Source organism: Gossypium arboreum, chromosome 7 (assembly GCF_025698485.1).
Source record: "Gossypium arboreum isolate Shixiya-1 chromosome 7, ASM2569848v2, whole genome shotgun sequence".
NCBI lineage: Eukaryota > Viridiplantae > Streptophyta > Magnoliopsida > Malvales > Malvaceae > Gossypium > Gossypium arboreum.
In genome coordinates this window covers 92,459,799-92,531,887 of record NC_069076.1, presented here as the reverse complement: position 1 = coordinate 92,531,887, position 72,089 = coordinate 92,459,799, and the positions used below count along the sequence as shown (strand labels likewise).

The window sequence follows — 72,089 nt, the reverse complement described above, 5'->3', positions numbered from 1 at the left end:
AATTTAAGCAACAAAGTCAATAATATTAAAATTTTAACTCTTGTTATTCATTGGTAATTACATTACATAACATGATAGCATCTTTTGATTATCACGATGGAATTCCACTGTTCCACATGGTTTTATGATTTTCTTTTAAATGTTTTTAGTTTTAGTTTTTATTTTTAGTTCTTCAAAGTTATAAAAGAAAATGAAATTTGATTACTAATATTTGTAAAATATTAATATTTTGTCTTTTGACGTAATGAAAATTTTAATATTCCTGATATGATTTCTTCATTTGATGATGTAGCCTAGTGACCACTTAAATCTATATTAAATAAAATTTATTAATTGGTTAAATTTATTTAAATTTAAAAGGTATAATTATAATAAAATATAATTTTAACTTCATAAAAATATTGAAAATTAATTTATTCATTTTATAAAATTTAAATGTTTATTTAAGTATCATCTTAACATATTTTAATATAGAAAAATAATTTTATTTATGTAATTTATTCGTAACATATGACAATTTTCATAATTAAAAGAAGTTTGATAAATAGTAATAAATAATAATATAAAAATAGTTAACAACTTTGTAATAAATATTATGTTGATTTAAGTAATGTGCAGTGTTCAAGCTTCGGTGCAGTGGCGGAGCGGATGTTAACATTGGGAGGGCTAAGGTGGGAACGGAATCTCCACAACTTGCAAGTGGGGATGGCTACAAGGAGAAAAGATGGAGAAAGTAATTTGAGTGCCAAGAGTGGAGATCAGTGGTGAATCTAGAGCGGCTGGCATAGGCCCGGCCCTATAAAATATAAAATTATTATTTAAGTTTTAAATTTTTAAAAATTTTAAATTAGTAAAGGTAAAATTATACTTTGGTCCCCTAAAATTATAAAAATTCAATTTAATCATTTAAAAATTATAAAGATATAAACTATAAAAAATTTGAAATTTCATTTTCCCCTAAAAAATTGTTCTAACTTCGTCCTTGGTGGAGATGTGTCTTTTCATATTCCAATTTTCACTCTCCAAATTTGACTTCTCCAATAAGATTTTCTATTTGTTTTTATCAAAAATAATTTTTTAATATTATTTTAATACTATAAAAATATTTGAGGAGCTTACATCTATATTTGAGAGGACCATAATATGTATATAAATAGAGAAATTGAAAAATCTTAGACCTTGAGTGGCCATGGCCTCCTGAGTCTCTTAGTAGCTCTGCCACTACTTCGATAAATGTTTCGATTGAGGTACAACTAACTCAATTACCAAGTAACCAGAAATAACAACTTGTGTTCAAAGATATTGATAGATAATAAAATAGATGGGGTGATCTAAAGGCAAAACTTGAGCTATTTGTTTGGAGAAAAAGGAATTGATAGTGATGAATATGGAAAGTTTAGTTAAACGGTGAAAGTCTGATAGCAATTATTACATTTAAAAGAGGAGATTGATTTTACTTTCTACTAATTCAATACATTATGATTGCACGATGAATGAAACAAAATTGCAATGCATGGATTGGACTGAATTGGTAAGGTTAATAGGGTAAAATAGGATTTTAAAATCAAATTATTTATAATGGAAGGCTGTAATGAAATCAAATTACTCCTTTTCTGATCACGTGGCAACCAATTGTTCTTCCACATGGCAGCTTTTGAACTTTGTTAACAAACTAATATTTGCTTATTTATTAAAAACTTAGCTATAGAATATATATACATTAGATATGTTTATCTTAAAGAAAAATAAATAAGAATTATTACTTTCTCTTTTAAGTGATATCTACAATTAGGTATAACTCTTCAATTCTTAAATAGGAAGATAAATGTATTTTAGCGCGATTGTATTTATGTCGTCCTACACCTACACTAGTAACAATGTCGATGCTAACCAATCTAAAACTCGGTCTGCAGTAAATAAGAACTATTAAAATCTTGATTCGTTTATTAACTTATAATATTACTAAAAATACACCATCAATAAACACAAAAACTTCTAGTAAAAGAGTCTCTTCCATCTGAAATCGGTTGTCTTTAGAGTAGGTAAACCGGTACCATGTTGAGGAGGGAAAGCCAAAATATTACCTGATTTTAGATCAGAGTGAATGAATCCTTTCTCATGAACGTCCAAAAGCACTTCCAATATCATCTGGGTATAACAGTTAACATTCTTTTCTGGGATTTTACCACCATACTTGTTCATTGATTCTAACAAATTACCTCCTGGGGCATTTTCAATGAACATATTATAAACCTCTCCTTGTACTTACTCAACACTCATAAAACCACCATAGCATTGAATAATATTAGGACAATCGACAAACTTTAGAAGGATTTCTTTTTCCTTACCTAGAAAAGAAGAGTATTCTTCGTTGGCAAAAAATCTAATCATAAACAAGAGCTACAATTTTTACTAAATTCACTACTCTATAAGAATTGTTTCTAAGAACCTTGATTTTCATTACTTTAGCCTCCATTATTTTTTTTTTAGAGCAAATGAAGGATTAAAATCTTAAGAGTTATGCAACTTGATTTATATATATAAAAGGATTAATGTAGATAGTTTTCCCAATTTCATTTGTAAGAAGATTACTAGTGGATAAAGTAATAGTTTTATTATATTATTTGTTTAGCGTAAAGATAAATTATTGTTTGTAATTTTCTTTTTGAAACAATTATTTGTAATTTTCTTAGAACGAAAGAATTGGGTAGATAAGATAAGATGTAAGAGGCATAGGATATTATTAAATTGTAATAGAGCTTCACTTCATTAGAATCAATCTATACCGCCATCCTATTTCCCACAACTTTTTTCTCTCCATTCACCACGATGATTCTAAAACATGGGACTACAAAATATGTTATAAGAAGGTAAATACGGAGCATGGGAGTTATTGTTGTCCTCGACCAAATTTCGATTTCGTTATCCATGTCAAGTGTGCCACTTCTTTTGCGGGCAAGTTTTGGTACAATGTCTGAGGTTGAGAATCTAAATGAGACTTTATGAATATGAGAATTTAATCATCCGTGTTGTTCGAGAAATCAAAGTTGGGGATGTCGAAACTATTTTTTTTTATTTTGGAAAAAACGGGAGTTAACCTAAAAACAAGAATGGAGTCGCCACCATCTTTTTCAAAGTGTAATCGGATCACCTTGAGACTGATCATTTTAATAAAAAAATTTTGATTTATTAAAATAATGATTTGGTCTTCAAAACTAAAAAACGGGTTCGGGAGCTGGTTATATACGAGGAAGTGTTAGCACCCTCGTAATGCCCAAAATTGGTACCTAATTGATTAATTAATATCCTAACATCGAAAATTTGAAAAGATTTTAAAATACGATCCTATTATTTAAAAGAACACTTGAATAAATCAAATTGGATGCTAAGACCCTCTTATCTCAAAGAAATAAAATGTTACACCTAGTGAGTTAGGATACGACATTTCAAATTCTCGAAATTAAGCTTGTCTTTTGATTTTTAAAACTCATGCACTTAAGTTTAAAAAAAAAAGATATTCAATTATTTGGGTCAAATGAAAAATCGGAACCTAGTAAGTTAGGTTACAATTGCTCAAAATTCCAAACGTAGAATATTGCCTTTATTTCTAAAAATCCTTATCTCGAGATAATGAAACGTCATATCCAGTGAGTTAGGACACAACACTTCAAATTCTCGAGAATAAGCTTTTATTTGAAGCTTATACGTTTGGATTGGAGAAGGGTATTCGGTTATTTAGATTCAACGAGGAAAATTAGGGCACAATCTTCTCGAAGATTCCAAATACCGAGTATTGCCTTATTATTTTTTAAAATTTTTTCGGATTTGGGGGAAAATTGATACAATAATAAAACAATGCATAAAAAAACATTGATGAAAAACGACAATATGAAAATATAGATAAATAGCTTATAGAACACAAAATGGCAATAAACACATCATATACATTATGTAAGAAGCTAACCTCAACAATCAAAGACAAATAAATTAAAAGACATATATAACAATTTAAAAAACAAAACAAGTCAAAATAGAATGTAAAAATAATTTAAAAATGATAATAAATGAATTTATAATATATAATGTGAGAAAAGAATTTAAAATCAACAAAATACAAAATGAATCAAAATAGATGATATATCACAAAATTTAAAATAATATATATAAGTTTAAAATAAACAATGTATAAAAAACTCAAAATAAACAATATATGAAATAATTTGTAATGATATAAAATAAAACATTATATAAAACGATATAAAATGAATAATATATAAGATAATTTAAAGTAACAATATATAAAACTCAATCAAGATAAAACTATTTAAAATATGTAATATCAAAATAATAAAATAAAATTGCTTGAAATCAATACTACAAAAAAATTTGAAATAAGTAAATAAAATAAAACTTGCAAAAGGGATGAAAATAAAATAAATCTCTATATGAATGATAAATAAATAATCAAGCGAATAAATACTAAATATTAAGCAAATTAATTTAATAAAGATGGTGATGATAATAATAATAATAATAATAATAATAATAATAATAATAATAATAATAATAATAATAATAAATACAATAATAATGATATAAAAAATGTCCAATTAATCAATTAAATAATAAAGTAGCAAAATAACTAAAAGGGTCGAATTGAACTTAAAATGAAAGTTTGGGGCGAAATCAGAGATAAATAAAAGGGAAAGGATCGGATTGCAACGCGTGAACAAAATAGAGGGACTGGGAAAGTAAATATCCCCTCCCCCCAAAACGCATCACCTTGCACGGGGCCACATTAAAACAGAAGGAAAATTATAGGGCCAAATTAGAAATAAATAGAATTTAATAGCAAAGCTATAAAAATGCGGAAGGGCTAAATACGCAATTAGCCCTTCCGATCAAAAAACGTGCGGATCTGGCTCTAGGTCGGGTCAAGGCGCGGGTCGGCCAAAACGATGTCGTTTTGGTGCCTAAAAGGCTTTCCCAAAACGGCGTCGTTTTGAAGGCCTATTTAAGGCCAAAATCTTTTTAAAAAAAAACACGTTCAGCCCCTTTTCAAAAAAAACAAAAAACAAAAAACTCCCCTCCCCCCTTTATTCTCTCTATAGGCTTAAGGGTCCGGCCGAACTCCGGCCGATCGCCACCGTGGTCCGCCGCCGTTGACCACCGTTGACCACTAGTAGAATGATTTATACAACCACCTTCAATTTTTGATGTGGTACTCGAATTACGAGCTTGAAGGGTGATTGTTTCGTCTCCCACACGAAGTGTGAGTTCACTGTACCAACATCAATAATGGTTCTAGCGAAAAGCTAAAAGGGTCGTCCTAAAATTAAAGGTACGTTACTATCCTCTTCCATGTCTAGAACAACAAAGTCTACTGGGTATATAAATTTATCGATCATAACAAGAACATCTTCAATGATACCCCTAGGAAATCTAATGGTTTTATCAGCCCATTAAATGCTCATCTTAGTTTGTTTAGGTTTCCCAAGACCTAGCTGTTTAAAAATTTTATCAGGCGTAACATTAATGATTGCCCCTAAGTCAGCCAATGCATTATGGACATCTAAACTACCAATTAAACAAGGAATCGTAAAACTCCCTGGATCTTTCACTTTGTTGGGTAGCTTATTCTGTAATATGGCTGAGCAAACTGCATTCAACTCCACATGCAACGCCTCATCCACCTTTCATTTATTTGTTAAAAGCTCCTTTAAAAACTTGATTGCGTTTGGCATCTACGAAAGGGCTTTAATAAACGGTAAGTTAATATGTAGTTTTTTTAAAAGTTTAAGGAATTTACTAAATTGTTCATCTGATCGGTCTTTCCTTGTCACGTTGGGGTATGGCACACGAGGTTTATATTATGTACTCACCGGCTTTGGGCCATTTTGGCCTACCTGATTCTTACCTTTGCTTACCACCGTTTCTGGCCTTGGTTTTGCAACTAACTTTTCCTCATATTGAATGGCAATCGCGTTGAGTTGCTCCCTTGGGTTAGATTCAGTGTTGCTTGGCAGGCTACCTTGTGGTTGTTCGGATATCAATTTTGCGAGCTGACCTATTTGAGTTTTGATCCCGTGGATTGATGCTTGTTGATTTTTGGGTGCCGTCTCGGTATTCTAAAAATGATTTTCTGACACCTAGATGAATTTGGTTAGCATCTCCTCAAGGTTTGGCTTTTTCTCCTGCTAGTACGGTGGTTGCTGAAAGCCTGGAGGGGGTGGTGGTTTCTGATTTCCTTGGCCTCCCCATGAAAAAATTGGGTGGTTCCTCCAACCTGCATTGTAAGTATTGCTATAAGGATTGTTTTGAGATCAAGGATTGTTACCCATGTAATTTAACTGCTCGTTCTCCATATTGTGGCCATAAGTTGGGTATTCTGAACTACTTGATCCACCTCTACTTGTTTCGCACTGCATTACTGGGTGAACCTGTGAAGAACTAAGAAAACCATCAATTTTCTTATTCAAGAGTTCTACCTGATTAGAGAGCATGGTGACCGAATCGACGTTATAAACGCCAGCTGTTTTCGTTAGCTTTGTCCTCATGACTTGCCACTGATAGTTATTCAGTGACATCTCCTCTATAAATTTATAGGCATCTTTAGGTGTCTTATTATTGATAGTTCTGCCAGCAGCCGCGTCAACCATTTGTCAAGTCGAAAGATTCAGGCCATTATGAAAGGTTTGAACCTGTAGCCAGAGTGGTAACCCATGGTGAGGGCATCTTCGCAAAAGGTCCTTGTATCTCTCCCATGCATCGTAGAGTGTTTCTAAATCGATCTGCACAAAAGAAGAGATATCATTACGTAATTTAGTCGTTTTAGCCAGCGAAAAATATTTTAATAAAAACTTTTCGGTCATTTGTTCCCAAGTAGTGATTGACCCCCTGGTAACGAATTCAACCACTGTTTAGCTTTGTTTCTCAATGAAAAAGGGAATAACAAAAGGCGAATGATGTCATCAGAAACACCATTAATTTTAAATGTATCACATAGTTCCAAAAAGTTTGCCAAGTGAGCGTTGGGATCTTCGTCCTACAAACCATCAAACTGAACAAACTGTTGTATCATTTGAATTATGTTAGGTTTCAATTCAAAAGTATTTGCAGCTACAGCAAGTCTAACTATGCTCGATTCAGTTCCTGTTAAAGAAGGTCTAACTATGCTCGATTCAGTCAAATATTTATCATACAATTCAGATAATAATAACAAGATCCATCTTAGGTTTCATTCCCCTTAGGTATTTAGGGGGTTTAGTTCATACTTATGAAAGAAAACATCTAAAAAGCATAAAGATAACAAAACATAAGAAAACCCAAAACTCCTGAAGGAACTTGAAGGGGAATCTTCAGTCTTGATGATGAATCCGACTTCTGAGATGGATCAATCGGTTTTCCTCGAGTAATTCCTTGCTTCCTACTCTGCGTCCCCCTTCTAAGTGCCTCTTCAGGTGTTTAAATAGGCTTTAGAATGCCTAAGAGCCCCCAAAATTGGCCTTTTCTGAATAGGGTTATACTTGGTCTGGGCAGGGATACGTCCGTGTACGATTACTCTAGCCCATGGTCAAGGCTACTGAACAGGCACGGACGTGTAGTATACCCGTGTAAGTCATGCTTCAATTCTGCCAAAGGGACACGACCGTGTGACACGCCCGTATGAGGAATTCTAGGCCGTGTTAATTTTTCACATGGCTCTATTTTCTCCATTTTCAACCTGTTTCTCGTTCTTTATACTCTCCTATGCTCACCTAAGTATAAAACATGAAATTAAAGGATTAGGAGCATCGAATTACCAATTCTAAAGAGAAACCATCCATAAATTGCCTAAGCATAGGATAAAAATATGTATAAATTACGGTTTATCAATATGCCTTATCTTCGATCGAAATTTGAATTGTCCTTTTTCGGGTTTTCAATTCAAAACCCCTTTGGTCTCAAGGCACCCTTTTCGGGTTTTCACCTTAGCCTCTTCTATTAAGTGAAGTACCTTTTAACTGAATCTGAATTTATTGGGTTAGGCAGGCTCTTACCATCCATCTCAGTTAATATCAACACTCCTCTAGAAAAAGCCTTCTTTACCACATAAAATCCTTCCCAGTTTGGCATCCATTTCCCTCTGATATCTTTTTGCATAGAGGGGATCTTTTTCAATACCAAGTCCCCCTCATGGAATACTCTAGGGCGATCCTTTTGTTGTAAGCTCGCATAATTCGCTTCTGGTACATTTGACCATGACAGATAGCTTTTAGTCTCTTTTCTTTAATGAAGTTTAGTTGATCATATCGGGATTGGATCCGTTCTGCTTCGTCCAACTTCAACTCTGATAAAACCCGGAGAGAAGGAATTTCGAGTTCAATGGGTAAAACTTCCTCCATCTCATAAACCAATGAGTAAGGTGTTGCCCCGATAGAAGTTTTGACAGATGTTCAATAGGCATAGAGAGCAAATGGTAACTTTTCATGCCAATCCTTGTAGGTTTTAGTCATTTTCTCCACGATCTTCTTGATATTTTTATTAGCCGCCTTAATTGTATCATTCATTTTCAGGCTATACGGTAATGAGTTGTGGTGCTTAATTTTGAGCTGACTACAGACCTCTACTATCACGCTGTTATTTAAATTTAAAGCGTTATCAGATATGATCCTTTCTGGCATACCATATCGACATATGATCTCCTTCTTCAAGAACTTGCTGACCGCCGACTTTGAGAATTGGCGTATGAAGCAGTCTCTACCCACTTGGTAATCGATGACCACAAAGATGAATCGATGTCTGTTAGAAACCTTCGGTGAAATCGACGCAATGACGTCTATGCCCCACATTGGGAAAAGCCATGGAGAAGTAATAACACGAAAAGGTGAATGAGGCACATGGATCTTGTCTCCATAAATTTGGCACTTATGGCATTTCTTAGCGTTACTGATACAATCTCCTTCCATCATGGACCAGTAATACTTGAATCTCATGATTTGCCTGGCCATTGTGAACCCATTGGCATGCATCCTGCTGGTATCTTCATGAACTCCTTCCAGGATCTTCTTTACTCATCTTAGCAGCACCTGATCCTTCCTCTTTTTATACAGGATCTCTCCGTCTAAGACATATTCACTGGCCAGCCTCCTCAACGTTTTCTTATCATTTTCAGTTGCCTGATCAAGGTACACAGTTCTTCATATATAGTAGAATATCATGATACCAAGGATAATCATCTCTTTCCTCTTCTTCATCGATATTGCAGCAATAAGCTGGAGCTTCACAAATACTCATCTGGATCTGCTTCATATCCTCTCGTTTATTTACTCTGATCATAGAAGCTAATGTAGCCAAGGCATCAGCCATTTGGTTTTCATCTCGCAGGAGGTAACAGAAAGTGATATCATCAAACACATCAATTAATTCTGGAACTAACTTTTGATAGTTGATCAACTTTGAGTCTCTTGTTTCCCATTCACCTTTGAGCTGATAGATCACCAATACAGAATCCCCATACACCTCTAGCACATTGATTTTGCGCTCTATGACTGTACGGATTCCCATGATACATGCTTCGTATTCTACCATATTGTTTCTGCAGTTAAAATCCAATTTTCAAGTGAATGGATAATGATCTCTATTTGGAGATATCAGGATTGCCCCAATTCCTTTGCCAACAGCGTTTGATGCTCCGTCAAAGTTCAATTTCCAAGGATGATCCTCTGGAACGCCCTCTTCAATAGTTGCCACATACATTATATCTTCAGTAGGGAAATCAAAGTTCAAAGACTCATAATCTTCTAGAGCTCTACTGGTTAGAAAATTTGCTATTGCACTCCCTTTCGCAGCCTTCTGGTTCACATAAACTATGTCAAATTCGAAAAGAAAAGTTTTCCATCGGGTCATCCTTTCACTTAAAGCAGTTGACTCCATCATATACTTTAGAGGGTCTAGTTTCGAGATTAACCAAGTCGTATGGTACAACATGTACTGCCTCAATCTCCAAGTTGTCCAAACCAAGGCGCAACATAATTTCTCAATTAGCGAGTATCTCATTTCACACTCAGTGAATTTCTTACTGAGGTAATATATCGCATTTTCTTTCTTTCCTGTCTCATCGTGTTAGCCAAGCACACATCCCATTGAATTGTCAAATACTGTCAAATACAGTATCAGTAGCCTACCAGGACTAGGTGGCGTTAGTACTAGGGGATTGGACAAATACTTTTAACCTTGTCAAAGGTTTTCTGACACTCATCATCCCACACACCTGGGTTGTGTTTCTTGAGAAAGCGAAATATAAGGTCACATTTCTCATTTAGCTATGAAATGAACCGGTGATGTACTTTAGTCTTCCTAGGAAACCTTAAACTTCCTTCTGAGTGCACGGCGGAGGTAATTCTTGTATAGCCTTGACTTTGTCTGGGAACCTCAATTCCCCTTTCGCTGACTATGAACCCCAATAATTTTCCTGACCTAGCTCCGAAAGTACATTTTGTCAGATTGAGCTTTAGTTGGAATTTCCTCAACCTCAGGAACAATTTCCTCAAAATTCGCACGTGGTTCTCTTTAATTCGAGATTTTACAATCATATCGTCGACGTAAACCTCAATTTTTTTGTGCATCATGTCATGAAATAAGGTTACCATGGCTCTTTGATACGTTGCTCCTGCATTTTTTAACCCAAATAGCATCACCTTATAGCAAAATGTTCCCCACAAGGTTATGAATGTGGTTTTTTCCATGTCTTCAGGATGCATCTTTATTTGATTGTATCCAGAGAAACCATCCATGAAGGAGAACAATGAGTAACCTGCCGTGTTATCCACCAAAGTGTCGATGTAAGGTAGTGGGAAGTTGTCCTTTAGGCTGGCCTTGTTTAAGTCTCTGTAATCTACACACATCTGCACTTTTTCGTTTTTCTTAGGGATGGGGACAACGTTGGCTACCCATTCTGAATAATTAACCACTTGTAGGAACCCTACATCAAACTGCTTCTTGACCTCTTCCCTTATTTTTACTGTAACATCGGGTCTCATCCTTCAGAGCTTCAGTTGAACTGGCTTGCACTCCTCTTTTATAGGGATACAACACACTGCAATATCGATACTCAACCCAAGCATATCATGATACGACCACGAGAAGACTTCTTTGAACTCTTGCAATAATTCAATAAAGTCCCATCTTGTTTCTTCAGTTATGCAAGCTCTAATGTCCACCTCTTTCTCTTCTTCCAAGATCACATTCTCAATTGTCTTTTTATGGGGTAGAATCTGTTTCTCTTCCCGTTCTACCATCCTTAACAAATCCGGAGATAATTGTAACACCCCTCGCCCGAATCCCTTGCCAGAACAGGGTTCGAGGTGTTACCCGACTTAAACTCAGTCAATCCCACAAAAACCGTGCCGAAAAATTTCAATCAATTTAAAACTTTTCTTTTCACATGCAATCTGTCCCATATATGGGCTTACGAGGCCCAAAACATCACTAGCCAACATAGGCCAATTCACATGGCCAAAACACTTTATCAATACAAGCCAACACCTTTGGCTAAATTATAATATCACATACTCAACATTAAAACCCTATACATGCCATAGACTCGAAATACTAGGATTTACTTACAACAATAGCGTGATCTCGACAGTGTGATAATATCTCCGGCGAACTCCAACCCGAGCAGGTAACTGGAGTCAACAATCTATAAAACAGAGGAATGTAACAACGGAGTAAGCTTTCATAAGCTTAGTAAGTTTTAAGCAATGCAAACAAATAAACGCAATTATACTTCGATTATTCAATTTCTCAAGCGACCATATTCTAGGTATGTTGCCATCTGGCCGAATATACACATGCACATAATGCACATTCAGCATTCTTATAACACTTAATCTGAATTCATATAACATAAATAAATTAAATACCTTCACACATACTTTCACACATTGACCAAATGTATCATGATCATAGATATAGTTATAACATTTGTTCACATATGTATCACATTACACACTTATGATTCACTTCAAATCAAACTCACATATGAGTACATAATGCTACCTAGCCCACTTAACGTATTGAATATATTCATTTGTCAATCTAACACGAGGTACCTTAGTCTTAGACTTTTCTCAAATCCCTGACATTTCGCCTGCTAGGCTCGAGGCCCGATATCATTTCACCAGCATTATAGCCTGTTAGGCTCGAAAGCCCAAATAGTATCTCACCGGCATTATAGCCTGCTAGGCTCAAAGGCTCGAATAATATCTCACCGGCATTATAGCTTGCTAGGCTCAAAGGCCCGAATAACATGTCACCGGTATTATAGCCTGCTAGGCTCAAAGGCCCGAATAACATTTCACCGGTATTATAGCCTGCTAGGCTCAAAGGCCCGAATAACATTTCACCGGCATTATAGCCTACTAGGCTCAAAAGCCCGAATAACATTTCACCGGCATTATAGCCTGCTAGGCTCAAAGGCCCGAATAACATTTCACCAGTTCTTTCCCACTTTCATAACTTATACTTCAATCATGTATAACTGAAACACATATCTATGAACAAAGATTTTCATCCTTTCAACCATATAGGGTTTAATTTCCACATTGGAACACATATCTTAGTACATCAGTTAATAGTATCAAATTCGACTAGATATGCTAGTCACATACGGCTCATAACTTTAATTTAATATTCATTCAACACAAAGAACATATGTATATTTTCATTGAAGCATCATCTCAATACAATACATCTTGCTCACTGATTCGCACACAACCTTTCAAATTAGCAATTATAAGATGGTTCCGCATATAGCCCATCCTTATCGATAATTTACGATGGTTTTACCCTTACTCACATAGATGACATAGGCATTTTTACCTATGCTTCTCAATTCACATTCATGATTCAATTCCAATTGATTTAACATGCATAAGTACATATCGCATACCTGACCAACTTAATGTATTGAACGAAATCGATTGTTGATTTAACACAAGGTCTCATAGTTGAACATAAACATGAAACCATTTCTTATATGTTCGATTCACATCAATCATCAAATTCATTTAATTTACATGTACTTAATTAGGTTGTTCGTACCTGAATAATTACTTTACGGAACGAATCCACATATCGTACTAGCCCATAGTCTTATAGCACCACACTTTTAATAGTTTACCTCATCGAAGTTTACATTTAATCACTCTAGTACCAAGCCACATTCGGCTACCACAAAGGACTAATAATAATAATTTTATACACATCATGGTTTCCTTTAGATATTTAATAATCACAAATAGTGATATCTCTACCAGCACATATACGGCATAGTTTATTCATTGTAACACTCATTTAGTGCATCAAATTTCCAAATCAAATTCAGCTTAAGCATAATAGCCATAATCGGCTTATAGCTTTAAATCATTACATATTCGGTACATTAACTAAATAAAATTTACATTCTCTTTGCCATATTAATTTAACTCTTAGGCATATAAAAAGAAATCAAGCTTAAACACTTAAAAACTTACGTCGAATGTTACCGAACGATTACAATGGCTATTCGATTATTTTCTCTTTTCCCTTAACCGAATTTGCCCCTCTATGCTCTTGAGCTTGCATCTTCTTCCCCCAAGTGACCGAATTTTTCAAGAGCTTCCTCCTCTCTTGCTCTCCTATTTTCGGCTATGATGAACAAAGATGGACAAACTTTTTCCTTTCCATCCTTTTGTTATTCTTATTATTTAACCTTTTATGATACATATCTGACATATATTAATTGTGCCATACTTATGCCATAACTTCAATAAAAAAAATTGCACCTGTTGTCTACCATTAACAAAATGGCCGGCCACTACACATAAAAGTGGGAGGTTTGACATGCAAATCCTCCTATTTTGTTCTACAAATTATTTGGCCACTACAAATTAGCCTATAGCATTTTTAAAAATTTTCACATAAGTCCTATTTCATAATTTCATTCACAAATGGCAAAATCAAAGCATGAAATTTTCACACATGCACTTTCACATGAAATAAACACTAAATATAACATTTAATTATTTTCGAGACTCGATTTTGTGGTCCCAAAACCACTTTCCGACTAGGGCCATATTAGGGCTGTCACAATAATCCACGGTCTTTGTCATTTTCAAAATCCTGAGATCTCTCTAAACACATATCTCGCTCAAAAGGAGATTCTGGTCTGTAGTAGCGTCGCTCATATCGTTGATATCTAGAGACCTATTGTAGACACGAAAGACATATCCAAAAAATGAATCTAAGAGTGGCTTATTTGTATGGCATGATAATGGATGAAATGAAAGAATAAAAGAACATTTGCCCAGAATGAGACACAAAAGTGCATTTTTATTGAAAATAAAGATGTTTGAACATAAGCCTATTTCAAAAAAGATTCTTATTGTTTCTAGGCTTAAAATAACAAGTGTCCTTTTAACAGTACTCTGTATTAGATCTAAAACCTACAGGAATTTCTTCCACAGTCCAGTTGTTCAGAACACTTCCAGGTTCATAAGGGCGAATGCCTGATAAGTTTTCTTCCATCACTCCCTCTTCAAATATGGCGTTGATACTCAGATTTTCCATCATATCTTCAGCCGTTCTTTCTTTTGTCATCTTCGGTTTAGGATAGATAATTCCTCTTGACACGAATGTATTGGATATATAGGGAAAAGTCATTGATTCCCACTTGACCTCTGCCCCACTCAATCGTGCTCTTCGTCTCTTCTACTTCCTCTCCAGCTCCTTCTTCCTTTGCTTCGTATCTGGCCTATACCCCAAGCCAAAACGATCCCATTTGTCAGCCAAGATTGGCACTTTGACCCATCTATGGAGATATTTCCTGAGTCTTCTTCTAGGTAATGTTTCTTTTCCAATTGTCAGTTGCAAGCTCATCCTCGTCACTTCAGATATTTTGGCCATTGGGACCTTGCTTCTTTTCCTGGTGAAGGTTGCATTCATAAATTCCAAAGATCAAAAAGAATATTTTTTTGCTTCACTATCATTCACTATGTATGACGCAGCACTGTTGACGGATGCAATAATATCCTTCTTTGCATTTATTGTTATCAGTTGGCTCTCCATCACCAACTTTAGCTTTTAATGCAGTGACGATGGCACTACCCCTGCCGAGTGAATCCAAGGCATCCCCAATAAATAATTATAAGAAGGCCTGATGTCCATCACTAAGAAGTCTACCTCGTACGTGTTTGGTTCAATTAGAAGAGGTACCTCAATCCTTCCTATTACTTTCCTTTCGGTGCCGTCGAATACCCTCACTATGTTCTGACATGTTTACATATGAGAGCTTTCCATAGGCAACCTGTTTAATATAGATAGGGGTAAGACGTTCAGTGCCGATCTATTGTCAATTAGTACCCCCGGTAATGTATACCTTTTGCAGCGAGTGGTGATATGCAGAGCCTTGGTAGATCCCATGCCCCCTGGAGGTATCTCATCATCACTGAAGGAGATGAAGTTATCGGCGCTTATGATGCTGACAAGGTGGTCTAGCTTGTTTACCAAGATGTCATTAGTGACATAGGTTTCGTTGAACACCTTCATTAGTGCGTTACGGTGTACCTTCGAGTTTAAGAGCAAAGCTAGTACCGATATGCATACCGACTACTTGTGTAGTTGTTCCACAACACTATACTCGCTATGTTTTAGGAATTTCAAAAACTCTTTGGCTTCATTTTCCATTACCGATTCATTAACCAGTGGTTCTGACCTTTTTCCCCCTTGTTCAATCATTAAGGATTTCCTTTTTACAGGTTCAGCTTTTAGGTTTGGCGTGATGTTTGGACTTTCCTCTTTCGGGACTGTCACATTGTAGTTATAATTCCAGGGCACCCTTTTGCTATCCTTATAAGGAAAAGCCACGAGTTTCTGAATTACAACTCTTGGTGCCATTTTTGCTCTGACTTCATTGATTCTTGGTCGTGAGATAATCACCACCGGGTGATTGACCTCAAAGACCTTTTCTATCGCCCCCTTTGAGGTACATACATCTTCTCCTTCGGTAAATTTAAAGAACCCCAGCTCTTTGTTGTCCATTAGACCCTGTACTAGGACTCTGAATTTATTACATTTTCCAATCTCGTGATCCCCTTCATTGTGGAACTCACAATAGTTCCTTGCATCTCAGAATTTGCTCTCCAAATCCTGCGTGATTAACCCTTTTTCCACCATTTTCTTCCAAACCTCTCTCAACGGGGTTTTCACTTTCGCAATGTTCAGCTTGATTCTTTTCCCCACATTTTTTACTATTGTATTTACCCTATTATCAATATGGTTAAGTAACGAATTTCCTACATTAGGTGTATCATCAAATTTCACAACACCCATTTTGATGAGCCTTTCGACTAACCTTTTGAAAGAGGTGCAGTTCTCTATCGAGTGTCCCGTGATTCCCGCATGGTATTTATATTAAGCACTTTTGTCATGCCACTTGGGGTATGGGGGTTGTATTGGTTTTAAGTAGAAAGGGAATACAACGTGTGCATCAAATAAACTTTTGTATAGCTCTCGATACGTTATTAGAATGGGAGTAAACTGGGGCTTCTCCGTGTTTTGCTTTGTATTTGGCTCCTGTCTTAGTGGGGCTTGTTGGTCATGGCTACCGTTCTTGGTTGGTTTACCATGATTGGTTTTGCATAACCCGTGCTCACATTGCTGACATCATTTTCTCTTTTCTTCGGGGCCAACCTCTTGGTGCTTTCCCTAGCCTCTATCTTTCCACATCTTATTGCATTCTCTATCATTTCACCGGACATCACTATGTCTGTGAAACTCTTAGTTGCGCTTCTTAGCATGTGATTAATAAAAGGTGCTTTCAATGTATTAATGAAGAGCATGGTTGTTTCTTTTTCTAGCAATGGCGGTTGTACTTGTGTAGCGACTTTCCTCCACCTCTGAGCATATTGCCTAAAACTTTCACTCAGCTTTTTCTCCATGTTTTGTAACGTAATCCTGTCAGGTGCTATGTCCGTCACATGCCCATATTACTTTATGAAGGCCTGTGCTAAGTCCTTCCATGATTTAATTTGGGTACGATTCAGCTGATTGAACAATTTGGACAGCCCTAGTCAAACTATCCTAGAAATAGTGAATTAACAACTGATCGTTGTTGACATACCCCTTCATCCTCCGACAGAACATTGTAATGTGGGCCTCAAGGCAGCTAGTCCCATTATATTTTTCAAACTCTGGTATTTTAAACTTTAGAGGGAGTACCAAATATGGGACCAGGCTCAACTCCTTAACATCCACTCCACGATGATAATTAGTGTTTTCCAACACCTTAAATTTCTCCTCCAGCTATTTGTATCAGTCTTCCAATTACTTTAGGAGTTCTGCTCTTGCCCTTCCCGCTTTCGCTACATCATCGAGGTCGGGGACCACAGGATTTGTCTGATTGTCTTTAGGGTTGGAACTCAAGCCTATTGGGAAAGTTATCGGTGCTGAAGTACCAGTCTGATATTGGGGCCTGATATTGACAGACACCCTTTGTGGTGGTACTTGGGTATTCATTGAGGTGAAATCTAGAGGGTAAGTAAGGTCCTCACTGTCGTCCCTGATATTGATCATGGGGCTCTTCCTTTTTTCTGGCCCTCCAATCAATAACTAGGCCAACTGGTTCATCATGTTCTTTTGTGATTCAAACATCTGATCCTTCATATCCTGCTGAATCTTGGCCAGTTACTCTTGCATCTATATTTGCAGTCGATCTTGTATTTCTTTTTGCGTTTATTTCGATTTTTCCAACATTTTATTCATAGCTTTGGTTTTTCTTCGTGTATAGTAGTGATGTTCCAGGGTAACCCCTAATACAATTTCTAATTAATTAGAGTTCTTTTGTGAAATTTAATGCACATAATGCGATGTAATACAAATGCATGAGATGAATGCAAAACTAAAAGGGCGTCGATTCTGATCCAATTCCATTTGGAATAACTTTATTAGAAAACAAAATCCTTTACATAAAACAAATTATATATACGGCTTTGCCCTAATGCTCAAAGTTTTAACTCTCTTAAGAAGCCAAGCCAGCTGTCGACCCCAGTCTGACTCTAACTCGTATTTCACACTTAGCACGTCAGCCTGAACTGCTAAGGTCTGTAAATGATCGGCAACCACTCGCATCAAAGACATAGCTTCACCCATAACGTAATCCCTATCCCTAATCTAGTATTGCGATTGACGAAGCTGTTTCTTCCACTACTCATTATTTGACTCAAAGAATTCAATTCGAAGTTCACAGTTCTGTAGTGCAGTCTTGAGTTCTTCTACCTTTCCTTTCAAATCTTCTATTCTGCTCAGGCTAGCCCTTAATTCAATGTCGGAGTTACGATCACGATGCTGATAAAGTGCCTTTTCCAACTCCGCTGCCCAAGCTCCTAACATCTTCTTTTCATTTTGGCTCTCAATCAAGCTCTTTTTTAAAGCATTTTTACATACTCGATTATCGTGAAACCTCTTCTCCCATTGATCGGCTCTAGCTTTTTCTTCTCAGATTTCTTGTCGCCACTGCTCTGACGTCTTTCCCAATCTAACAGTGCTCATCGACATATGCAGCTTCTTGTAATCAATTTTTAAGTTGTCCAAATCCTCCTTGGCATTCCTCTTTCCCTTTCTTAATTTCTCAACCTTGAGTCGTTGAATATCAGCCTCTAACTTCAAATGCATCTTTTCCTAATCTAATTGTTCTATCTTCTTTCCTAACTCTAAATTTATCTTTTCGAAGTCCTATTTTATGATTTCTAGCTCAGAGGGGACTATTTGCAGGTATTCTTCCATCGGTCGAGCGCCTTCTTGTCTTGGTCTGGGGATATTATCATTGATTCTTCTACTCCACTACGCATCATATTTGGGGGTCGTCATCGTATCTACAGTAACACTTTTCATCCAATGAGTCTGATTGCAAGCATTAGAAATCCCTTTTAATCCTTTTCTTGTAATTATCTCCTCCATACAAAAAATTCACATTGAGCTAGCCCATGCGTTGCCAATATAAACTGTCTTGATCTGTATTGCCTCAGCACAAGCAAATGAGCATACCCAATGACTCCCCAAATTCCAAGCAAAGGGACCCAGTCAAAACTCTCACATCGATAAAGAATTTCGTCAAGAACCAACCATGGAGCTCTCCACTCAACGTCCTCTTCCTGGAGATTTTGAAGAAGCGCGAGCCAATTTTCTTCTGATAGATCATCTCTCCTTGGAGTGGCCACCATCTCCTTTAACGGGGAGTAATTCTAAGAGAAAACCTGATAAGAAACTTTATCCACCTTCCAGAAATGGCTGTGGAACCAAGCTAACAACAACTACGCACACCCTATAAATCTGCCCTCACCGGCTCTCCTACATGCATTCAAAGATATAAATGTCTCGGCCAAGATCGCAGGAATAGGTGTGACCCCTTTGTCAAGTCAGTAGAAGAGATCTGAGACCGCCTCATCTATATACCCTAATGCCCTAGGGAAAATCATTAATCTATAGATGCTCAAAGCAAAAACATCGACTCTCTTCTTTGCATCAGGATGCACTGGAATCAAATCCCTCAAATTTCTCCAAATGATGCACTTACACTCACCTTTTTGCTTGACCCTTGCTGCAATCCACTGTTCACTCATCCCTGTAATATTCATCAATTTCTTCTAAAAAGTGGGGATAAAAGTGGCTCTCGAATAGGCCTTGTCGACTTGGATCTTCGGACAATGAAGTAAAGCTGTATATTCTTCTATAGTGGGCACCAAATCTACCCTTCCACAGGTAAACAACTATAAGTAGGATTTCAATACTAAGAGAGGGCCCGGAATAAATACTTGTCTATCTTAATGTCAAGTAGGTAAGGCAAATCCCCATAATTACAATAAAACAACTGCTTAGTCTCTTGATCCCACTGGTCTCATATCTCTTTTAATTCCTAAAGATTATTTTGTGTTACACTAATGCGGGTGTAATCCCATAATTCTGATGTATACCCCTCAACTAGACTATCCCCTTTCTCTAATTGCGTTTTCTCTAACCATATAGAAACAGCTGCATTATCTTCCACTTTATCAAGAAATTCGTTCTCCATGACAAGCTCTCTAAATTAGTAATCGAACGTGAATCGACACCTCTTTAATATGAAATGACATGCAATCATAGCCTAAATAAAACACAACAAATCAGTATCATATACCAAAAATAAAATCCAAAGTAAATGAAAAATAATCAAGCACCTATCTGGGTGACTGCTAGGGTTTGGCATAGTTCTACCTAGGGTGGGTTCTTAGGGTTTTCTACATGTGGTTTGGTTCCAAGGTAGAGATACCTGAACCGGCATATTCCTTGATCCTCACCCATTATAGGCTCATACGGACCGAGTTCAGTTTAAGGGAATACATTTTCCTATGGCTGCACCGGAGATGAAGATCTCACGAAGACATAGGTACGGATGTATCCCGAAAATGATCTACTATCCTGCACAGAGGTGAAAACCTCATGAAGGAGTAGCTTCTCAGTCCCACTGAAAAGGGGTAAAACCATATGGTATTTATGCAATATGATGCAAAAGTACCCTAGAAACTCAAACCACAACAATCATGCAAAATAACACAAACCAATGCAATAAAAGGATCGTAATTTTCAAATCTGATTTTCAATTTTTGAAAAAAGGACAGAAATTAAACAATTTACGGCTTAACTCTCTTAAGGTCCCCAGTGGAGTCCCCAAGCTGTCGAAACCATTTTTTTTATTTTGGAAAAAACGGAAGTCAACCTAAAAACGAGAATGGAGTCGCCACCGATCATTTTCGAAGTGTGATCGGATCACCTTGAGATTGATTATTTTAATAAAAAATTTTTGATTTATTAAAATAATGATTTGGTATTCAAAACTAAAAAACGGGTCTGGGAGCCAATTACGTACGAGGAAGGGTTAGCATCCTCTTAACGCCCAAAATTGGTACCTAATTGATTAATTAATGTCCTAACGTCGAAAATTTGAAAAGATTTTAAAATATGATCCTCTTATTTAAAAGAACACTTGAATAAATCAAATTGGATGCTAAGACCCTCTTATCTTGAAGAAATAAAATGTCACACCCAGTGAGTTAGGATATGACATTTCAAATCCTCGAAATTAAGCTTGTCTTTTGATTTTTAGAACTAGTGCACTTATGTTTAAAAAAAAAAAGATATTCAATTATTTGGGTCAAATGAAAAATTGGAACCCAGTAAGTTAGGGTTCAATTGTTCAAAATTCCAAATATAGAATATTGCCTTTATTTCTAAAAATCCTTATCTCAAGATAACGAAACATCATATCCAGTGAGTTAGGACACAACACTTTAAATTCCCGAGAATAAGCTTTTATTTGAAGCTTATACGTTTGGATTGGAGAAGGGTATTCGGTTATTTAGATTCAACGAGGAAAATTGGAACCCAGTAAGTTAGGGCACAATCTTCTCGAAGATTCCAAATAACGAGTATTGCCTTATTATTTTTTAAAAGTTTTCGGATTTGGGGGAAAATTGATACAATATTAAAACGATGCATAAAAAAACATTGATGAAAAACGATAATATGAAAATATAGATAAATAGCTTATAGAACACAAAATGGCAATAAACACATCATATACATTATGTAAGAAGCTAACATCTACAATCAAAGATAAATAAATTAAAAGACATATATAACAATTTAAAAAACAAAACAAGTCAAAATAGAATGTAAAAATAATTTAAAATGATAATAAATGAATTTATAATATATAATGTGAGAAAAGAATTTAAAATCAACAAAATACAAAATGAATCAAAAATAGACGATATATCACGAAATTTAAAAAAATATAAGTTTAAAATAAAAATATATAAAAACTCAAAATAAACAATATATGAAATAATTTGTAATGATATAAAATAAAACATTATATAAAACGATATAAAATGAATAATATATAAGATAATTTAAAGTAACAATATATAAAACTCAATCAAGATAAAACTATTTAAAATATGTAATATCAAAATAATAAAATAAAATTGCTTGAAATCAATACTACATAAAAAAATTTGAAATAAGTAAATAAAATACAAATTTGCAAAAGGGATGAAAGTAAAATAAATCTCTATACGAATGATAAATAAATAATCAAGCGAATAAATACTAAATATTAAGCAAATTAATTTAATAGTATGATAATAATAATAATAATAATAATAATAATAATAATAATAATAATAATAATAATAATAATAAATACAATAATAATGATATAAAAAAATGTCCAATTAATCAATTAAATTATAAAGTAGCAAAATAACTAAAAAGGACCTAATTGAATTTAAAACGAATGTTTGGGGCGAAATCGGATATAAATAAAAGGGAAAGGATCGGATTGCAACGCGTGAACAAAATGGAGGGACCGAGAAAGTAAATACTCCCTCCCCCAAAACGCATCACCTTGTGCGAGGCCAAATTAAAACAGAAGGAAAATTTATAGGGCCAAATTAGAAATAAATAGAACTTAATCGCAAAGCTATAAAAATACGGAAGGGTTAAATATGCAATTAGCCCTTCCGATCAAAAAACGCACAGATCTTGGCTCTGGGTCGGGTCAAGGCGCGGGTCGGCCAAAACGACGTCGTTTTTGTGCCTGAAAGGCTTGCCCAAAACGGCGTCGTTTTGGAGGCCTAGTTAAGGCCAAAATCTTTTTTTAAAAAAAAACACTTTCAACCCCTTCTCGAAAAAAAAATTCCCCTCCCCCCTTTATTCTCTCTGCAGGCCTGAGGGTCCGACCGAACTCCGGCTGATCGTTGCCGTGGTCCGCCGCCGTCAATCACTGTACACGGCGGTCGGAACTCCTGAAGGTAGGTTTTATTTTTAGAAAAACTCTTCTAATATATATATATATATATATATATATATGTATAAAAAATAAAAGAGAATGAATGAATCTTTGTATGCGTAAATATTTCAAAAAGTAAATAAATAAAAATGATAATAGATCAAAAAATAACACATTTTATTTGAATCTAACTCCTCTGTTTTAGTGCGATAGAATGTTTATATTGGGGTTTGAATCTCTCTTTTTTGTTCTCCCCCTTTCTCCTCCCCCTAAACATTCGGTTTAATATAGCTTTTATAGTCGAAAATACAACAAAATATCTGTTTTTTGCTACTGTTTCGTTTTCCTCACAGGTTTAGTGACGTGGAGTGGCTACGTGGAGCGCACGCGGAGGTCGTGCGTGGCGGAGGTGGAGGCCCTTGCGGCTAGGGTTTCTTCCCCCTTTTTTTTCGCTAAAAATAATTAAAGTTATGGGCTTAGGTATTGGGCTTTAGAATTAGATTAATTTTGAGTTATTGGGTTTTATATCTGGATATTTGGGCCTACTGTTGTAAATGAACAGTTTTTGAACTTTATTATTTTTGGTTTAAATTTGTTTTATTTTATAATTTGGGCCCGGGCTAAAATTGGGTCTTACAAGGGACATTCTAGTCATGATCAGCACAAGTTGACATTCAATGACGAGATCAACAATAATAAGCATTGTAATGGGTGTATGATGCCGGTCTTTTCTTCATTTTACTATTGTTCATGTTGTGATTTCTTTCTCCATAAAACCTGCGTTAAATTGCCGAGGAAGACTCAACTATGGATTGCGCCAAAGCCTTTCATACTTCTCACAAATGGTATTTTAACATGTTGGTTATGTGGCTATGATTGCAGTGGTTTCTCCTACAAGCGAGGTACAGATGATGCCATTGTCTTCTGCTTTCGATGTGCCGTAATTCCTCACAGTTATATGCATCAAGCAAATGAATCACATTGCCTCTTTTATGATGCAGAAACTAAAAGTCATTACAGTGCTTGTGGTAAACATAAAGACCGGGAAGGTTATTACATATGCAAGGATTACGACTTTATTTTGCAATGACTATCCACTTCATCATTGGTGTGACATATGCGAAAAAGAAAGAGACCCAAAGCTTTGGTTTTATTTTTGTGAGATTTGTGACAATGCAATGCATCCTAAATGCATTCTTAAAAAAAAAAACCATTTATTAAGTCTAATAATAAATACAAATACAAAGATCATCTGCATCCTCACTTTCGTTCAAAAAATTGACTGCCACTCCATATATGAGAAGTGTGGAAAACCCAACCAAGTTCTAATCCTTCAGTGTGAAAAGTATGGTTGCAACTTTGTTGGTCATTGGAAATACTAACGCTTGTCTAAAAGTTATTACAGTTACCATTATTAGCTGTGGCAACTATGTTTATATTGTTTATCTATATCAAATTTTATTTTGTACAAAATGTTGTCAAATCATCAAATGCATAAACATTAAAACCATTAAAACAGTTCGAAAGTGAGTAATATGTACAAAAATGAAAAACCTACCTATACGAGTCTTTCACTTGGTCCCTATGCATTTTCGCAATTGCATTTAACAAGGTTCCATTTTAGCACTCCACAAGTTTTTCCCTAAATGAAAAGGCTCTGAAAGAAATCAACTAAAATCAACTTCCCTCTACAATTACAGTGTTACCGACATCACCGGAAAACTTCTTTTTTTCTTTTTCTGGCTATCACCGTGTAACATGAGAAACCTACAATGAATGTTCTACTTGATGGATGGACTGTCTATAGTATACCAACACAAATAAATGAACATCAAACAAGAATGTGGCACAAATTTTCCCAAAAATGGTTCAGGATTAAACAGATATATCTCAGCACCATACAAGGATTGAGAGTATCCCAAGCAGCCAGTTTCAAGAAGGGACGAGCTCGAGAACAACAGGACATGACAGTCGCATAATCCGCCAAGGAAATCAATGCTGTAACACAGGAAAAAGACTCCGAAAGATTATTCATATTATCTAAATCAGATTGTACTTGTTAAAAATGACAAAAACATAGAAAACTACTCACCTTGTTGCGTATCAAAAGTCCTCTCCTAGCAAATGTGTATACAAATTAGTTGAGTTAGTTCTCAATCCCAAAGAAAAAGACATGTATGTTGGACCATAACCTATACATGAAAAACCAATTTAGCACGTTGTAAAAACCTATACAGCAATGTAAATAAGTTTTACTGAAGACTAAAATCTATAATGTAATTGGAGTTTTCATTAACTCAAAACATCATTATAGAATATAGATCATAATTCATACTTAAAGTGCATCAAGAAATAACGTGCACTTCTAAAAGCCAAAAGAATGGTTTCAACAACAATCTCAAAAGTGCATCAAGAAACCAAATAAGGAAAAGTAAATCTTACAATATAGTTGAAATTCTGTTAAGCTTTTCATATTTACCAAAGGTCCCCACGTAGTAACCACTGACAAATGGAACTGTTAGGGTAGGAACATACAGAAAATCCTGACGGATAACATGGATGAAAGAATACATAAAACAAATGCACAAGGGAAATTAGAAAGATTAAACAAAAGGAACTTTCTTACATTTCATGTGAACCTTTGAACTACATCCATGCCGAGAGAATCCTGAAAATATTATAACAATTCCTTATTTCATGACCTGAGAACTAAATCACAACTCCTATAGATTCAAGGACTTTGTTAAAACAGAGATTAGTACTTGGTTTGATATATGCTTCATCCTCTCTAATTTTCTAGTATTTATCATAGCCAACTTGCAGCATCAAATGACGATAGCTACGACCACGTATAATCCGCTGCCAAAGATACTGAAGCAAGTTTTGGTAACTCAACTGCATGCGCTCCTGGACAAGCCTGTGATCCAAGATTTGGACATGTAAGCATAAGATACTCGTAAACAATACACTCCCGGTTCTTCTTTTTGGGAAGGTGTACATTCACTCACTTACCATCTTGCAAGACACCTCTGAATACCTTTAGAGATGGGACGAAAGAAAGAAGGATCCCTTTGGGCATAGAGTAAGCCAACCTAATAAACGGAGATTTTGCAAAGCATGAATTTAGTTTCCCATGCAAATATACTAATACATCAAAAGGTTAGCAACAAGGAATTGAATTCTACTGCTAGTTTTGGTAATAGGGAAAAGTCAGATTTGGCTAAAAGATTTAACACTATAATTGAAACCAAACAAAAGCGAGGGAAATCGTAAGACCAACAAAACATAGAATGCAATAAAATATACCTCCACTAATGCAACAGCAGCTGGATCATCCATGATCTCTAGGCTGCAGTCAGCTAGATAATTAACCTGTGTAACCCAGATATGGGGAAAAAACAAAGTTACTTAAAAACATGAATAAGTACAAAATGAATGACAGCAGCATATATGACCTGCACAACAGAACAGTTAAGAGTACATAAAATAGAGGGAATGATGAAGGACACACTTACACCAAATTCTGCATTTACTAGAGATTGAACAAAATCCATTAGTTGTATCTTTGCCCATTCCTTACATATAGTAGGGTCCTTGGAAGACGGAGGATGTCTCCAAGGAGCACCAAAATGCAATCTATGCTCTAAAATCTTTCCACTTCGTGCATCAATTGCGAATTTTTGCAGGAAGCTCAATGCTTTATCCATTGAAGGATTCACCACGGTAACCTAAAAATCATTATTGCAAAGAATACAAGACAGCAATGGTACCCAAAAAAAAAAAAGAGTAAACAATTAAAAGAAAATACTGAATAACATCACAGTAACATACCTAAAAATAATGACAGTACCATACATCTTCTATTAAATATTTAAATGTCAATAATTTCTAATATCTTTGTAAGTTTTTCAAGAACCAAATCATTTATAATGCATCAATTCTGTATCCATTGAAGGATTCACCACTTCAACCTAAAAATGACTGTAGAAAAGAATCTGAGAAAGCAACTGAGCTGGGAACTCAAGCCGCTACAAGAATCAACCTTAGTAGTCATTGGTTTTTATTTTAATTAAACGGTGAAAACTACAAAGTTTATAACTTATTTTTTTTATTGATGCAGCAGGTTCAAGTTAATGTGTATGAACCAGTCCTGACAAATTGTAACCTGTAAGAAATAGTATAAAAATGCTCTCATTTTGTGCAGTTAACCTGTAAGTATGCTAAATACGCATCCACGATGTCCTCAAAAGTACTTGCCTCATTGTCCATCAACCTATCATTGAAGAAAATAAGTTTTAACAAAATGCCGTAGTGCATAACATTAATTTTGACTAGCAAAGAAGAAATAGTGGCATTTAACATGAACTACCCATATAAAATTTGAAACATTAAAATTTCTTCCTGAATTCATTTTTACTTAATCCTGGAATGAAAGCATTACAACTTATAATAGCAAAACGCAACTGAAAAATAACTGAGATACAATGAGACTCAACAACAACAAACACACTGGATTTCCATAACCACTCACTTTAATCATTTAAGCATATAATATAAGATATGAGACAAGAATACAACAAATCGAACAAGAAATATCCTTACTTCTGGTAACAATTGCTTTGTTTAAGCATATACACCTCAAATAGATGTCGAGGATTAGGCCCAAGCACATCATCAATAACCATCCACTGCAACCAGAATAAAGGTAAGCTTCTAACTGGCCAAGAATGTCACTAATTAAAGATTCTGATAGATGATTCTGAAGGGGGGAAAAGCCAACTACAGACTATTAAGAACTAAACAGAAAATTCAAGGCGGTTTGAGTTATGGGTTTTCCTTTTATTTCCTTCTTATGATGATGTTTATAATGTTGTGTTAAGCAATGTTGTATTAACTAATAAATACTCACCTCTGCATGGGTGAAGTAATCAGTAACCATGTGCATTTTAGCTTCTTGAGGAGTCCAACCAAAGGTCTGCAGATCAAATAAATTGAGATGACTGTCTTATATTGGCATCATTGAATTATATTATATACAGACTGAAGTGAGTGATCAAAATTGTTCAGAAAGTTTTCTAGGTTTGAAGGTGAAAACACAGCAACTAAAAGGCACCAAAATGAAACACATAGATGGTTGGTGCCTACGTGTATATCCATTCATAATGCACACCAAGCTTTAAGGGTGTTTCTGCGTGTACAAACATGTGCATGTGACATGAGTATCATATATAGTTTTCTGAGTACCTCACGAGAGACAAATATATCTGGAAACCCAAAATCCATGAAAGCTTGATATGAATAGTAGCTGAGGAAAATTGTATTTGTTAGAACTAAGTTAGAAATAGACATAAAAGAGTTGGAAAAGCTTTGCACATGAAAAAAAGATATAAAAGTTGGCATTGTGAAGGTTCTAAGAAATAAAACATAGGAAGAAAGCTTCACAATTATCAATATCTGCCATGGATACAAGCAGCGTAAAGCTGAAATTCTGAAGATGCAGACACATGTGCACCATGAACTAGCCCTTCAGCTTTTTAAAAGGATAAATATTTCAGATAATTGAGGAAAATAGAAAAGTCTAAACTCGAATTGAAACTTATGCAAGATTTAGAATAAACAAAAATAAACTTACAACATGGCTTAATGTCCTAACCTATCTGATGTCACAAGTATAACAGGCAGGCATCGCTCGTTTGCTCCTAAAGCAATTATTCTCCAAATCAAACTGTCATGATACATTGATCCACACACCTTCGAGTCATCCGTCAACATTGCATTACGAAGAATTTCGACATTATTTATGACCAACTTTGGCTGCCCAATTTAAACAAAATATTAATGATCAATCAACAAGCCACTTAAAGCAACAAAAGGGAAGTTTGTTCAGTATTTTCCACCTGAAAATGGCCAATCTCAGCAGCTTGAGACAGCAACTCAAGCAACAAACAAGGCCAATCAGTAAATGAATTTGCTAGCGACCTTGAAAACCGTCCACTCCTATTCAAATCAGCAATGGCATTAGCTCTCCACTTTTGCTGCATCTTAATCACCTCCTTTGCCAATCTCAACGCCACAATAGCTTCCTTAAAATAAGAAGCTTCATCAATAGACAAAGACTTCCCCTTCTCTTCAAAATCCAAAACCCCATCAATCTCAAAGGCATTAAATCGAGCAGATAAAGCAAAAACCGCTCGATCCCACAAACCCGAGCTCGAAACCTTATTAGAAATAGCAATTTTAGAAGCGTTTTGATTCAGTATCCGACGAAGGGCAGTATTAATACCATGCCATTTATTAAGAGTAGTAAAGATTTGATGTGAACTTATAGTTCCAAGCTTGATGCCTTTATGAGCCATAGATTCCAGGCAATTCTCAAGTTGGGTTTGGCAGCTAGATAAAGACGGTAACTCACAAGAAGACCAAGAATACCAAGGAAATGAACCGTCGAAATTAGGATGGTGGTCTTTAATAGATTGAGCGAAGTCGACATAGCCTGTTAAGTGAGGACCTTTGTTCCATTCACCAAGAAAACCTGCAAAAAAAAAAAAAAACGAATTTTTCCCTTTGAAATATAAATGAAATTAAAGAAAGGGAAGGGAAAGGGAAAGGGGAGCTGTACGGTCAAGGATAAGAGTGGTTTTGCCGACGCCACGGGGGCCATGGAGAATGAGGGGCTGAGGGACACGGTGGTGTTGGGCATGGTTGTTGAGGATTGTTTCGAGTAAAGGCCTTGGAATGATCTTCCATGCTTTGTTCACCATTGGCTTCTTCGTCGTCGTCCTCTTCGCTATACGTTTATGGATTCTCTGCTCTGCAATGCTTGTTTGGGGGCTTAGTAGACTGGTCAGTATTTGGGGTTTTAGGGAGTGTTTGGGAGTGCTTGTTCCCAAAGAAAATTCGCAAGGGATTTTAATAGGATTAAATTCGGTTTTGGTCCCTTTGTTTTACTCATATTTATAATTTAATCCGTATTTATTTAATTAGATCTTTTCAATAGTTTGTCAAATATATATATGTTGAATACAAAATTCATGTGAATATGATAAATAAGAAAGTATTTTTTAATAAATTTATAATTCTTTCAAATAGTTTATACATTTAAACTCATTCAACCTTATTGCTCATTCAACTTTATGTCCTTATAATTATGAAGACACAACTGGAACCAGTTTAAAATTAATTCTGAAAAATATTTTTGGGATAAAAACTATATTTGAGATAAAAATGCTTTGAAGCTTTTCAAATATATTTTGAGACGAAAGTAATTTTTAGCTAAAAGCAAAAGAAGAAAATTTTAACTTTGGCTTAAACTAAACTAAACCATAAAAAAATGTTTTTAAGCAAAATACATATATATATATATATATATATATGCTATATTAAAACCGAAATGGTTTTAAAATATATAATTTAACCTTTAATGAGCAGGTATGGATTACTTGAGCCCAAACTGACCTAAAATCCCAAGGCTTAGGCTCATTTTCAATGAAATGGTTAGGCCCAATGGCATGAGGACCAGCCTGAATTTAGGTTTCAACTTTTTCGGAATTTTCAAGTAAATTCTTAGATTATTTTAAGTTTTGATGATTTAAGTTTGATTTTCGTTCTAAATTATTTCAAATTTAGTTACCTTCAATTTGAATTCAAATGATTAGTTTTTAATAAATTAAGTTGAATCGGATTTTTGGATAAGATATTTATATTTGTACATATGAACATTGACTCACAAAGGTTAGTAAAAAAAAAAAAAAAAAAAGCTTCACTTTGTTCTTTGTATGTTGAATTTGATTATCTTGGCAATGAAAAAAGTCTTTTTAAAAATTATAAACAGTTGTACAACATTATTTGCAAATTATTCAATATTAGATGAAACAATATGCCTTGCAATAATCTTGTTTTGGTTCTGCAACCACAGTTCTTGTTGATGTATCAGATTTTGCTGTTCATCTTCCCCATTAAAACAATCATTGTTATTAACTTTCATATTAGGCCACGGTGCGAAAGGGTCATACACGTTCGGATCATCGAAAAGAGTAGTCGGCATTGCCTGAAATGTCGGTCGGGCCATTTCGTTAGCAAAGAAAATTGGTGGTGCCATTAAGAACTTGTCGGGGAAAGCCATAGTGGCAATGGTAGCGGCGGTTGCAACATCGGTTTCGTCTTCGAGAAATGGATTGTATGTGCGTTGAAGTACTATTTGTTTATGATCAAATAAATCAATTGCCATATCGGGCTTAATGCCACAGGCTAAATGTTGAGAACCTTGTGCAGGTTGTGGTGTTGCTTCAGCTAACACAAGCTCCCATCCTGTCATGTAACCATCATTGCTCGAATTCGGCTGTTGTTCTTCGGGTTCCTTTTTATTTTCCAGAAGCCAGTCATCCGCGATCAACAAGGAGTGGCCGTTGCCTACAAATCGAGAGGCATGTAATTCATCGAAATACGAATGCCCCTCGCCTATACCACGAACAACTTGTTCGTGTTGTTGGGTTCCTTGTATCCAGTTATCGACAAATGAATCAGCCTCGGCTCCATCTTTGCCATGATCTTCTTCGATCCATTTGCCAAAAGGAGAGAGACCATTAGCACCATTTTTAGACCATTGCTCTTGTTTATGATCTTGTTGAACTTGGTTATCAAACCAGAAATCACCACCATTAGTGGATTTCGCTTTTGAGGAAGTTCGTAACTCCTCCAATTTATTATCACCTGTCAACCAATCGTCGAACGATACAAAATCGATAGTCACACTAGTCTCGTGATCAATAGGTAAAGAATGGTTGGAACCAGTTTCATGAACATTATACATATCTTCCTTTTCAAGGCATTGTTCTTCGTCCACCTTCGAATAATGCCCCGGCAAGAACGATGTACTTATCGCTTCGTCGCAATCCGTTTGATACATCAAATCCTCCAACGATGTGCATTTTGAACTGCGTTGAGATTCTTTAGTATCATCAGTGGAACGAGGCGATTTATAAGACGGAAACGAAGCTTGATCTTTCAAGAACTCTCGTAACGTATCCATTAACTCTTCGGATATCTTTTGAACACTCGGATACTCATAGATTTTCCCAATACCAAGATCTTTACAATAATCATAAAACAAAGCAAGCTCTTCGAATTGTTGTGCAGCTTTAACACAATATTGAAACGCATTGATGCATGATTGATGCTGTAAATGGAAGAAACTATCCAAGAGTAAACCGAGTCCATCGGAGATATGCCGATAAAGATCGAAACTTTCCCGAACAACGGCGAGAACCGAAACTTGAACCAACCGGTTGTTCTTGGCTGCACCGGTTGGTTTAGTCGCAATGGCTCGATCAAGTAACCGTTGCCAATACGAAATCCTATTGAGTAACATCGGTGGGTTCATTTCTCGAACGTGTTGTGGGTTAATTCGACGGCTCCCCTTCCGGCCATTTCCCGTCGTTTTGTTCGCAACCCGTTGCTGAATCTTCTCCGTCACCAAGCAATCCAATCGCTGGTCAAGGTAAAAAGCAAACGATCTAACAAAAGCAGTGTAATCATAAGGGCTTGACTGTGAATAGTCATTGAAAGTGGTGAGGTTCAAGATCTTAGCTCCGCGGTTCCTAGATTGCAGTACTTCTTGAGGGAAAAATGGGTCACTATTTTGAAAAATCCGAAGAACAATCATTAAAGATTTAAGAGCAACGACCCAGTTCTTCGTTTTTCCAATCCTTTTCGCAATGGCATTAGCACAAATCGCGGCATGGAGCTTATTAGACGAGATCATAACGAGGATATCATTCACGTAACGCTCGTTAACAGGCTCAAGATCGCGTGTCGTCGCCTTGAGAACCGCCACATCGAGATTCGATGAATTGGTGTTGACGATCTTGGCTAAGCTGATGCTTGTTTGGTCTTTCACTGCACCAATCGCCCTCTTTAACCTGCTTGGCATTGCTGAAACTTGAAAAGGAAAAAACAAAAGTAAAACCCAGAAAAGCTAAAGAATAATGATTTTGTTTTGTTTTATTTTCTTGGAAAAATATGATTCTTAGAGGATTGGAATTGTGGGATTTTAAGATAAACGTGTGAGGACTTAACGAAAAAGCCCTGAGAATCTCTACTAACCCTAAAAACGTGACACCGACGATACAAAATTTTGTTGACTTATTCGTTTTATATATATAATGGAAATTGATAAAAGAGAAGTGGATCGCCATTGACGAGGGTTCAAAGTTTAAAACATTGAATTCGATATACAAAGAAGTTAATAAGTTAAAACTGGCTAGCTTCACAAAATTCTCCACCATTATTTTCATTTTTTTTATGTTATGACAGCTTTAACTTCTTTAAACAAAATAAATAAATAAAGGGTAAATCATGCTGATGGTCACTCTAAAAATATATTTTATTTTATTCTGGTGACTCTAATTTTTTCCTTTTAATTTAATCACTCTAATTAATCATTACAATCAAAAATTTCATTCGCTTTTGACAGATTACTGACATGACATATTACCCCATTGAGTAATTAAAATATGTCATTTTAGTTTCAAGCAGTAAAAAAGATTATTGTGTGATGTACCAAATCAACAATCTATTAATGGTAAACTTATTTTTTTAAAACAATGATTAATTAGTATAATTATTTTAATTAGAGTAATTAAATAAAAAAAGATTAAAATAAGATAAACTTTAAATGTGTTTATAAATAATAAACTTTCACAGTAACTTTGTTTTATTTTAGAGAAAATTTTTGTTTAAAGAAATGGTAATCTTCTTAAACAAATGCAAGATTATTGGTGCAGTTATAATTGTTGGTAGAAATACAAATATTATATTCGAAGAACTTAAATAAAATATTATTCATCATGCATTCAAATAATTATAATTAAAATTAAATATTTTAAAATAATTAGATTGATAATTTAAATATATTTAAATTAAATTTTAAAAATTAAACAAAAATTTGTAGAAAACTTAGGTCTCATTAATTGAGAATCTTTATTTTTTTGTTAAAAGAGGTGAGTATAAATATAAGGATAAACTATAAAATAATCACTTTTGTTTGCCTCAGATTACATTTAGTTATTTATATTTGAAATGTTACGTTTTAATTATTTACATTATCGTTTTGTTATGAAGTGATCATTCTACCGTTAAATTTCGTTACCTCCCTAAAGGCAATCTTATACTTGTCACGGGGCTAGACCTTCCATCTCGCAATCCGTATAGCCTTAGGCGATTCGCTCATCCAAACTTGCCTAAGTCAGCCTTTACTCGAGTGAGGATTCCTTAAGAACTCCTCCAAGGCACTAAATTGAAAGGCGGAAGCGATTTATGCCAAAAGAAGCAACCAAAAGAACAACAGAAAAAACACTCGCAAAGTGTTTGAGTAAATGTTCTCTATTCTCTTATTCACAAAAAATAATAAAACAATGTAATAAAGTGATTACAAATGAGGGGGAGGCTCTCTATTTATAGTTAAGCTCCCCCAAAACTGACAGTCAAGATACATTTACATCGACGGACGAGATTAACCATATCCCATGATTTAAGGGATTTACAAGATATGCCATATTAAATCCTATCTAATCTTTACAATATATGACTCCCTCTATCTTTTAAGATTAGTTACCATAATTGCCTAAGTTGCCATATCTTTGCTATCGAGCCAACCAAGCTTCAATCTGACAGGCTTCTTCAATAGTTCCTTGAATCGGGCCAGTTTTCGTGGGCCAAATGATCCCCATCTAAACAATAGACCTCCATCGGATGCATTTGTTGCGATGGTCATGGGCTTTGAACTCTGACCCGTGACATTCTCCCCCACCCATTCTCGCAACACCCTCGTTGCGACTTCCAAATGGCACTGACTTGATTCGCCTCGATCTCGTCTTGATGCCTTAGCTTTTCCCTGCCTTCAGGATTTTTACCTCGACTTCCGTCTCTTTTTAACTCGAGCCGTCCTACTCGTTTGTACATCTCAATGACAAGGAGTTATGTCACTCCCTTGGCTACATTCTAACTCCCCTCGAACAAAATCCTCGTGATTCACAACACTTGGCTTCGCTTTGCCTATAGTCTCTAGGCCTTCTTACTCAATAACTTCGAAAGGGCCCCTACGTTTTTGCCAAGTCAACAAGTTAGAATGCAACACACTATCAGAGTGTTTGGAATGTACCTTTGCATTTACTCGGGTCAACTATCCCACATGCATCACTTCTTCCTCATCAAAGTCCGATGCACCACCTACCTCTCCCATAGGTGGAGCCTTATCAATAACTCAACCAACTCCGACGCTTCACTCGACTTGAGACTTATTGGTTCCAGCTTCACTGTTTTCATCGCAACTTCTTCCTCTAAGTTCGATGACAAACTCACCTCTTCCTTGGGTGGAAGCCCCTTTGACGACTCACCATGCTCGGATGTTTCCTTTCCTTTGACTACGGCTTGCTTTGGACAATTTCGCAACTCATGCGGACCACGGCACAAGAAGCCCTTTACTCGCTTCTTTTTGCTCCTTTTTGCCCTCTTGGCTTCAGCTTTTCCCTTGCTCGAACCAAGCTTCTTGGGCTCCTTGTCTGCTCCATTGTTCCCTTCGATGACAGAATAGGTTTTAAATGCCAACTTAGACGTCCAGTTGCTGGGATGAAAATAGGTTTTTAATTAAATAATTTTAATTTGAACAATTAGCATTTAAAACCCATTTGGATTGTCACGTAGGACTGCCGTTAGGAAGGTAATGAAGTTTAACAGTAGAGTGACCACTTTCTAACAAAAAGATAACGTAAATGATTAAAATGTAATTTAAAACAAACAAAAGTGACTATATTTATAGTCACAGGTACAAAAAACAAATATAAACATGATTCACAAGTACAAACAACAAATAATAAATCTTCAATCAACTAAAATTATAATCTAACTTAATATAAAACTCAAGGGATCGAAAATCAAATATTCATATTCAAATCATAATAAAATTGGACAGGGCCAATATATGATATTTGCATGGATGTTACTCAAACTTGGGCATATGAGTTTCTAAGGTCTTAATCTTTACCAACATTATGAAAGTCACATTGGGGACGAATTTTTTTATTAAGTATATTAGGTGTTGTTTGATAAGTTGAAAAATAAATGTTGAATTTAAGTTATAAAATTTATTCAAGTAAATTTTTTTAAAAAATATGATTAGATTATTTGATAAACCTAATTTGATAAATTTAAGGGTGAAGTATTTATAGGATAATAATGTTTAAAAAATAAAGTAAAATAAAAATTGGAAAAAGTTCTACATGGATAAGTATTTCTTTATTTACCTAACAAATTTTCACAAATTTTTATTGAAAAATTTATAATTTATTTTTTATTATAAATTATCAAAGACACTTAAGATTAAATCAATGAATTATCAAATAAAACCGTAAATATTTAAATATTTAATACATTTGTGATTGAAATTAAAAAAAAACTCCACCATGATCTTAGGAAAATAAAATATCCTTAGATTATATTAAAAATAAAAATAAATAAATAAGCATCTCCTAATACTATAATTTGGAATTTTTTAATTTCACGATAACTAATAATAATATTCTATCATTAGAGATAGATCAATTAAAATATTTACAACCATAAGAAGAGATTATATGAAATTGTAATTTTACGTTATTCATATCTCTTTTAATAAAAATGACAAATAAAAAAATCTAATTAGGAAGAGATAAATATGACGTGAAATCACTTTTTCGTCTAATATATTCTCTTACAACCATATACATAATAATAATTTTTATTTAAAGTTTCCATATTTGAAAATAATAATTTTTAATTACATAATTTTATATACTCTCATAATTTAATATTTTTAATATGTCAACAATATAAAATAGTAACGGTATGATGGTAATGTTGAATAGATAAGGCCGAATAATAAATACAAAAATATTTATTTATGATTTGGTCTTTGCATTATACTTTTATTTAAATATATTTGTCTCACTCAAATGCTTGGATTATTATTTTCATCACATTTTATTTAAAATTACCATATTGACAAAAAAATTTTGGAGTAAACTGAGATGAAAGATGAAGGTCTAGGTATTAAAGTGAGACAAAAGAAAATTAGGTATCTAAATTGAAAAAATAAAATTTAAAGGACTAAATATTAAATTAAAGAAAAAAGAAAAGCGATGCTTAAGTCCTTCTCAATCAATTATGTAGAATACGTGTCAAATTATAATTAGTCAATCAATTAAAAATTAAAAGTAGGATAAAAAAATAATCCAGTAATAAATCCCCACTTCAATGAACGTACGGAAATCGAGTTATCGGAATTCGGAACTGATAATAAAAAGATAAAAAGGCAAAGTAAAGAAACCTTGCGCTCGGTCTTCGATAAATACTATAGAAATCCAAGAAAAAAAATTTAAAAAAACCCTAATTCTATAAAAAGATCGAATTAAAGTTGAATCAGAAGCAAAAATCGCCGAGGAAAACAAGATGTCGGGGCAGCAAGAAGAAGATAAGAAACCCGGCGACCAGTCCGCCGCTCACATCAACCTCAAAGTCAAAGGCCAGGTCTCTCGAAACGTTTAGGGTTTATTTTTTATATTTTGATATCGCTTTCTTGTTTTAAATCCTTGGGGTTTTTTTATGTTGGGAGGTGGAATTTCGAGTTTTTAAGAGGTTATACCTTTTAATTTGTTTGTTTGGGTTGTTTTGATCACTTATATGGAAAATTATGCCGATATGGGTAAGTATTGAGTTTTTGTAATTTTAAAATTTTTGGGTGTTTATGGTGTTTTTGGCTTTGGGATTAATGAGATGGTGATTGGCTAGTTGCAAAGACTGGTTTATGTTATATAAGTGTGTTTTATGCCTCCGCCGTGCTTGGAAGATCTCACCAGTTCAACCACCATGTGTGGAGTCCGTTAACCGCGGTGATGGCCTCACTAAGTGCTGCATGGCTGCGGACACGTGAACAATACACGATCTACATGTGGCCCTTGTGTGCTCCACACTTGTTTCCCGGGTCTTGGTGGCTATATACAGCCTTTCGCCATAGAATCCATCAAAAGCTCCTATACCCGGGAACGTCTCCCGGGTGAACCATTGTCAACCGTCAAACCCATGTTGGCCCATCAACCAAGTGTTGATTGGAGGCTGAGTACTTTAGTTTAAGAATAAAACCTGAGCAGGGATTTAAATAGCGGTCCGATACCGCTATAGTGGCCGTTATATAGCGGTAGCGGCACCGTCCGAAACCGCTACCGCGTTTAACCGCTATTATGTTTTACAATTTAAAAATTCACGACCGCGATACCCGTAGTGACCGCAATAGCATTCGTTATGTCTGCAACTGCGATAAACGCGGCCGCGACCGCAATTTAAATCCCTGAACCTGAGTACCTTAGCCTGTTATATCTTTTTTGGGCTTGTTCTTTTTATAACTGAGATTAATGTTTGAGATTAGTTAAACCACCACCTGTGGAGACCTCATTAGGTTAACCTTGGAGATGGCCTCCCTAACTGCTGCATGGCTACAGACACTAGAACCATACATGATCTGTGCGTGGCCCTTATGCACTCCACATTTGTCCCATGGAACTTGGTGGCTATATATAGCCTTTCCCTATGGAATCCATGAGAAAGGGGGAGTTACTCTCCTTCTCTTGGGAATCTATCAAGAGCGCCGATCCCCGGGAATGCCTCCCGTTTAAACCATTGTCAACCGTCAAATCCATGCCGGCTGATCAATAAAGTGTTGGTTGGAGGCTGAGTACTTTAGTTAAAGAATTAAAACCCAAGTACCTTACCTTGTTATTTCTATTTTTGGCTTGTTCTTGTAACAAGATTAATATTTGAGATTAGAGTTAATTTATTCTTTTCTTATTTAAAATATGTGTATTCTAGAATTGATTGCCTTTTCTGTTTGTGTTATATGTTGATATTAGCCGTAATTGGAAGGCATGACCGTGGTGTTTACTCATGCACTGTTATAGATTTAGCATGATTTAGATTACATTAAGATCTAAAAGATATGGTTTGTGATTTGTTATTACTTTTCCTTTTGTGTCTCTTAGCGAATCTTTGATTAGGTAATGATGGCAGGATCTTTGTTTGTCAAAAGGAACTCTATTTTGACCTGTTTTTTGTACATCTTAGTTGTCTTTCTTGAAGTTCGGAATTGTATAAAAATTTGAGAGTTTTTGATAATCCAAATAATGGGAAATCAATTGTTGTCTAATTATCGGTTTTAAGAAATTTTCAGGTTTAAATAGTTTTTCTGCTTTTGAACTGATAAAGAACTGCAAATTTGTGAAATTAATTTGTTGGATTGTGTTTATGTGGCCTTAAACAACCCTTGATTTGACTCATCTATTTGTACAAACCTTTTTAATTTACTATTGAATGGTATATCTGTTTTGGCTTAAGAATTTTATTCACTTCTTTTAAGGTTGAATTAAGAACTTTGGTGTTGATATTTTGCAGTGGAATATAAGGTAAAACTACTCGGATTAAGGTTCACTATTTTACTTTTGGACTAAATTGTATTATGATTGTAGGACGGGAATGAAGTTTTCTTCAGGATCAAAAGAAGCACACAATTGAAGAAGCTTATGAATGCATATTGCGACCGACAATCTGTGGATTTCAACTCGATTGCCTTCTTGTTCGATGGTCGCCGCCTGCGAGGCGAGCAAACTCCGGACGAGGTATGATTTCATTCCTCTCTTGTACATATACACGATTACTTGTACTAATATGCACCACACAGATCGGAATTTTCTCGTTGCATAACTATTTAATTATTTTTGTTGCTTCAGCTTGAGATGGAGGATGGTGATGAGATCGATGCTATGCTTCACCAAACCGGTGGTACTGTGTGAAGCGAGTACTACTTTGCCGCATTTAGTATTTGATGAGTTAGTTATGGTCTGATTATGTAAGATGTTTCCAATGTTTTTATATACGACCTTATTGCCATGTTATGAAGACTTGTGGACCTTGTTTTGAATCATCTTGCTCTTATAGAAGAGCTTGAGTTTCTAGTGTTTACAAAGTGAGATGGAACTCGGAACTTTGTTCCGATATGCACTCGTTTTGAAGGCTGTTTAGCAGTCACTATCTATAAGTATTGATTTCTGGGTTGCTTACTTTGGATTGTGAGTTTTTTTTCTTGAATTTTTTAGGCTGCCTTACTGTCTGATGAAGCCTGTTATAAAGCAGCAAATGCTTTATATGTAATTAAATTGGCTATAATATGGAGAAGCTTTAAAACTTCCCTCTACAATTTAAGACCTTATAAAAATGCCTCAGAATGTTGAAACTTTCAACTGGGGCTGAAAATTCGAAAAATCAAAAATTGACCCAAAAAACTTATTAAAAACACTGATTAAAAATTTTTATTCGATAATATTCAAAAGTCATAAAATTTCAGTATTTTCAGTTTTTTAAAATAGCGACAGACAATCCAACACCGAATCTGTAAGCTAAGGATGAAAATTGTTTATATGAAGTTTAAAAGATCTACCAGCAGGATTAATTAATTGAATAGCACATTTTTAAAAAATTAGACATGTAATCGCATTTAAACCGAGGTTGAGTTCCAGCGGTGGAATAGAGAATGAAAAAGAGGCCGATGGACCACGGCAGTAAATGTCACCTGGTGGGTGGCAATGGCAAATCAGCTGTTCATATTTGTTTTATTGAATAAATTCTCATATTTGTTTTATTGAATAAATTCTATCTTGTGTATTACATCTTATTATCGTCTATTTAATTATTTTCACTATATCACTGGTTTAAATTAATTTATTGAATAAAATATAGATAATTATTGTGTCGTTTTCTCATTTGTAGATAAAAACACGGTTCAACTGTTCATTCAATGAATTTTTATCTTAATTTAATCGATTTGTATCCATTTACATATCAATTAATTCTTTCCTTACTCAAATTTAATGTATAATTAATTTCTTCATAATTTATATGAATAAAAAGACATTCCAAAATTAATGTAAATCTTATTTTTAAAATGCCAAACTACTACCGTAAATTTTGGACTTTTGGCATGTTTTCAATTTTCTTAAAATTATATAGGGTGAATTACACCAACAGTCATTCAATTTTAAAGCAGTTGACAAAATAGTCACTTAGATTTCAATTCAGTCACTCAATTTTCGAAAAATAACAAAATAGTTACCACTAACTATTTTCCGTTATAGACGTAATGGAGCTATCATTTTTCATTACAGACTTAACGAAGCTGCCATTTTTCATCCCCACATCACTGGTATCCCATCTTTCTCCCTCTTCTCCGCCATCCTTCCCCCGCCCCTCTTCTCCACCATCAGGGATTGAACTTGTTTAGTTATTATTATTCAGAAAGTTCTTCAACTTCGTAAGGTTCGCAATCACCGGCGAAATCATTTCGACCAAGTTTTTCTTTGCGAGATTCAGAGTAACCACATTGCCTTGTGAATCACAAGTAACAAAAACCCATTGACAAACATCATTTCCAGACTAATCGTTAGAGAGAAAAATAGGGTACCCAAAACCACCAACAATCTCAAGCAATGTAGTAACTTGAAGATCAAAAGGATCACCATTATTATTACAAAAATTATTAGTACCATTAACAACAATGTTCTCAACTATGTTGGGAAATTTTGGAAATGGACCTTGTAATTTGTTATTAGACAATGAAATGTTATTCAAACAAGGGAGATTAATTAAAGATCCTGAAACTGAATCAGTCAATAAGTTTTCTTTAAGCTTAATATCAAAGGTACCCACAGATTTAGATGGGATCTGACCAGTGAACATGTTTTTATGAACTCAAACTTGAAGCAAATCAGTCATGTTAGATAAAACATTTAAAGTACCTGTGAACCCAACATTCTGATTGTTGATCCAAATATTTTGAATCATTGAACCGGCGAGATAAGGCGGCAATGTGTCGTTCAAGTTGTTGTAAGACAATCTTATGCTTTGTAAACTGTTCAAAGATTGGAACACATCGGTTAAAGTGTCTTATAAGTTGGTGTTGTCGAATTGAAGTTCGACGAGACTCGTTGATTCGAATAAATCTAGGAATGTCCATGGACTCAGCTTCGTGTTTTCGCTTAAACTCAGTGTTTGAAGATGGGTTAACCTGGTAAACGCTTCAAGGGCGACTGAAGTGAACAAGTTGTCGTCGAGGTAAATGTTCTGTAAGGTGGAAAGGTTGGCGAAAGATGGGATGAACCTAGATAAGGAATTGTAACAACCAGTTTTTTAGTGGTGTCGAAAATAGTAGTTTTGGGGCCACCAAATCCGATGAGTAAGTTCGTAAATATTATTATTTAATATTTACAAGTCAAATGTGATTTAAAAAAAATTGATTTGATCATTTATGTTATATAAGTGATTTATTAAGTTCAAGTGGTTTTAGAAAATAAGGTATCGGACCTTATTTTTATAAACTAAGCGGTACATATTTTATAAATATTTACGAGTGGTATTAAGATGTTATTAAAGTTTTGTTAAGAAATTTTAATATTTTGATAGTTAATTAATTAAGAGAAAAGGACCAAATTAAAAAAAGTGCATTCCGAGACTCTATTCCGTAAATTGGACTCGTAAATATTTTTAATAAATATTTACAAAGCTAGTTGTTTAGTTAATTAGGTTTTGATTAAGTGAATTTGCTTGAATTAAAAGTAATTAGATATAAAGATTAAATTACATATAGGGTGAAAGTTGAATTATAAATTAAAAAATTTTAAGAAACTAAATTTGCGGCATAAAGATGAAGATATTTATAAAATTTAAAGTTAAAAATATATAATATTATAATAATAAACCTTAATGTTTAAGTATACATATTATATTATAATAATAAAATAAAAAGAAAGATAAAAAGAAAAAAGAAAGATAAAACGACACATAGAAGGAAAGAAAGAAAAAGAAAGTAAAGGAGAAAGTAGGAAAATTAGAATTTCAAGGGTTCAAAGCTCAATTGGTTAGTTAATTTAGTTTCTTTTCTTGTAATTTTATATTTTTAAAATTCGGTATTAAACATTACTCGACCTATGTCAAAATTTTAGAAATTATTGAATTTTTAGTGTTGTCTATGTTGAATAATTTGAGTATTAGGGATTAAATTGATAGATTTTAAGTTAGAAATGAAAATTGATTGAATTGTAGAATAAATTGTAAATTTTGAGTAATAGGGACTAAATTACGAAAATTTTGAAATTTAGGAATTTATGTGAAAATAGGGAGTTGAATTTAGTCTAAAGTAGAATTTGCATGAAAATAAAGAATTAAATGTGAAGAACAAAAGTTAGTTAAGTTTAGAGACTAAATTGGAATTTAGACAAATTTTGAATAATAAGTTGAAATATTCAATATGAAATTTAAATTGTATTGTATTGATAAATTTTAATTGTTTTAATTCCGTAACTAACGTCATATCGGAACTCTCAACTAAAAAGGGGAAAGATAAAGTCGACGAGGAATAACTCAGAATTTCTGGTTTGTATTTCTATAATCCGAAGCTAGTTATTAATTGTTGTAATTTTTGTTTAATGTATATGGTAAGTGTTGAGGTGAGAATATTTGTGTTTTGCAATTGAAATAGATTGATTTGGTATATGATGAAATTATTGAATTTATATTGATTGAATTGAATTGGAATATATATATATATATTAAGAATATATATGTGTAAATGTAATATTGTGCAAATATGATATTGAATATTATTATTGGAAAGTAAAATTAAATCCTATTAACTGTATCGGGCTAAGTTGGATATACATGGCATGCCATAGGAGTGGAAGAGTTTAGAAATTTCTTCAATTTCGAGTCGATGAGATACTGGGTGTCAATCTATTACTTCGGATTAATTCGATGAGACATTGGGTGCCAATTTACTTCGGTTTAGCCGATGAGACATTAGGTATTAAATTATTACTTCGAATTATCCGATAAGATACTAGTTATCAAACTGGTGTGTTTTGGTTGGATTCGTGTATCCGTCGTAGTCCGAGTCGTGTTAATAGGGGTGATTAAATGAAGTGATACTATGATTGGTATTGGAAAACATTGAATGTGAAAAGCTATTTGAATAGCAAGTATGAGATTTGAAATAGTAAGAGATAAGAATTGAATATGTTATAAATGATGTATTGATGAATTGATGAATTGAATGATTAATGTTATTGTGTGATTAAATGTATATATTAATTTATCTTGCCCTTAATATTTGGATTATAAAAATACTACTGGGTTTATACTCAACGTACAGTTTTGTTTTCCGTGCGCAGGTTAGGTACTTAAGTTTGATTGCCGATTCAGCATCCATCAACGATCCCGAACTCAAAACGTGGTGATGTTTTTCTTTTTGTGTCGGCATGTACCTAGGGTGTCTAAATATGAACTATTTTGTGAGTTGATTGTAAATAAGATTATAAGTTAATATTGGTTGATTATATACATATGAGTATATATTATGTTAAGGCTATAATATGACATGTTTTAAATTAGTGCATAAATGAATATGATATAGGCAAATTAGAATGAATTTGGTATCTTTACAAATTGGATTTATATGATGTCTTATTAATGTGTTTCGATGATATAATTGTGGTACTTATAAGGGTACAATGGTTAGATACCTAAGTTTACTGTTCTAACATGTTTTGAATGTGTTTGATCTGAAAAGTTTGATAATGCTTTGTAACCCTATTCCGGTGACAGATAAGGATTAGCAGTGTTACAAGAATTGTGTTGAAGCAATACGGTACGGAGTTCGGACAAGGTGGAGATGTTGGCAGGAAGTGAACCAGACAAGGATTTAGAAGCTAAGTTGATGGAAGTAGGGGAAGGATGGTGGGGAAGTAGAAGAGGGATGGGAGAGCAGTGATAGGGGATGGAAAATGGCAGCTCCGTTACGTCTATAACGGAAAATGGTTAGTAATGACTGTTTTATTATTTTTTGAAAGTTAAGTGACTGTTTTGTCAACTATACCAAAGTTAAGTGACTGATGGAGTGATTTACCAATTATATATTATAAAAAGGAAAGAGGCAAAAGCTTGGCGAAATTGCGGTACTTCAATTATTTCATGCCCTTAAAAGTCCGGGTCTTGTTTGAAGGAAAGGCACAAAACAAATAAAGAGGGAAATGGCAGCCAATCAATCTGAGAGGCAAAGCGAAGAACAACGTGGAAACACTGCAATTACAGTAACCACAACTCCACCGACATTAACACCATTGGTTGAAACAAAGCTGAAAAGCGCATGCTTTAAGTGCAAAAAGCAAGGTCACTGGGCGAAAGATTGCCCTTCCAACGACAACCCAACGGCGAAACCTTCCTCTCCGCCGCTCGACACCCACCTAATTCCGGTGCTGTGCTGCCATTGCGGTGTGGCTTGCACCATTCATGTTTCCCGTAGTGACGCTAACTACGGCAGACCATATTATTCTCGTAACTGTACTTGCGATAAAGCCACCCGAGGCAGAAATTTCTACAAATGGTGCGATGATGTTAAGGCACCGATGTGTAGTTGCGGCGCCGGTGCTTGTACCGTTAATAACCGGCGAGATGAAAATGGGAAGGAGACCAAGTACTTTACTTGTCGTATTAGAACGGTACGTTGTTCTCCTTTTTTTTGCTGTTTTTAAGGTTTAGGGTTCATAATTTATTAAAGATTTCATCTTAACTGGAGATCATAAGGTTATTGCAGACATTTTCACTTTTAAATAAAAACATTTTTGCCCCAAAAGCACCTCGAAACAAAAAAAAAAAAAAATGTGTCCATCAGACGAATAGAAATTGTGAAATTCAATTGTTATACTTATACCAAGATCGATCTGTTACTCGGGTTCGGATGCGAGTGTTCAAAACATTTACTGATAAAAGGGTTGATGCTCTTTATATAGGGACATGGAGCTTGTGGTTTCTTGCAGTTCGAGAGTCCTACGAGTTCACGGCCAAGGTCTATGGAGATAGACGAAAGACCATCAACAATGAGACTCCGGCGTGGTGGCCTATCAGATATTATCACTCACGAGATATCTGTTACTGGGAATTCACCAAATGGATGTAGGTATCGTTGGTTGCGTCTTTTTTTTTTTTTTTTTTCCTTCTAGTACTTGTTTTATGATGCTATCCAGTACGGGTTTTTTCGAGTTTTTCATATATCGGGAGGGTTTTTGGAGGATCGAATTCTCTCCAACACAGATACTTAAAGAAGAGTTGAGACAACTTAGATATGTTTCCTTTGCTTCATCCCTTTTAAGCTCAAGTATGATGCCTAGTGTTATCGCAGATGCTGAAGTTGATAAAGTATCACAAAATGCTCTATCACAAAATGCTCTCGGAAGGGGTACTCAACCATTGTGTGATCCTTTAGGGACTTCAAGCCTCGAAACATCGTTCATTGCTTCAGAGAAAGTCAGAAAGAATCTTCAGAAAGATTTCCTCTCTCATTTGGAGACAATTGAGCCACCTGATCACAATTCCATGTTACAGGGAGTGAATGATACTTTTGATGCTTCAGTTAGTCCTTTGATTGAATGCAAATCTTTTGCTGAGCATGTGGTGGAATCTTTTCGGGGTATATCAATAGTTGCAGGAATGGAGTCAACTCTCAAAGATAACTGCAATCAGTCAGTGCCTTCCGTACCTAAAAATATTGGGAAATCTTTGTATGATATATCTGGGAACAATGCAGAAACATTTGCCACCGTAACAGACACTGGCAATTATCATTTTCGGTCAGTCCATGAAGAAGCTTCTCATATTAAAGACACACTCTGTCAAATTGAGAAGCTTGAGACTTACCTTCTAAAAACCGCCAAGGATGTCGGACAGTTAAAGAGATACATGCAGGCTACAAATCAAGAGCTGACAAAAGCTTTGAAACTTACACAGGAGAAAGAAGAGCAAATGCATTTCAATAAGGACAACATTAAATGAGGTAAGCGCTCTACCTAAACTTATGTTATAAAGCAATGTTACATCGAATTGAGAGAGAATTAAAAATGCCGGAAAGAAGTTCTTTTGAGGGTTATATCTACGTATGTTTTGAACAGGTGAAGGACATGGAAGTAAAATGAAAATATGTCGTAATGTAGATATCCGGCTGGCAGTTATAAAGTACAGAAGAAAGCTTAGGACCTCATTAGATTAGAGGACAGCACTTGTAGGTGTATTATAACGTAATACTGCTATTATATTTTGGCTAGCAGAAGTATTTTGTATAACCATGTATGTGGGGATTTCAAGTGGATCATTATGTGAAGACTCTCTCTTTGATTATCAAGTATGCTGGACCAGTTAATGTTAGCATTAGCATACGTCATGAACTGAGCAATCATCACAACATTTACATTAATCATATGAAGATAATCTTACATCCATAGTTATCATCCTTATTTCAGAACTTCCCAACGTTCTTTTTTTTTTTTTTGGGGGGTTGGGGGAGGGATAAATAAATAGATAAAGTGTATATACATAATAATTACAAACTAGAAGCTGACTATTTAGATATCATAGAGGATTAAAACAAAAAGAAAGCTGAAGTTAATGAAACATTGAGAATGAGAAATAGACAGCTTCCTAGACACAGAAGGAATAAAAGAATGAAATTACCTCTAAAGAGCTATACAGGTGGTTTTTCTTTTCCCCTCCTTTCCCATGGTTTTTTTCTCAGTGTTGATATCAGATTGGCTCATGTTAGCTTTCGATTATTCATGTTATTGGTTGTTGAAAAGATTTTTGCATCGGAATATTAGCTCTCATCAGAACAAGGATTAGCTTCTTACGTTTTCCGAACTCAAAATGGCATTTCAAAATGACAATGCCGGAGGACAAGATTTACCATGGACTCTCCTTCTTATTTCTAACTGTAAAAATATAATGAAAATATCAGCTCAAGGAGTAGCAAATACAGAATGATTTAATGAACTATAAGTGTAGCAACAGAAAAATGGTTCATGCCTGCCATATAATGCAAAAGCATGCGGAGAGGAGAGGTAAAAATACTATGGACGATTTATATTGAGAGTTGGATTGCATTTTGTTTCTTCTATTTAATAAATAGTCAAGTTAGTCTATGTCTATTAAAACAAAGAGCAAACTGATTATTCTATTAAAATTTTTATCTATTTTTATTGTTAAAAATTAGTTCATATACATCATAATGAGGTACACGAAACAGTTGTCTGGTTATTTTGTCAATTACATCAGCTTTTAAAAGTGAAAATAGATGAAATTTTTAACAGATATGATCAATTTATTTTTATTTAATGTACATGAATTAATTTATCTATTTTTTAATAAAAAGAGCAAAATGCAATTAGATTTTTACATAGTCTCATAGTATTTTTCCGGATATGAGAGCAATAGATTAAACAAAGATAAAGTATATGATTGCTTACGTGGGGGTGCATCATATTTCCATGTGCCGACTTACTACGTCTAGGATCTGAGGTTTGTGATGTTGTGGCTCCACCAAATGGTCTTTGAACAAAATGCCTTGCATGGTTATAAATGCTGTATACAGTGGAACCAAAATGTTAAATGCAAGTAAAAACTTAAAGAATGGGTCTTTTGCAGAATATATAAAAGTTGAAGGAAATGTGATCCCAAACGCAGATTGGTACATCACAAGAATATAGTAAAAACAATAGAAGAAAAATATACACATTAGTACATAGGCATGTGATTCAGAACTCCAAGGCTGGGTTGGTAAAATGGATGGAAAAGTGTGAAGATTGGCAATTTTATTAATGTAACGGTTTAGCTACAAAGTGGGATTAATAAATTTTCCATTTTCAGTCTTTCCATCTTCCATATCATGCAAAGCCTAAAAGTTTGGTTTACTGAATACATTTTAGATCGAAATTGCAAAGTAATATTTTAGGGTGATAATTGAATGTAATGAGGGGGCCAATAAGGATATATTCTCATTCTCATCATAGATGTACACAAAGTTGGTAAAAGTACTATGAGAGCTCTTGTACTAGGAGTGAAATTGCATTTTACCCTCTACTCAAAAAAATGAGTAAATTAGTCCCTGTACATTAAATCGGAGAGCAAATTAATCCTTCTGGTAAAAATTTCATACCATTTCTACTATTAAAAATTTATCTTTGTTGTTAGCGTAAGGTACACGTGTCACTGTTTGGTTATTCTATAAGCCACACTAGTTTTTAATAGTATAAATGGATGAACTTTTTAATAGAAAAGGCTAATTTGTTCTTTGGTCTAACATATAGGGACTAATTTGCCCATGATGGGGCAAAATGCAATCTGACTCCTAGTAAAGGACTCCATGATACTTTAACCACACAATGTCCATTGATAAAATAGTCTAATAATATTTATGTAGTGAATAACTAATTACCTAACTTGCTGAAAGTTGTATAACTAGGTAAATTTAGTTGAAAACATCATTTCAGAAAGTGCTTGCCTGGCTCTCTAGTTAAAATCTAAAATAAAGGGTCACAGGACAAAAAATCAATATGACATAGAAAAGATGCAGATAGATTAAAATGCAACACCTTAGGCGATGTCTATTGCAGGCTGCGAAGAAGGCAACAAAACCATTTAATATACTTCTAAGAGCACGAAAAACCTGTAAGATCATAGAAAAGGAAATGTAAATAAACATAAGGAAATAAATTTATTTAGTTACGATAATGTCTTCTAACCTGAGAAAAAATGTCATTCCAAAGTGAACGCCACATGGAAATCTCATTACTGCTCACTGCAGATTCAGTAGCAGAAGCAAATTGAATTATGCTTCTAAAAGATTGCCATATATCTCCAACCAAACGAGAGATGAAGAAACAAATAAAAGCCACAAATCTGGCGAATCCAAGGAACAGGCGTATTGGGGCATATATTATTTCCCAAAGAATCCAAAAGACAGGACACAGGACGGAAGTTGCTGTAATAGCATGAAATAAGAATAGTTAACATAATTAACATATTAAGCCAATGCCCCTAAATAAGGGAATAGCATAGAAAATTTAATCATCTGATTACCTACCGAGATTTTGAAGAACTAAGCCAATAAAGCAGATAGGCATCAGTACAATCTCTATGAGATCCTCCACTAGATTGTAGAGAGCACAAATCACAATCCATATGACTGAAAAGAAGCTTTCGACTACCTCACTGAATAGATTCCAAAATGGCAAAAGGAAGTCCAAAAAGTCCATAAATGGTTCTGCCAGTGGTAGGCAAAGAAAAGAGAAAAATGATCGAGTAGCACGTGTAAATGTCAAAAACAGCCTCACAGCCTTCTGACAATTATGCAGAAATAGCATAGTTCCCAAGTACTTGATCCTTGATACCATCTCCCAGGTTTCTATCCAATCAAAAAGTGGCCCACATAAACGAGCAGCAGTTGCCTTAAGAACAGGGACATTTTTGTATAAATCATAAAACCCAATTACAACAGTTATGACTGAAATCAAAACATATAAAGCTCTGGCCAGAGGGCACATCCATGGCCGATAGATATGGCAAAAGCCAGGATATGATTGAAGAAAGAGGACCCAGGATGGAAGACCAGCCTCTAACAAACGAAGTAACCTCAGATCAGGAGTTATTATTTGCTGTAATTTAAATGGAAGATCTCTATCATCAAATCTAAACAGAAGAAGAACATCCCTGTACTCTGTAGCTTCAACTGCATTTTCAGTAGAGTTGTCGGATGAGTTTTCAGCTTGCCTTTGGGTTTCCTCACAATGTAGATCGACTTCAACTCCAGTACTAGTTGCCTTGGTCACATTTTTTCTCTTATAAGGCCCAATTGGAGTTTGTGGCTCAAAAGTTTCGCAGTCCCCGGTAGTAGGGTAAACCCTTAAATCGGAAGTGCCAGAATGATCATACAGAAAATTTTCTTCAGTGCTGAAACTATCCTCATATATGTTTCCATCATCATTATCCTCATCAAAATCTTCTTCAGTGTCATGGAAGACCTCTCCTGAAATAATCCAGATTAAATACAGCATTAGCCCATCAAATTGAGTGCATTGAGGTGGGGGAGGAAGTGAGATAATGTAGCTTCAGGCTTCTAAGAACTATCATGTCTTGAAAGTGCCTAGAAATGAGACATACATTATGGAAGATAAATAGATTGATATGCAGACAACCAATTTAAGGCATCCACTAATTATTGGACCATTTTCCAAATACATGTTGTACCTATTGCAGTGAACAGACATAAGGGTAACTTCAACTACAAAAGGTACGGTGCAAACAGCAAAGGCTTTTAGGAAGCTCCTGCATGTGATCAGATCAATGTAATGAGTTGTTACCAACAACCTGAGACTTGATGGCACCACACCTCAATTCAACTAAGAAGCATGAAATAATACGTGGTACTCATTCAGAAAGCATAGAATTAGCAGTACCTAATGTATAAGACAGCTATAAGAATAGAATATAAATACTAATAATCAATCATACACATTCAGATGAAATGCCGGCATACAGGTCATTATATCAAAGCAGTTTTTCTGCAATACTGCAGAGAACTGACAGGTTTATGGTGTTCATTCTGTAAAAAAACTTGGTAGGCTAAGCCAGAATAACTAGCAATTTCTATTCAATCACATATACAAAGGTAAGAGGATTAGCAAGTTTGATCCAATTAGCTGTCAAAATAACAGCATAAGATTGAAACAGGTGTAATTAAGGATGACTCCTTTCTGATGTCCCGTGCCTTTCTAGCATACTATTATAGGCAAAGTAGAATCACAAGTTTTTGTGCCTGTTTAAGATTCAGAGACTAAAAGGCTCTATAAAGCTCCTGTACAAGAATAAAAATTTGGCAAACCAGTGCAGAAAATATTGAGGCAAAAAAAAAACTAGAAGAAAAAATAAAATTCCAGTTACAATTAAAGATATTCAAATCCAAACTCAAAATTATTTTCTCAACAGCTTTTGGGGACAGGACTGTAACAAACTATTGATACAAAAAATAAAGGATACTGGCAAACCTAACAAAAACACTTTTTAAGAATTAAACAGAAGCTAAAACCACATAACGACAGAGGTAGGCTGCAGGGATTAATAGCGCTTGACTTGGTACATGGTCTGGCTTCACACCATGATACAACTCAAAATTACTTACTAGTGAAAGATACAATAGAGCGGTGTTCAGGAGCTACTCTTAAGTTGTTGGCAGCAAAGGAAGTTCTAGGTTCACCCCTCTTAAAACTTATAACAATTAGAATTCTCCATTATTAACAGTGTTTCTTTGAGTTCAAAGGGAACAGGAGGTAAACTAGAGGAGATGATGAGAATGAGAGATAATGACTCTCCAGTACCTTGTTAGGGAATACAGAATGTAGTAGAACAAAGTAAAGATTTATGCATTACTGAAATGAAAAGTTTGACTTGACTGTGATTGTTTAGTTATATATTTATAAAGTTGATTTGGCCGTCCAACTGTGCTACACCTACTTGACTCCTAACAACACTATAAGGCTCCTGCAAACATGCATGTCCAGTTTGCAATTTCTACATTTATAACAGTTTTGCCAGTTCAAAATGCTATAAATGCAAGTAAAAGGTAATTTGTTGCACAACAAGAATCATAAAGATGACTTTTCTCCTTGTATCTTAAAATATGAATGACAAGAACATACCAGTCGTTGAATCCAGGTACACTTTTAAATGACACCGCTCCAAGAATGTTCCAGAGAACCATGAAGATATAGAATTTGCAGCTTGATCGATGCTGTCAAATTCCCATCTTTGCATGGATTTAGCCTCTATGGCCAGAGAGGTATCAGTCTGCAAATGAGAAACGTTAAATAAAAAGACCTCGATGGTGAACTACAAACAAAAAAATGAGCATATCCAAGAGCAAATACCTGAAGCTCATTTAAGTAGTTAATACCTCGGACATTTGACCATGTGACTTCAAATACAATGAAGCCATATAATGTCCGATGCAACTCACTGCTAAGGAGTAAAGATGTTCTCAGTTTCTTAACAGGTAGCAAAACCCTCTGTTCAGACAACATTGCAGCATCAATTGAACAGAACCATCTCTCTAACTTTTTCGAATCTTTAGCATTTGATTCGGAAGAAGCTTCCTTCCCCTCTTTTTTCTCCCTACGACCTTTGGTGTTAGCAAAAGGAGATAACCTGGACTGTAAATACATAATAAATAGCTTAATTCAATTATAATCTTCTTCTTTGAATAAATAGCTTAATTCAATTATAAAAGAAAAGTGTTCTCAACAACCTTGGTAACCATTAATTGCCACCACAAGTGAGCTGGCCGTGAATCCAAGTCCCTTAGCCATGGCCTGTTGTCCACCAAAATGTAGAATTTGTTACTTTCAATGGCCAGGTAAAGGCTAAGATCCGAAAGATATGCCTGCAAGTCCCTGCAAACAGACATTACACAACAAAAACTCATAAGACATAAGGAAACCAGAAAACCCAGACAATACAAATCAATTGATTAACTCAAGGACCAGGGATGAAAATAATCATTTAATCTCTTCAGAAAAAGGTAATTAGGGAGAAAATGATAATGCGTTAAGAAGTTTATTCGTAACATTAATGTATGAACTAGTAGCTGAAGCCAAAACTTTTAAATATAAACAGTAAATGTAATATAAAAATTAATTCAAATTTAATGAATTTACCCGATCTGGAGACTTGTTAAAGGAAAAACAGAGCGTGCATCATCGTGTTTCCCCATCAAAACCATGCTCTAAGCTCTGTTTTAATTTCAAAATACAGCAAATCACTGCCTAACAATTAGCATATCGAGGAAGTTAAAAAAAAAAAAGAACCATAAATTCTCACTAATATCGAAAATAAGCAACAATATTATTTAAAAAATAGGAATAAAGATAGAAGGGAAAACAGACATTGATGAAAAGAATTCCAATAGGAAAGTGAGAGGAAATGAAGGAACAATCACTCTTGAGCTTCATAAAAGAACAAAAAAACGAAAAACGAAAAATCAACGAATAAGCGACACGCACATCGAAAATAAAAGATACGAAAAGAATCAGAAATTTGAAAAAAAAAATGGTATCAAATGAACAGGAAGAATGAAAAGAAAATTTCCATTTTCACATATGAAGGATGCGTTTGAAGAATCAAAAACACGTCATTTAATTCGAAAAACAGAAAAATCAAATAATTTAAATCAAATTAAATTAAATTGGTGCTTTATGGATGTGAGCTTTTTGCCCTTGGAGGCAGGAGGTTGAAGAAGAAGGGTAAAATGGGAAGTTAGTAGGTCAAATAGGAACTATGAAGACAACATTGTTTTTTTTCTTTTTTTATTTGTTTTTTAAAAATAAATAATTTATTTTAAATTTTATTTGTAGCCAATAAACCGGGGAAAATAACCGAAACATGCGCGGTATATGGGATTTGGGGCCTGTGAGCGGGTTTATATAAATATTTATTATTTGCTACGGCTGTTTCTATTCTATTTAATTTGCACTTTTGGGATATTTTAAGATTAATTAATATTTTGATACATTAATTGTTTTTAAGTGGATAGGATAAATCACGAAATTATATATATAATTTAATGTAATTATATATATGAAATTTTAATTTTGATTTAATAATATATATTTTGAAAGTAAATATATTAATTTATTTTATATTAGATAAATATGGTTATTTATATATGTAATGTATATCTATAAAATGATGTTATATCAATAATTGTTTTAATAATTTATGAGAATTTTATCAAATCAAAATTTTATTTATAAAATTGTACAATCAAAATTCATGAATAATATTTCATATTAGATTAAAGTTCATATATAATTTTAAATTTTTTTATTATTATTTAGTTTAACTTTTACATAAGTTCATTTCACTTGTAACCTTAAATTTGGTAATAGATTTTAGACTGAGTTTGATTTGTCGAATTTTTAGGATCTTTCAACAGTTTATATTAATTTTTTTAGTTTATTTTTTTAATTTTTTCATATAAATTTTAGATTTTGTAATTTTAGACTAGATTTTAAGTAATTGGGTTTTGTTTTATAACTTTTGGATATTGTGTAGTAAAATTTCAGATTTTTTTATAAATATTGGATTTTATAACACATGATGTGGGAGAATAAAATATTTTATATTAATATATATTAACAAATGATTATTAGTGAAATGACAAGAGTTTTATATATGAATTTATTGGTCGAGTGTTTGAATCCTAAATAATATTTGTAATTTATTTTATTTAAAGATTATATAAAAGTGTGAAATGATAAAAACATTTATATAATAATATTAATTACCCTTAAAGTAAGAATATTTTATGTTAAGCTAAGTAAAGAATACAATCAAGAAGAATATCATCTTTTACTTTTTCATGAATGAGTAGATACATGCTATTATATACTAGAATAAGCATGCTGACCACGCAAGTTCACTACTAACAGACTAACAGTTAACCCGTTATTAACAGTGGAACTACTAACAGACTAACTAACTTTTATTAGTTATGCTAACATTCTCCTGGTTTCTTCAATTTTTGTTTTCTATCAAAGCAACATCAGCACTGGAGAAGACTTGCAGAGCAGTTCGAAAGGAAGTAAATGCCTTGGGTGTAATGGGCTTGGTGGGAACATCAGCTATTTGTTTTTCAGATGGAACAAAGTTGACTTGCAGGGTGCCGTCAAGAACTTTCTCACGAATGAAATGATGATCAATCTCCACATGTTTCACCTTGGCATGATGTGTAAGATTTGCTGCCATTGAGACAGTAGAGGTATTGTCACACCAAATCACGGGAGGTTGACAAAGAAGCAGGCCAAGCTCATTGAGCAACTGTTTGACCCACAGCAATTCAGACACACAATTAGCAAGGCTTCGATATTCAATTTCAGAGGAGGATCTGGACACAACTGGTTGCTTCTTTGAGACCAAACAATAGGACTGGAGCCTAAGAACACCACATAGCCAGAGGTGGAACGACGATCTTCAACAGAGGACGCCCAATCAGCATCAAAATAGCAAACTAATTCAAATTGTCCCTTGGAAAGCAACAACCCATAATCTATAGTGCCAATAAGATATCGCAACACTCGTTTGATAGCTGTCCAATGAGTATCACTTGGAGAATTCATATATTGACTAAGCTTATTAACACAAAAGGACAAATCAGGCCGTGTAATGCAAACATATTGGAGCATGCCAACAATGCTACGATACAGATGCTGGTCAGCGAATGGAGGGCTCCCATCGATAGCAACAAACTTTGGGGTGCTCACCATGGGTGTTGGTGTAGCAGATGCGCCGGACATACCAGCCTTGTGAAGAAGCTCAGTAACATATTTCTTCTGAGTCAAGAGCAAGCCCCCCTGAGACGTACGATGAACAGCTATACCCAAGAAAAAACTGAGCTGCCCCATGTCCTTGAGTGCAAACTTTTGATGAAGCTGGAGCACTACATCATTAATATCCTTGCGAGAACTGCCCGTAATCACAATATCATCAACATACGCCATAAGCAACAAATAACTTCCTGAAGTAGATCGAATGAATAGTGATGGGTCGGCCTTTGAGGCATGAAAACTAAGATGACACTCCAAGTACTGCCTTAGTGTTTGAAACCATGCTCGAGGAGCTTGCCTTAAGCCATACAGGGCTTTGTGGAGCTTACAGACTAACTTCTGACCCGAGGACCCTACCTCTTCAAACCCCGGTGGTTGTGTCATATAGAGCTCTTCAGACAACTCCCCATTAAGAAAAGTATTGTTGACATCCACCTGCCTTAGTGCCCACCTTTTCATGACGGCAATAGCAAGAACAATTTTAATTGTTGCTGCACGAACCACAGGGCTGAAGGTGTCTTGAAAATCCAGCCCAGCATGCTACGAGAAACCTTTGGCAACCAGACAAGCTTTATACTTATCCACAGAACCATTAGCCTTTTTTTTCACCTTAAATAGCCATTTGCAGCCAATTGCTCGACAATTATTCGGTAAAGGGCAGAGACTCCACGTGCGATTCTGAATCAGTGCATGTAATTCATTATGCACAGCAGCTTTCCACGACTCATTTGCCATAGCAGCATGAATATCAGTAGGAACTTCTTCAGACAGACTGGATGCTATGCTCATGTATGCTTTAGGTTTGAAGACCCTTGCCTTGCTTCGTGTAATCATAGGATGAGAATTATGAGCAACACAAGGTGGTGAGGGTGGTGAAATATGAGAGACAGATGGTGGTGAGGGTAGTGGAATAGAGGAAATGGTGTTGGACGGACAAGAAATGGAGTTAGGTGGAGAGTTTTGAGTAGGCAAACAGCTGTTGACTAAAGAAGGAGCTTGAGAGTTAGATGGAAGGACACGTGATGAAGTAGGTGTGGAAGATAAATGTGGAGATAAGACAAATAGTTTGGAACTAGTTTGTGGGATAGAGCTGGTAGGTGCAGACTTGGTAGGGACGGTTTTAAATGGAAAGACAGTCTCATTAAAAGTGACATGACGTGAGACATAAACATGACCATTAGTATCTTGACAACTGTAGCCTTTATGATATGGGGAGTACCCTAAAAATGTACAAGGGGTTGACCGAAAATTAAGTTTATGAGTGTTATAGGGGCGTAGGTTGGGAAAGCACATGCATCCGAAGGTACGTAGACATGAGTAATCAGGTGAAACTTGAAACAATTTTTCATAGGGGGAGAGATTAGCAAGGAAATGGGAAGGTAACCTGTTTATCAAATAAACGGCCGTGCTGAAGGTATCATGCCAGTAGGTTAATGGCATAGCAGCATGAGCCGGCATGGAGAGACCAGCCTCAACAATTTACCTGTGTTTGCATTCCACGATGCCATTTTGGGCAGATGTATAGGGGCAAGCAAGGCGATGCACGATACCTTGGAGAGACAGATAGGATCTCAGCACTTGAAACTCTCCTCCCCCATCAGTTTGCAAAGTTTTAAGCTTACAGCCAAGAGTTCTTTCAACTTGTCTATGGAACAAAGGAAAAACAGCAAGCACTTCTGACTTCTTTTTTAAAAAATATACCCAAGTATATCGCGTGAACGCATCCGTGAAGGCAACATAGTAGCGAAAATCATTTGAACAGATTGGTGCAGGACCCCAAACATCAGCAACAACCAACTGAAGAGGTGCAATATACTTAGTGAATGATTTCTGAAATGGGAGTTTATGTTCTTTACCAAGATGACAAGCAACACAAGGAGACAACTCTTTATTCGAATCAACAGAAGTATTACAGTTGGCTAAAGCCTTTGTAAGAATTGATTTACAAGGGTGACCAAGTCTAGCATGCCACACATTTAATGAAACATTCGAGCTTGCTGTAAAACATTGAGCTAATCCAGACGACAATACATTAGGGTAGGTGCCATGTAAGTGTAGCTTGTAGAGACCATTCTGAACAGGCCCTCGAAGAAGCACCTCCCTAGTCTTGAGATCACGCACTTGACACTCTTGAGGAAGAAACTTAAAGATCACTTGATTGTCTTTGGTGAATTTGGATACAGACAAAAGATTTTTTGTTATACCAGGAACAAATAGCAAAGATCTCATATATGACGGCCGTGTACGAGTGAGTAAAGAAGACTGACCAGTAGATAACACAAGGAGTGCATTGCCATTACCGATGTACACTTTACCTGGGCCATTGTAAGTAGTGCTTTCACCTATTGAGGAAGCTGAGTGAGTGAGATGATGGGTTGCCCCAGAATCTGGATACCACGCATTATCATCGACTGTCTCAGGAGTTGCAATGAGGGCCTGAGGGGGCGTAGGTGCAGGAGGAGTTGCACTAACAGGTGGTGAAGAGTTTGCAAGAAACGGATGAGGCCAGTTAGGAACAGGTGGAAAATACCAACCTGATGGAGTTGAAGAGGCAGCATTGGTGGATGGCACAGGGGACGATGCCCAAGGGACCATAGATGAGCCAGTGCCATACATACATATATTTACTTGTGAAGAAGGTAGAGGTGTAACACCCCGTACCCGAGACCGTTTCCGGAGCCGAACACGAGGTGTTAACGGACTTAATTCATTAATTAAACAGCTCATACAATTCATTTTAAAATTTCTAGACAAGCTGGCTAACTGCATCACAGTCGCTTTAAAAATCATATATCGAGTTACGAAACTCAAAATCCAATTCCGTAAATTTTTCCTAAAACTAGACTCATATATATATCTACTAATTTTTTTCTAGAATTTTTGGTTGGGCCAATTAGTACAGTTTATTAGTTAAAGTCTCCCCTGTTTCAGGGTTCAACTACTCTGACCTCTGTGTATTACGAATCAGATATCTCCCTGTACAAAGCTTCAATGACTATGCCGTTTGTCTCTAATAAAACTAGACTCAATAAGGAATCTGTACATATAAAGAGTGACTTCTAATTATCTTTGTAAAATTTATGGTGAATTTCCAAAGTCAGAACAGGGGATCCAGAAATCGCTCTGGTCCTGTTTCACAAAAATTTAAACATCTCATAAAATATAGCTCATATACCTGTTTTGCTTATTCCATATGAAAATAGACTCATCAAGCTTCGATTCCATAACTTATTCATTATTTAATTCCATTTCTACTATTTTTAGTGATTTTTCAAACTCACGTCACTGCTGCTGTCTGAATCTATTTTATGGTAAATTTTACCTATTTCATGGTTTCCATGGATTAGCTAGCAATTTGACATACATAATACCAAATATGATCATGATTAGCCATTCCAATGGCTAATCATTATCAAGCATTTCTATTTCCATACCACTCAATAACCATATCATAAGACCATACATATAAAATGATTATAATGCTATACATGCGGACTCAAAATATACAAGCCATTATGCCAAGATGGTATACGGATAGTGTGAGCGTGCCTCCGACCGCTTCCGATTTCCGAGCTGGCTTGTCAACACTACAAGGAATGAAAAGGAGGAGTAAGCATAAATGCTTAGTAAGCTCACATGCAAATAGCAAGTAACATAACCATATAAGCAAACATAAAACATCATTTGCATAATCATCACCAAGACATTCATATCACCTTTTCATTTATCATCTTACCATATTGTTGTTATATCGAGTTTTCAACCCGAGGGTTAAGTACATACCTGTTCAAAGTATCCATTTCACAACACTTACCAATACGTCCCTTTCATCTTGAGTATTCCTCCATTTGAGTAGAACTTTACCCGTTGAACACATCGAATATAATTCGGATACATGGATAACTTGCACATAAGTGCCACATATGTAGCCAAGCTACCATGTAACCCGCCCATAAGTGAACTCGGACTCAACTCAACGAGCTTGGGCGTCATCCATAAGTGAACTCGGACTCAACTCAACGAGTTCGGATGCCTAGTTACATCTCACGAACTCGGACTCAACTCAACGAGTTCGGACGCTCGCATCCATAAGTGAACTCGGACTCAACTCAACGAGTTCGGATGCCCAAATATCCCAAGTGACATGTCACTTGTATCCTAATCCATTCCTGAGGTTCAACGGACCTTTTCCCAATCATGTGTCTCAACCATCTTCTACGGAATGCCGATATCGATACTCGGTAGTATTTCACATTTTCCAAGTATATCACATAATTTGACATATTATCAAACAATTATCACAAGTATAATATTTCATAATAATTATCATATCATTTAAAAACATTAAAACATTTAAAATAATAACTATGTTACCAACATTTACATATGAACTTACCTCGTATGCTAAAATGGCTATTTTACCATTTCGCCCACCACTTGGTATTTTCCCATTTTAGCCCGAATTTCAGTTTTCCTTGCTCTATCATTTAAAATATAGTCTAATTAGGACTCACATTATTCAAATTGACCCAAAATCATATTTTGGAAAAATTACAATTTTGCCCCTAAACTTTTGCATATTTACACTTTTGCCCCAAAGCTCGTAAATTAAAATTCAGCCTATTTTCTTATGTTTTATGACATGCTGATCATTTTTACCTTCTATGGCAACATCAAATTCTCACTCTAACATGTACTTATGACTATTAGGTATTTTTACCGATTAAGCCCTTTTGCTCGTTTTCACTTAAAACCGAGTAGCACAAGTTGTCTAACATAATTTAAAACCTCATATTCTATCATAAAACACTAAAATACACAAATTTCACCTATGGGTATTTTTCCAAATATAAACCCTAGGTTAAATTATTGCTAGCATAAGCTAAATCGAGCAACCGGACTCCAAAAACGTAAAAATCATTAAAACGAGGCTAGAACGAACTTACAATCGAGCTTGGAAGCTTGAAAACCCTAGCCATGGTTTCTCCTTGCTATATTCGGCCATGGGGTTGAAGATGAGCAAAATTGGCTTTTAATTTTGTATTTTAATTCATTTTACCCTAAATGACCAAAATGCCCTTACTACTAAACTTTCCAAAATTCCATCCATGTCCAATTTTGTCCATAGACTTAGAAATTGGTAAAATTACTCTTTAAGGACCTGTAATTAATAATCTAATTCAATTTTATGCAAAATACTTCTAGAACACAAGTTTTGCAATTTATTCAATTTAGTCCCAAATTTCAAATTAAGCACTTTATGCATAAAATTTCTTCACGAAATTTTCACACAATCATGCAATCATATCATAGACCTTAAAATAATCATAAAATAATTATTTATATCTCGGATTTTGTGGTCACGAAACCACTATTCCGACTAGGCCCAAAATCAGGATATTACAAGAGGTTTGTAACCTGTACTCTTATAGGACGCATCAAACCTATAGTAGCAGCGGTCCACAAGATGCCTTTGCTTTCCACACAACTGACATTGAAACCGAGAGTTAGAAGAATGTGCACGTCCACGACCCCGAGTATTAGAGGAGGGGCGATAAGTCGGTGTAGGTTCAGGAACACTTGAAGGTTGATGCGTCACCATATTAACCGAACTAGGAATCTCAGACACAAGATCTTGCAATCGGGCTTCAGCATCAAGAAGCATTGTAGTCACCTCCTGAGCGTTGTAAGGAACTGGACTGGCTGTGATGATCGTAACAACAGACTCATATTCAGGTGGCAGACCATTAAGTATAGCAGTGACATGCTCATGGTCACTGATGACTTCTCCGCAACTTGCAAGATTTGCACAAAACCCCATAATCTTGACCAAGAACTCTCTCATAGACAGATTACCCTTACATTGAGAGTGCAAGGCACGCCTATAAAACATTAACCTAGACGTAGTTTTACTGCCATATAGAGCAACAATGGCATTCCAGATTTGGGCACTAGTGTCCATACCAATAAGATGAGGAAGAACAGCTGGACTTACAGAGGATAGAAGCTAAGAAGCAAGAGCACTGTCCTGCTGCTCAAATCAAGCAAACTCTGGGTTCTCATGAAACACACCATCAGCATCAGGAATTAGCGAAGAAGGAGGAACCGTACCAGTGTCCAAGAACCGTTGAAGCTTGTATGTCTTGATGGCCAAAAGAACCTGTTGGCGCCATAGTAAGTAGTTAGTATCATCAAGAAGTACACTTATTTTCTTGGTAGCAAAAAATCAGCTATCGACAACACTATCTGTAAGACTAGATGTCATGGCCGGTGTAGCAGAATGAGCAGCTGACGGACTGGTAGGCTGCGACATGGATAAACGAAGGAGAAAAGAGAAAAAAAAAATCTTGGGATCAATTGGCTCTTGATACCATGTTAAGCTAAGTAAAGAATACAATCAAGAAGAATATCATCTTATTACTTTTTTCATGAACAGAGTAGATACATGCTATTATATACTAGAATAAGCATGCTGACCACGCAAGTTCACTACTAACAGACTAATAGTTAACTCGTTATTAACAGTGGAACTACTAACAGACTAACTAACTTTTATTAGTTATGCTAACATTTTAGTATTTTTACAATTAAATTGGTGTCAAATTGACTCGTGACGTAAACTCTATCCGCCGGTTTATATATAGTATAATTTTCAAAGAGTTCGGTGACTAAACATTCTTATATAATATTTTTATATAGTATTTTATTGTTAATCATAAAAAGTAATTATAAATTAAATAAAAATAAAATTTGAACTTTATTATAATAATAATTCAAACATCACGATTTGAATTAACTTTGGATTTCTTAATATTCTTAATATTCTTTTCTTCGTCCCTAATAAATTTTATAATAATAATATAGATGAACGAAGACCTCGCAAATATCTGAATGCTTACAATTATAATAAGATAAATTATTTAAACAAGTTAACTTACACCATTACGTACCAAATAAAAGGATTTGGAAATTAAAAAATACTAAATTAATTTTTAAAGAAGAAAAATTGTCAATTTTAATGTCATTTTCAGCTTCTTAATTTCATAAGCTTCGAGATTTTTTTTGTTTTAATTTTCTTTTTCTAAAATTAAAAGAAACACTTTTACAAACAATTGGACAATGCATTTTCAAAAGTAGTTTGACAATCATTATCCACAATTGGATACCTTCCAATTGATTTGAATTAAATGATGGCAATACAATGTACACTTTCATATTTTATTATAGATTTCCAACAACCTTTCGTGTTTGGTTAATTATTTTTAATTAAATAATTATAATTTATAATTTATAATTATATTTTATTTTTAAAATTGCTTGAATTTAAAAATTCATATCTAATTGTTAATATTTTATTTTTTTAATTTATTAATGTGACATTATAAAATTTAAAACAAGCACTCTCTTGATAATTATGTAAAAAATAACATTGTAAAAGACTTGAACTTAACAAAAATTAATAATATTAACAATTCTTTAATTTTGCATTAACATTTTAATTAAAATAAAATATTTAAATTAGCTAATGACATTATAAAAGTTGAAGTATTAAATTATATAAAAATTAAATATAAAATCAAATATCTTATTTCAAAGATAGTATACAGACCAAAATTAAATTTTAATTATTTTTATATAATTAAAAATTAAATTGATCAAAATTAAAATTTTACCATTATTATTAGTAATGTAAAAAAAAACTAAGGATAAGTGTAAAAAAATTTCTTATGACTTTCTTTTTATATATATAGTAGTATAGATTTTGACTTTTTTAATTTTTAAAATTAAATTATAATACATTCATGAAAAATATATAACAAATATATTCATTAAAAATTGATGCAAAATAAAAATAAAAATTGAATTTAAACGATAAAATTAATATGTAATATTTTAATTTTGTATATATCATGTAATAATATCAAACAAAATATTATTATTTGTGAATAAATTAAAATGTACTTTTGTTAATAAGCAAGTTGTGCTCTAAAAAGTAAAAAGATTCTTAAAAATTACCTGCAAGTCGCTATAAAAATAGATAAATCAACATTTAATCCCTAGATTTTTTAATTTTTAGGCATTGATCCTTAAATTCTTTTGTAGTTTACAAGAGGTCTAGAATTTGGTTGGTTTTCTTAATTTAACCTTTAAACTTGGATTCCATTGTGATACGTTCACATGGCAGCTATGTTTTTTATTATTATGTAATAACAGATTGGGTTCACATCAAAAAAGCAAACAAAAGGTTAATTGCACTTCACATCCTTAAATTATAGTTTAGATTTTAGATTTTAGATTCTAAATTTGTTTTAACCTTCAAAACGTTGTAATTGACTCTCAAAACTTAAGGTGATTTTCCATCAGCCTATATGTCAGTTTGATGTTAAATAGTACCTCAAATTTTACATATAACATTATTAAAATAAATGGATTAAAATTTAGACATGTGTGCTTGTCATATAAAATTTAGACTTAATATATTAAAATAGTATAAAGTGTGGCAAAAGTACTATAAAGCTTGTTATACTAGTTGTTATATTGTATTTTACCTCATTTACTAAAAAATTGGGTAAATCAGTCATTACATGTTAAATCAAAAAGTAAATTAGTCTTTTTTGTTAAAAAATCCATCTATTTGTACTATTAAAAATTGGCATGGTTGATGGAATAATTAGATAGTGATACACGATGTGCCACATATACCTCATGTTGACATTCAGGGATTAGTTTTTAACAATAGAATTGGATGGAACTTTTAATTGAAAGATCAAACTGCTCTTTGATCTAACATACAAAGATTAAATTACTTATTTTTTTAGTATATGGGGCAAAATACAATCTGACTCCTAATACAATGGTTCCATGATACTTTTACTTGCAAAGTGCATTAAATTTAGAGGGGTTGAATTTTTTTAACAATTCAAGCTACTGACAAACTTGTTTAAAATCTAATCTACAAGCTTTAAATATGCTTCACATCCGACCTGGTCTAGCATTGAACATCTAGAGTGATGACTAAACCAATCAAATAGCGTGATTGATCCAATACTAATACTTTGAGAATTCAATTAAAATATTTTATAACTTTGAGTATCAATTTAAAATTTAAGCCATCATGTAAGGGCATATGGTAAAAATAACCCTAGATTAAAATAAAAGCGGATAAGATATTAAGATGTTCGGCAAAAATGCGTAAAGCTCACTCTCTCTATTAAGCCAAATGGAGGCGTCGGCATGATCCGGATGGGCCCCACCAGACCTCCAAATCAGTAATAAAAAAATTATAAGCTTGTTGGACCCACTAGATTTTTTGGACGCATCTTGATTCTTTAATAAGTATTTAAAAATTAATAATAATAATAATAATGCATCGGGACAATCACAGAGGTTTCGTGGTAGGTCCGCACGTAATTTGTAGAATTTGATTGAGCATATAAAATAATAGAGTAGGACAGACTATAGAGAATTATTCAAAATCATTTATAGATTAGATCATAGATGGATATTTATATACGTGCTCATGATGTGGCACCATCAATCATTATTTGGATGCCGTTAAAGAAGGGATAACAAAATCGAGAAATTCGGAAATTGATTTGAAAAATTCGTGGTTATGTAAATTGAATCCATTCGGATTTTTATTTAATTAATAAATAATTGTGTAAATTATATTTAATGTTATTAAATTATTTGGAAGCTTATGTTTTGATGATTAAGTTTTAAAAAGTTATATAATGGTTATTAAATTATTTGAAAGTTTTTATTTAAGTAATTGTGATATTAAGTTTTTTAAAGTTCTATTAGCAAGTTCAAAGTGATGATTTAATGATTGATCTGAGATCAAGACTCATCGATGAGTAAAATAATATATTTTAAACCCAATTAGATCTAACTATCAATGTTGAAGATTGGAGATGAAAATTGTTTGAATTTTAATTCGCAAATTTTTATATTTAAAGTTGTTTCATGGAAAAAATGAATTGTATAAAAGAAGGGAAGGAGAACTTTCAGTTGCAAGCCGTGCGAACAGAGAAGGCCATATAATAATGATTCTAAAAGCATGGAGACTTAAATGGAAACTTTCGAATTGTTTAGTGACTATTTTATAACTTTTAAAATTAAATGACCAAAACGTAAACTTACTAATAGTTTAGCATCCTTGAGTGTAGTTTACCTTAATTAAATTTAGTTTGATATGATTTAAAATTTATTGTATATTTAAAATACTTAAAAGAACTTAAAATTTTTATATCAATTTTATTTTTAAAAATATTTGTGAACAAATATGTGAAACTTTAAAAATAATATTAAAATTTTAAAAAATCATTTTATTAAAATAATATCCTAAAATCTAAAATCCAAAATTAATATAAATATGAAAAATTAAATGAAACCTAAATATCAAGAATGATTTAAAACAATGATTTAAAATTTTAAAACTGTCTTAACTCTATAATGTAAAAAGAATTTTACTGATGATTGGTTAAGAAAAGATAATTACATCTCATATGTGATTAGAAAATATTTACCGTAAGTGATAATTTGTGATGAACATCTATCTTTTAATGGATTTATAGAATATTAATGAGTAGTTATTGGACTCGTTTCAATAGATATCTTAAAAAAATTATTCATTGATTAAACAAATGTATTTATATAAATATATAAGCAGTTTTCAAAATAAGAAATTACTTTATGTAAAATTAGAATGACAAATATTTTAAAATTTACATTTATTAAAACGATCCAATATTATTATTTTTAACTCAAATTTTGTAGGTTGATATAATTAGGGCTATAAATGAATCGAACTTGAAAGAATAAACCTCTGTTCATGTTCATTTGTTTATTGTTAAGTTTATTCGTGTTCAATTTGTGTTCGTTAAGAATTTTAAATTTTTGCTCATATTCGTTTATTTAAAATTATGTGTGTTCATGTTCGTTTGTTTAATGTTCACGAACATACGAACATGTTCATTTAACTTAATCGAACATGTTCACGAACATATAATTAAACATGTTCATGAACAATGTTAATAAATAATAAACAATCAAACAAACAATAAATACATATACACATATATTGTTTAAATATAAAATAGTCAAATATAAATATTAATAATTATATTATAAATGCAAAAATACAAATTAATACAATTTTATTAATATATATTAATGTAACAATAAGCGAGTTTTAAGATAGTTTTATTAATATATATTAATAGAATTTTATAAGAATCATTGATAAATAAACGAATTTATAAACGAGTTTGTTCGTAAACATAAACAAACTGAACACACTTCTATTTGTTCGTTCATTTATTAAACGAATACAAAAATTTTATTCATACATAAACAAACGTTATACCAAGAGTTCATCCAACATTCTATTTATTTTACCCTTAAATATAATCGCATGTGATATAAACACAGTAAACGTCTTCCATTGGTGGCCACCGTCATTCTTGTTTCTTTTTCTTCAATAATTATACAATAATATATATGTGTTTATATAATCAATTGTATTTGTCAGATCATTGTCAAATAATACATATCTGATGGAGTTCTTGATTTTGATTTTAATTTTTTTAAAATATATTGCAGTTATAATAAAATTATTTTATATTAAAAGGAATACATATCCAACTAATAACTTAATTTGATTTTTTATATATAATGTGTATTTTAATCTATAATTTTCTTAATTTTAAAATAGAAAAAAGGGGTTCAAATTCATTTTCTTTTATTACTAAAATAGTAACGGTATTGATTGAGCTCAACATCTGGATTTAAACTTTGCAAATAAATTAAAAAATATATTAATATAACTTAGTAAATGCTAATAATATTTAATAGTATTATAAACTTAAGTAATTAATATAATCATTCTTATATGAGTTCAATTTGATGAACTTTTGGATTTTCTCAAATGATGAATTTTTTATGTGAATTTTGAACTTTATTTTGGAAAATTGAATTTTATTTTATAATTTTAGACAATACTTTATATAGATTTAAAAATTTTGGTAAATATTTTTAAAATAATTATTTTATTCAAAATATTTTTAAATTCTCGACTTTCTCAGTGATAGTGTTATCTAGGTGAAAGAAGTATTATAGAGGCCTTTATTCTAAAAAATAAATTGCATTTTATCCTCTATTAAAAATAGATAAAATTAGTCTATATGTCTTTTATCAAAGGGTATATTGGCCATTTTTATTAAAAGTTTCATTTATTTGTACTATTAAAAACTAGCGTGATTGGCGGAATAATAAGATAGTGAAACTTGACATGCCATGTGTACCTTATGCTGACATATAATACCAATATTTAACAGTAAAAAAAAATTTAAATTTTAATAAAATGATCAGTTTACTCTTTGATTTAATGTATAGAGACTGATTTGTTTATTTTTTAATAAAAAGAGCAACATACTGTAATACCCCAAATTTTGAATTTATGTTTTGTTAAAATCTATCATAATTAAGTATTTGTTTCAATGGTTAATTGCTTGGAATGTGTGTTTAAGGTTATGAGTCCAAATCCCATTCTTTGAAAATTTTGTTATTTTTGTCCCTATCATTAACTCTATATTTTGATTTAAGTTTTATTTTCGGTCATTTCATGTTAGAATGAATTTGTTGGTTTAGTAATAAGGTGTTAGCTTATCATTTTGTCTTATGCTCGAATCTCTGTATGAGCAAAATGACAAATTTTTTGTTAATCCCGTTTGAGTCGATCATGTAGTAATTGTGGTCTAATCGAGATCTGTATGTGGAGAAAATATGATAAGTTATCAAATTATTGAGTTAGTTAGGGTTGAAATCTTTTTAAAAAATATTATATTTTTGTTAGTATCTTTTCTTATCTTTGTTAAATTTAATTAAAATTTAATTTAATTTATTATTTTTTTTGCCAAAATTTGCCCTATTCCCCACGTTTCCCCACCTTCCCATTGACCAATTCATTTGTTTTGCTTTTCTAAAATCACTAGTCAAAATTTGCTTTTTTTTTTTTTTAGCCTTTTAGATTTTGTTTCTTTAATTCTTTAATTTATTTATTTTTATTATTTTTGTTTCAAGTGTTACCATTTATTTTTCTTTCCCAATTCCACGTTTCTTTAATTTTGTTTTACCTTTCTTGCTGATTTATTTCGCACTACTATATTCTTCTTTCTCTTTTCTTGTTACTATAAATTCTTTTTGGAACTTTAATCCTTGTTCTGTTTACTGCAAATGGTGGGGTAAGTTTTCTTTACGTTCTCTTGTATATGTGTGGGTTATAAATGTTTTTAGGCCTTGGGGTTGTATTAAGTTTGTGTTTTTGGGTTTTTGTAATAATTTCGATACATTTTTAGGAAGAGAACGAGAAGCAATCGGAAGTCATCCAACAACTTAGACGTTGAGCAATCGGAAGTCCTCCAACAACTTAGACGTCGGTTTGTTGTTGATTTCTTTTGGGGTAGTCTTCGAATGCGTTTTTGGGGGGTCGATTAAGTACGTTGTGGTTGAATTTTTGTTAAGTTTCCTGAACCGTTACTAATTTGGTTGTGATAATTATCAATTTAAGTGTTGGATATCTCGTAGTTGCTTTCGCATTGAAATCGTATTAGGTGTGTAACGAAAAACCTGAAAAACAGTGAACGACGAAAGTTATAAGTCGACACTGTCGACGCCACACGACCGTGTGCAAACTTTGAGCCACATGGTTGGGCCAGTTGGGCTGTGTGGACCACATGAGCGTGTTTGAGGCCGTGTGTGCCCAAAATTCTAAATTTTTCACTAGGACCGTAAACATCATTTGAATCGAACGTAGGCTTTCTGTAGGGTTGGTATGTTATTAATTAAGTTATAAAGCATGAATTTTGGACATCTGTTAGTGATAAAGCATGAATTTTGGACATCTGTTAGTGTAAAATAGAATATTTGTTCGCATGTCTGAAATTAAGTTTTATGAGTAATGTCGAAACCATTTTTTTGTAAAAGCGGGAATAGACTTTGTTTAAAAATGAAAATTAAAACGGGAGTCGCTACCGATCTTTATTAGGTGTGATCAGATCACCTTTGTTTTAATAATACTTTTTTGTTTACTAAAACGGTGTTTTTGGTTTACGAAACTCGAGAGAATGGGTTCGGGAGTCGGTTACGTGCGAGGAAGGATTAGCACCCTCGTCACGCTCAAAATTGGTACCAAATTGATTAGTTAGTGTCTTAATGTCGAAAGTTGAAAATCGGGAACGGATTTAAGATATGATCTTTTTTATCAATGTCGATTTTAAAAACGCTTGAATTAGCTCAAAATAATTGTTAAAGATTTCCTCGTCTCGAGATATCAGAGTATCACATCCCGTAAGTTAGGATGCGATACCATGAACTCCCGGGCGCAAGTTTGTCTTTAATTTTAATTGGGATTCTGTGTCTTTTAAAACTCGAAAGGATATTTGGCCATTTAAGATCAACGGGAAAACTGAAACCCCGTAAGTTAGGCACAATTCCTCGATGTTCCAAAACGCGAAACATTGCTTTATTTTGAAAATTTTTGTTTTTGAACAATAGCGAGTACGATATTTAAACAACGTGCATTATTTGTTTGGATTAAAATAAAACGATTTATTGGATAAATGCAAAGAGGCTTGATTCATGAGGCAATGATATGAAATACAAAATAGTAATGAGCCTAGAATAACGATACATGAACACGACATTATACGAATGAATAACAACAATACAAAAATATGAAATAAACGAATTAAAGTATACAATGGCAATAATCATACAACATTTAAATAATAACATCGATAAATAAAGACCAATGAATTAAATGATAAAAAGTATAAAACAAATTAAAATATATAAAATGTAAACAAATTTTAGAATGATAATAAATGAGTTTAAAATAAATAATGTAAAAGAAGAATTTTAAAATCTATAATACACAAAGCAAATTAAAAAAAGATATATATGAATAATTTTAAAATAGATAATATGTATATATAAAAGTGTAAAATAAATAATATTTAAAAATCTAAAATAAATAATAATAAAATCATTTGAAATAAGTAAAAGGGTTTAAAATAAGGTATATAAGATAATTTTAAAATAAGTAATATATAAGTCAATTTAAAATAATATATAACAAGTTTAAAATATATAATATGTAAAAGAATTAAAAGTAGACAATATAAATATATTTTATAATAATAACAGTTCAAAGGTAATATAAAAAACTTATTTGAAATACATAATATACAATAACTTAAGAATAAACAATATAAAATAATTTGAAATAAATATATATAACAAAACAGTTTTAAAAGAATAATAAATATATAAAAGCTTGAAATAAACTATGTATATACATATATATAATAGGAAGGAATATAAAATAAATAATACATAAAAATAGATTAGGATAAAATATATACATAAAGCAAGTTAAAATAAAGAATAATATTTGGATAAAGCAGACATTAAAATAAGTTAAAATAGATGTAAAGTAAATAACATATAAAGTATTTAAAATAACATATAATGAAATTGTTTTTTTTATTAAAAAAAGGTTAATAAATGAAGTAAATAGATTTAGGACATGGCTAAAAACGAGTTAAAATTCGAGGTATAAGATTATAAATACTGGAAAGTTAATCAAGGATCAAAACAAAACTAGCAGAAACTAGCAGGGACTAGATGGAAAAATATCCCCTAGATGCTCTGCGCGCGTTTACCCTGACAGCACAAGGGACCATATCGAAAACCAAACGAAATCTAAGGGCTAAATTAAAAAAAACAAAAGAAAACAAAAAATGGGGCATGATTGAATGGAGTTGCGAAGGAGAAGGACTAATCGCACAAATCTCCCATTTAGGGAGAATGCGCAGACCCCACCCCCACCAAACGACGGCGTTTCAAAGATGAAA

General features: G+C 33.8%; 5 protein-coding genes, 1 long non-coding RNA gene and 1 other non-coding gene across 15 annotated transcripts; 4 read left to right on the top strand and 3 right to left on the bottom strand.

The window, feature by feature from the left end:
- The first annotated feature begins 6,717 nt into the window (after nt 1-6,717).
- On the top strand, nt 6,718-6,824 carry LOC128296046 (small nucleolar RNA R71). Its single transcript, XR_008286594.1, has one exon. It is a non-coding gene; the product is annotated as a small nucleolar RNA R71 (small nucleolar RNA).
- A 17,500-nt stretch (nt 6,825-24,324) lies between these two features.
- On the bottom strand, nt 24,325-29,796 carry LOC108458035 (uncharacterized). Of its 3 annotated transcripts, none has more exons than XM_017757378.2 (15): nt 29,469-29,796; nt 28,747-29,381; nt 28,503-28,663; nt 28,094-28,154; nt 27,759-27,824; nt 27,452-27,537; nt 27,059-27,122; nt 26,365-26,577; nt 26,156-26,221; nt 25,862-25,941; nt 25,612-25,766; nt 25,476-25,517; nt 25,292-25,392; nt 24,942-25,041; nt 24,325-24,847 (listed from the first exon to the last, which is right to left on the bottom strand). In XM_017757378.2, the coding sequence occupies exons 1-11, from the start codon at nt 29,608-29,610 to the stop codon at nt 25,646-25,648; spliced, it is 1,695 nt and encodes a 564-aa protein (XP_017612867.1). In that variant the 5' UTR covers nt 29,611-29,796; the 3' UTR covers nt 24,325-24,847; nt 24,942-25,041; nt 25,292-25,392; nt 25,476-25,517; nt 25,612-25,645. The 3 variants fall into 3 exon arrangements, with proteins under 3 accessions (XP_017612867.1, XP_017612797.1, XP_017612943.1); XM_017757308.2 differs by having other exon boundaries at nt 25,292-25,351; XM_017757454.2 differs by having other exon boundaries at nt 24,942-24,966; nt 25,292-25,351.
- An 816-nt stretch (nt 29,797-30,612) lies between these two features.
- Nucleotides 30,613-32,964, bottom strand: LOC108475586 (clathrin coat assembly protein AP180). The gene has a single exon (XM_017777572.2). It carries the CDS (start codon nt 32,775-32,777, stop codon nt 30,702-30,704), a length of 2,076 nt encoding a protein of 691 aa, XP_017633061.1. The 5' UTR covers nt 32,778-32,964; the 3' UTR covers nt 30,613-30,701.
- Nucleotides 32,965-37,123: 4,159 nt separating this feature from the next.
- LOC108467277 (small ubiquitin-related modifier 1) lies at nt 37,124-39,987 on the top strand. Its single transcript, XM_017768235.2, has 3 exons — nt 37,124-37,408; nt 39,397-39,546; nt 39,658-39,987. Exons 1-3 carry the CDS (start codon nt 37,331-37,333, stop codon nt 39,718-39,720), a joined length of 291 nt encoding a protein of 96 aa, XP_017623724.1. The 5' UTR covers nt 37,124-37,330; the 3' UTR covers nt 39,721-39,987.
- Nucleotides 39,988-44,889: 4,902 nt separating this feature from the next.
- Nucleotides 44,890-47,170, top strand: LOC108455131 (uncharacterized). Its single transcript, XM_017753737.2, has 4 exons — nt 44,890-45,471; nt 45,763-45,925; nt 46,152-46,802; nt 46,918-47,170. Exons 1-3 carry the CDS (start codon nt 45,004-45,006, stop codon nt 46,799-46,801), a joined length of 1,281 nt encoding a protein of 426 aa, XP_017609226.1. The 5' UTR covers nt 44,890-45,003; the 3' UTR covers nt 46,802; nt 46,918-47,170.
- LOC108455116 (uncharacterized) lies at nt 45,656-54,237 on the bottom strand. 7 transcript variants are annotated; one of them, XR_008285648.1, is made up of 11 exons: nt 53,734-54,237; nt 53,506-53,580; nt 53,097-53,241; nt 52,720-53,001; nt 52,492-52,639; nt 49,881-50,822; nt 49,540-49,778; nt 49,390-49,463; nt 48,265-48,379; nt 47,477-47,730; nt 45,656-46,508 (listed from the first exon to the last, which is right to left on the bottom strand). XR_008285648.1 is itself a non-coding variant. In XM_017753727.2 (10 exons), exons 2-10 carry the CDS (start codon nt 53,568-53,570, stop codon nt 47,674-47,676), a joined length of 2,067 nt encoding a protein of 688 aa, XP_017609216.1. In that variant the 5' UTR covers nt 53,571-53,609; nt 53,734-54,237; the 3' UTR covers nt 45,656-47,673. The 7 variants fall into 7 exon arrangements, 4 of the variants coding, with proteins under 4 accessions (XP_017609216.1, XP_017609222.1, XP_052886514.1 ...); XR_008285647.1 differs by having other exon boundaries at nt 45,976-46,580; nt 46,667-47,730; XM_017753727.2 differs by having other exon boundaries at nt 45,656-47,730; nt 53,506-53,609.
- A 14,899-nt stretch (nt 54,238-69,136) lies between these two features.
- Nucleotides 69,137-69,751, top strand: LOC128295108 (uncharacterized). The gene is made up of 2 exons (XR_008285423.1): nt 69,137-69,416; nt 69,531-69,751. It is a non-coding gene; the product is annotated as an uncharacterized LOC128295108 (long non-coding RNA).
- Nucleotides 69,752-72,089: the final 2,338 nt, after the last annotated feature.

Bases quoted from the DNA above. Each gene is read 5' to 3' on its own strand.
- LOC108458035 (XM_017757378.2), bottom strand. From the start codon at position 29,610: ATGGTGAACAAAGCATGGAAGATCATTCCAAGGCCTTTACTCGAAACA. The intron at 28,664-28,746 runs GTGGAAAATACT...TAAATTGGGCAG, and splicing joins CTGAGATTGGCCATTTTCAG to CCAAAGTTGGTCATAAATAA. The intron at 25,942-26,155 runs GTATATTTTATT...TCCGTTTATTAG, and splicing joins CTGCTGTTGCATTAGTGGAG to GTTGGCTTACTCTATGCCCA.
- LOC108475586 (XM_017777572.2), bottom strand. From the start codon at position 32,777: ATGCCAAGCAGGTTAAAGAGGGCGATTGGTGCAGTGAAAGACCAAACA.
- LOC108467277 (XM_017768235.2), top strand. From the start codon at position 37,331: ATGTCGGGGCAGCAAGAAGAAGATAAGAAACCCGGCGACCAGTCCGCC. The intron at 37,409-39,396 runs GTCTCTCGAAAC...TTATGATTGTAG, and splicing joins ACCTCAAAGTCAAAGGCCAG to GACGGGAATGAAGTTTTCTT. The intron at 39,547-39,657 runs GTATGATTTCAT...TTGTTGCTTCAG, and splicing joins GCGAGCAAACTCCGGACGAG to CTTGAGATGGAGGATGGTGA.
- LOC108455131 (XM_017753737.2), top strand. From the start codon at position 45,004: ATGGCAGCCAATCAATCTGAGAGGCAAAGCGAAGAACAACGTGGAAAC. The intron at 45,472-45,762 runs GTACGTTGTTCT...CTCTTTATATAG, and splicing joins TTACTTGTCGTATTAGAACG to GGACATGGAGCTTGTGGTTT. The intron at 45,926-46,151 runs GTAGGTATCGTT...GTGTTATCGCAG, and splicing joins TGGGAATTCACCAAATGGAT to ATGCTGAAGTTGATAAAGTA.
- LOC108455116 (XM_053030554.1), bottom strand. From the start codon at position 53,570: ATGGTTTTGATGGGGAAACACGATGATGCACGCTCTGTTTTTCCTTTA. The intron at 52,640-52,719 runs GTATTTGCTCTT...TCTCATTTGCAG, and splicing joins ACTACTTAAATGAGCTTCAG to ACTGATACCTCTCTGGCCAT. The intron at 48,380-49,389 runs GTGTTGCATTTT...CACTGTATACAG, and splicing joins TGCAATAGACATCGCCTAAG to CATTTATAACCATGCAAGGC.